This window comes from Nothobranchius furzeri, chromosome 8 (assembly GCF_043380555.1).
Source record: "Nothobranchius furzeri strain GRZ-AD chromosome 8, NfurGRZ-RIMD1, whole genome shotgun sequence".
In the NCBI taxonomy this organism is placed as follows: Eukaryota; Metazoa; Chordata; class Actinopteri; order Cyprinodontiformes; family Nothobranchiidae; genus Nothobranchius; species Nothobranchius furzeri.
The window spans coordinates 65,820,225-65,883,831 of record NC_091748.1 but is presented as its reverse complement, the minus strand read 5'-3'; the positions used below and the strand labels follow the sequence as shown (position 1 = coordinate 65,883,831).

Genomic DNA, 63,607 nt, shown 5'->3' with positions numbered 1-63,607 from the left:
ACAGTTGGATGTCATCTGTGTAAAGATGGTAGGAGATTTCATTAAAGGAGCTCAGGATGTGCTGAAGAGGAAGCAGAAAGAGAATGAACAGTAGAGGCCCCAGCACAGAACCTTGTGGGATGCCATCGATGAGGGAGGTGTTGGACCAAAACTTGCAGATGACCACAGAGAAAGAACGCTCAGACAGATGAGAGTAGAACCACTACACTCAGTTCCTGACAGGCCTATGCAGTCTCTCAGCCTCTCCAGTAGCAAGCAGGTGATGGTCAACAGTGTCAAAGGCTGCAGTCAGGTCCAGCAGGACCAGAGCAGAACAGTCCCCAGCATCACTGTGAATCAGAAGGTCATTGGAGACCCTAAGAAGAGCTTTTTCAGTGGAATGAGTTCTACGAAAACCTGACTGGAAACTATCATAGATGTTATGTTCAAGATCAGCTGTTAGTTGTTTAGCCACAACCTTTTCCAAGATCTTGGAGATGAACAGAAGTTTAGAGATGGGTCTGAAGCTGCTATGGAGAGAAAAATAATACATTTTATTCGTTAGCGCCTTTCAGGACTCTCAAGGTCACTTTAACAGCTATTGCATAATACTTGTTAAAACACTCCTCGTTAAGTTAAAAATGCAAATAACCAATTAAACAAACAAGTAAAAATGAAAAACAGCAAAGTACTAAAAGGGTCAAGACTTGTTTTTTAAGAAGCGGGTGGATTACAGCATTCTTAAAATAAGCAGGGACCTGACCAGCAATAAAACTCAATCATGATCATTCACCATTCTCAACGCTTGCACGGGGAACATTTAAAAATGTGTTTTTTGTAATGGTTTCTTAGGAATGTTTATGCTCACAACTCTACCTGCAAAATAGTCTTATTAAATTCTCTCAATAACAAATACTGATTATTAAAATGACAAACTCAAAATAAGATATACATCACACATAATTCTTTAGTTTCATTTATTACAAAGCCTTTTTACAGAGTGAGATTACAGACTGTAACTGCTTTGTTAATGACAGAGGCTGACACTCCCTCAACACAGGAACGCACGCCGCTATACAAAAGTATTTGTGAGGTAGCCACACATCTGAATGGACAGCATCGATAATACATCTTTGAATTGACCCAGTGGGATTCAGTAAGGCCTTTTCATGACACACATTAACAACTGCAAGGCACAGGAGAAAGTTTGGGATCAGGGGTCACCTCATAGGTAAACTGGAGACAGAAATTCTGCAGAGCTTCTCCCCAACACTTTCAGAACTCACAAAGCCACACAATGTACTGCCTTTTGTTTTGTTTTACAAACTCATAACTAAAACATGCCCTGGGGTTTGGGAACTCTAAAGATTTTAAAACCTAACAGCCTGAAAAGATGTTAAAATACAAAAATCATGATTCAGTTGAGATTAGTTGAACTTTAAAATCCCACCTTGTGCTAAAAAATACAAACAATCTCACATAAACCTTTTTCTGTTAAACTCAATGGCACCATCCTGCTTAATATTAGAAATGTTACTAACAATTATGACAATTTAGGCCTAGATGTATAAAAAAGAGCAATGCTGAGCATTCACGAGGCGCTGCGGTGTCCTCACAGCTCAACAATAAAGGCCTGCTCCCTAAAACTGAACAAATTCAATTAAAAAAAAGCAATAAGAAGCTGATTAATACACATAAATATCAGCACCACAGAAACAGTGATGGGGTTTTATGGTAATTTGAGAAGAAAAAAAAGCAAATCTCAATCATATCACACCATTACAAATAGGAAGAGACAAAAGTGTTCAAACTGGCTTGTTTGTGTGTGTCGAAAATGCTACATTTAAGGTAAAGTGACTGGAAAATAAAATATAAAATGCAACAAATGCTGTCCACATTTCAGATTAGGTCAAACCATCTTACAAAAACCCAAAAGTGCAACAGAAATAAAATTTAAGGCCCAGTTCTGACTAAGCTTAAGAGTCCAACTTCATCGGTTCAATTTCTCACATAAAATAAGTAGCTACGACAAACTCGATTCAGTGAAGAGGACACGGGAAAGCTTTGACAAACAACCAAAAAACAAAACGTTTAAGATGAGACGTCTTTGTGACACAAAGCTACAATTTACATTTTCACATATGGATAAAAAAGTTCTTGAACGTCAGTGTGTATTGAGTCCAGTAGAGAAAACACTCAACTTCTCAGAGTACAGTAGAAAGAGTGAAATATGTCAGGGAGTGTTCATTTGTGCAACATTGTTGTTGACAAGACATTCCTTCAAAAGGAAAATGTCTTTGAAACATCTCAGGAGAACAAATGTTGAAAAAGTCACGAGTTTTCTCTCGTTGTGCAGCTTTTACCAACATCGTGACATTATCTACAGGTTTAATGAACGAGATCTGTTAAATTACATTGCACAGCTCAAGGCCAGATCTCAGTGGGGTGGGTTTGACTTTACTGTCAGAACTGGGCCAACAAACTGGGGAAGTATGAGCTGGAACCAACCCGTTCCCTGATTTAAAAAAACAAACAAACAAAAAAAAAACCTTTGTAAAAGAAGGTAAATTTACAACTTCTTATAAAGAAAAGGAACTCGAGAAACAAATCAACATCAAAAATGAAACGGGACAGGTAGAGAGATGGGGGAAAAAAACTGAAAGAAAACTAAATTAGCAAACAGTTTACTGCCAAATGTTTCAATTAAAAACATATTGCATCATGAACAATAAAGATTTGTAGATCTTTAGGTGTGGACACCTGCTGGCAGAAACATCTGATGGAGCAAAGTCTGAATGAAAAACCAAAGAAAAGCCTTCAGATTCCCAAATGTGACTTCTACAGCCATCACGTTAACCCTAACCCTATAAGGTGCATTAATAGAAGTCACACTTGGGCTCATAATTAGACCATAATTAATGTCACATTAGAGACTTTTGTGACTGCACATGAACGCGTGTTCCCTTGGTAACCATTTCCTTTAAAACTACTTTATGGGAGAAAAACCTAGAAATGGTTGAGTCTGAAGGTTTCCTCCCGAATTATCGTCTCACCATTGGGAGATGTTAAAACGTAATGAAATCAGGAAAAAAAAATCGACATAAAGAAAAAAGATTATGCTGGAAATGTCTGAGGGTTCATTATGTCCAAATAAACATAACAAGAACAAAAAAAAGACATTTGGCTACTTGTGGTCAAGTGCAATTTGTCTTGTGTGGTGGGCAGGAGAGGCTGGTCCGAGGTCACTTAGTGGATGTGCTGCTGGCAGTGGATTTTCTCTTCGGCCTGGTCCAGAAGCTCCAGCATCTCCCGGATGATGGCCTGCAATGAGCGGCCCAGGTCTTCACCGCTGTAAGGCTTTCCTAGAGGAGGCACGTGAATGAAGGCAGAGCGACCGTGGCTCAGGTACAGAGATGTGTAGTAGGTGAAATCACACAGATACCTGAGAGGGAGAACAAGGCATTCATCAGGACATTTAAGGCTTCTTACTAAACTCCCTTAACCCATGTCTTGTGAAAACTCAGTGAAACTCTAGGACAGGGTTATTCAATTTTGGGCCTCGAGGGCCGGTATCCAGCATGTTTTTGTGATTCCTCTAGTCCAACACACTAGATTCAGTGGTTGAATCAATTGTGCTGCAGCACACCAGGCTCTGCAGAAGCCTGTTAATCACCTACTGATCGAAATCAGGTGTGTTGAAGCAGGGTTAAAACCAAAACATGCTGGATACCAGCCTTTGAGACCTGGAATTGAATAGCCCTGCTCTAGGATTTGAAAAGTCCGACCGTGTGACATCACACTGTCACTAAACATTCATGGACTCACCCATCCACACTCGTGAAGGGGAAGGCTGTTGTTAGTTTAGCGTCCATAAAAATGGCAGAGCACATCTTGTCTAGTAGAAGCTAACTGTTAGCATTAACAACTCCACCACATGGCAAAACTCCTCCAGGTTTGTTTTATTGTAGAGATAAAACAACAGTGTTGCATAGCAGAGTCAGTAGTAGAGTCGTGTTGCTGTTAGCCAATGAGAGGTGAGATGTCCAACTATGTAGGGATGGGTACAGAATTCGGTACTTTTTAAGGTACCGACCGAATTCCACAGTACCGACCGAGCACAGATTCACTTCATTTGAAACGGTGCCTCGTTTCGGTACCCGTCCTTCACTACGAGAACTTGCCTAGGCAGCTGCGCAAGAGCGTTAAGTCATCGGTTGCTGTGAGCGAGTTGTAAACAGAGCAGCATGGTAGAAAGAACGAAGGCTAAAGCTTGGGTCCACTTCACTAAATGTGATGCGTAACTGGGTGATGATGAAACCAGCGACAACGATCTACGTGAGACATCCTCATCTTAATCTGCTCCGGTAGGTAAATAAAATGTAAGATAACGTTAGCTTGATTTGTTAGCTTCCGTTTTACACTTTGGTGCGTTTGCTTTCTCCTTGGAACTCCGAAATTCCGACTAGAAGAACATGAACGCGCTCTAAAGTTTGGCTTCACTTTACTAAATGCGACGGGTGAAGATGAAACCAGTGACAACGATCTAAGTGTGAGGCATCAACATTTAAATCTGCTCCAGCAGTTAAATAAACTGTTTAAGATAATGTAGCTTGATATGTTAGCTTCCTATGCCACCATTGTTATCATCTAATGGTGCGTTCGCTTTCTCCTCGGAAATTCTAACTTCCCAGTAGGAAAAATCAATTGAAAAAGGACGGTAAAAGGAATGAAGATACACAGTAAATTTAGTTCACAGTAAAGATGTTTGCTTCAGTTTAATTATCAGCTTATAAAACTACAAGGACGATGTTAAAATACAAACAGTTGTATGTTATTTATCGTGATATTTATCAAATATGGTTATGAATTGAGAAAAATGTATATCTAATTATAAAAGAGAATTAAAATATTAAACACTCAAAAGTATCGAAAATTGGTACCGTTAAGTACCGGTATCGATTCGTAGGTACCAGGAATTAGTACCAGATCGATTCAAATGTCAAAGGTACCCATCCCTATCAGGAAGTAAGACTTCAAATCCTGCAGTCTGAAACTCTCCTCTGATCTGGGAATCTTAAGATCCTGAAAAAGGTGCACCAGGGCTTTTTGTACCTAGAGTAAAACTTACAAGGATTTTATCCCCACTAGAGACCACTACAAATGTATTGATTAAATGAGAGAACTACACCTTTAATAGCTCGCTGTGAACCACCACCATGTTAGAATGCTACTTTCTGCCTGTTAAATAACAGAGTGCCTAAAAATACAATTTATACTAGGTTTATTGTAGACCTAAAACCTTTAATTTCTAAATGAAAAAAGAGTTAAGAAGCTTAAACAAAACAAGTTCCTCTGAAAATGGCCAAGAACTGGACTGAAAATGGGAGAAAAATCATCCTAAGAAAAAAAAACCTTGAATAATTAAATACTGATGAAGACGACTTTAAAAATAAGTCTGGCTCACTGGGGGTGAAAAATGAAGGGGCGATTCAAGACTTTGACAAAGAGTATTGACTAAAGCAGTAGAAAAGAAGAACAAAAAACAAACTAAAGACACCCGACTTTGTGTATTAAAGCATTATAATAACAAATGTAAAGCACAATTTGCCTCAGCAGATAAAGCTGTGTGTGCCTTTGAGTTATTAGTGTAAAAAGAATATTTCAGTTGTGTTATTCAACAAAAAGCATGCACGCAGATGGAGTTTGGCCAGCCTTGTTTTACAAAGACAGGCTGTCTGGACATTTTTCTGGGGCACCTGATTATTTTTTCCTCCGAAAACTGATGGGCCTGTTTCAGGAAGTAGAAGTGAGCCAGGTCAGAGAAAAGATGAACACAGCAGGGTTTGGAGTCTTATTTCCTGATAATTGGACATCTCGCCTCGGATTGGATAACAGCAACACAATTCTACCACCGACTCTATTTGCTTTGCACATTGATGTTTTAGCTACACAAATAACACAAGCCTGGAGGAGTTCTGGTGTGTGCTGGAGCTGCTAATGCTAATGGTAAGCTTCTATCAGCTGAGATGTTCTCTGCGGTTGTGGGTCAAGATGGGTGAGGCCTGTTAAATCCTAAGCTCCCGATCTCGCCGGCCAGGACCGGAACTAACACGAGAACAGCTCTCCGCCTCATGGGCAAGAATCCCTTAAGCCTGCTGAGTCGTACCCGAGTCAGGAACTTCAAAGAACTTGTTTAAGCTGGTAATGGGGAGACACACCTAGAATCTATTCACATACATCTGAACGTTACACCCTTTTTCATCCATAATGTTGTCCCAGAGTAGCCCTTAGCAATCCATTACCGTGGATCCCACTTTATGATTCTGGCTCTTGTTACTGATCTAGGTTAAATTCTGTAACATGGAAAAACAGCTACAATGATAATTCGGTGAAGACATGTCATGGGCAAAGTGGGCCCAACTTATTTTGACAGGCCATTAATATTAAGTGTCAGTGTGATGTAGATCTGTCAGGCTTTTCAAATCCTAGAGTTTTACCATCTATTTCCCATCAGAAATAGCAGAAGATAGATGTGACCATTTTCATGCTCAGCCTGCATGAAAAACTCAGAATGACCAATTATATTCAGAAATGCTCATTTAAAAATGTTTTTTAGTGAAATAGTGCACCACTTAACCTTTTGATGCATGAATTATGAAATCTTCAACCATGATTTTTTTAACAATTTTTTTCATTCATCTTTAGGTGTGAATGAAACAAATGTCATATTTACATATTTTTTGTAAAATTTAATTTACAAATAATTTAATACATGTCCACCTCAGTGGACAGTGTGCAATCTGAACATGAAATATGTTGGCTTGACTTACTGAAGTACAAATGGAGGGGTTCAAATGCAATAAAGCCTTCAACAGCTGTGCTTAATAGCAAAAATAAATAAATAACAATTTTAAGTACCTGTCCACTGTAGTGACCATTATGCATCAAAGGGTTAAAATAAATGTGCACTGATATGTTCAAAATAACCTGTGTATGCAGTCAAGCATGCAACACACTAGCCACATTTACATGCGCCAAATTTCCCCAATCCAATTCAAATCTTGGTTGATCAGAACTCCAGAATCTCTGTCTACATGGGCACCAACTGAAATGATCCGATCATGCTGTGAGTTTATATGAACCGAGTATTCAATCAGATTAAATAGGTTGAGAATGTGCAGTTCTCAAAAAAAAAAAAAAAAAGTAAACAAACATCATGAAACGAAATGAAAAATGTAAAACAGAAAAAAACAATTCTTCCTGCTTTCCTGGTTCATTTAATCAATTTAAAGGTTTTTATTTTGCTCATAGAAGTTACGTTTTCTTCAGTGAAGAAGTGCAGGTTTATGCTTTGCTAGATTTTATTGTTGACAATATTAAAATAAGGGAGGGTTATCCTTGTGTCTGCCTCTTGATCAGCTGGTCCGTGGGTCTGACGTGACGGCTGGGCGCAGCGCTACGCGGAGCGGGGGGGGTTCAGACTCATGTTTTATTACTGAGCTCTGCTGTGGTTTATCATTAATAAAATGTGACAATCAGCTGAAACTGTTGAGAAAAGTTGGTTCATACTAAATAACAGGAGATGTTCAGAAAGTCTGGAAGCCTGTGTTCATCGTGTGGTGATAAACGAACAGCATCTTGTCTGTGTTAACATGTTTTTACACCGATAGTTGCCCAGAATATTTAACTGAGGACGTTTTTCTACTGAACACCAACCTCCTTAAACTCAAACCAGGTCTGTGTAACCGATGTTACCCTGTCTTCTTTACGAGCACGTCTCCATCCATCTGCTGCAGAAACAGCTGCTGCATTCACAGAAACGGGGATTCGTGCTACAAACCCTACAATGAATCTGCGTGTTTCCAGTACAGACTTGGACACGTTAGTCGAATGATTTGTTCAATAATCAGATTTTTATTTTACTTCCACAAAACGCAAGTTCTGGATTAGATATAACTGAAACGGGGACGGCGTGCCATCATATTTAAAGGCCGGCACTCGTTAATTAGGCCATCATTTATTTTGTCAGGTAGTCTAAATGACAGCGGGGAGGCTCACTAGCTGTTGCACACATGCGCAGTGGGCATTATTTTACTCCAACAAGCTGAATGCTGTGTACATGCACGTCAATGGGAATGCTGATCGGACAAAACCACCTCTCTCAATCGGATAGAAAATTCATTCTGATCGGGCCAAATCGGATTAGAACATTCCAATTGGCATGTTTACATGCAGAATTTTTTATCCGATTGGGCTTTCAATCTGATTAATTATGCGCATGTAAACGTGGCTAGAAACACAAGTTAATTTATCTAACAAGAGACAAGTCTTATCATCCAGAAAATGAATTAAAGTCTCTCCAAGTGTTTTTCTCTCCAGAAGAAGCAACACTAGTGTTCTGCTGAGCTGTGGTAGCCTCATGGAGCAGACCATTGACTAGCACACTGCTGCTAACCACTCGTCATTTTACCTCTCCTGATAACATTTTACAATATTTAACATAGAATGTGCTACTACTAGTTCATCTGTTGAATTAATTAAAAAAAGTATCTATTACTAAATAGAATATCTACTAAGAACATCACAATGTAGCCATAGCAACACTACTTGGTGTGTGTGTGTGTGTTTTGTCTTCTCAAACCTCAGAGAGTCATGGCAGTTAAAAGGAAGTTCTCCTCTCCATTCTTTCTCACCCTGAGCCTGAGATCAGTGGACTCAGTGGTCTCCTTTAAAAAGCAGCTGAAAACTCACCTGTTATGGGCTCGACACACGGGAGGCGACATCGCCTCTCCTCCATTCATTTTCAATGAGACACGCGCGACAAAGCGATAATCGTGGGTCTCCCTCCTACCAAGCAAAATGCGAAAAACGTGCGTGTGAAATTTTGCGCTCGTGCACGTGTCGTGCACAGGCGACCCAGCAACGCGATCCCAGAAAGTTGAAACATTTTCAACTTTTCATCGCTGTCGCTCGGACGAGGACCAATCAACGGAGGTTTCATTCACTGACCAATGAGCGGACAGGATGCTCCGTACATCTCCGAGCAAACATGAAGGAGAAGTTGATTATTATGTTTTATATAGTAAAATCAGAAGTAAGATTTCACATAACTCTAGCAGCACCTTGTGAAACATCATATCTACCGCTTTTTTAACTCTGAACCGCTCAAATAACCTTAATTCCCTCCAGCCTGACACAGCCAAACAAAACGGAAGTTTCGATTTCGCCATGGAACTGAACGCATAGACGGCTTTGCCGCTGGCCGCGGATCGCCTCCCGTGTGTCAGGGTTGGCTTTTGCGTGACCTTCATCACCACCGTTTCCTTATTCTGTCTACCTATTCCACCTTTCCCAAGATCCACTGATTTTCCTCTTTCCTATTAATTTTCTTTTTCCTTGCATTTTTAATCACAAAGATTTATTTTTGAATTCAAATTTTAACCATATTTTTAAATCATTTTTTGAAGATATTTTTTTGCATTTTGAATTGTTCTTGTGAAGCGCCTGGTGATTTTTACTTTGAGAGGCGCTATATAAAAAATAATTTTCCTTTTTCTTCTTTTCACTGTCGCTACATGCTTGCTTAGTACGAGTATTGCTGTAAAGTCTGACGCAACAAGTCAATGACTGGATGCAATCTGCTGGGTTCCTTATATAGGAAACTTAACTAAATGGAGACAATAAACTGAACTCAACTGGAATGTTTATTTTGTCAAGTGCTTTGAGATGAGTCTTGTCGTGATTTGGCGCTATATAAATGAACTGACTTGAACTGAACAGGATGAACAAACAAAGAGAAAAAGGAGATCACCTTCCGGCATCTTTGGAGACGGACACAGCTACTCCCAGCCCCGAGGTAGTCACTCTCTTACAGACTGATTCCATGTCAATAACTGAATTGATACAGTCTGGGCCTCCCACAATGCAACACTGTGTATCAGGACAGAAGCTGCTGTTGTCAAGGCCCTTGTAGCCATGATTCCTGCCACACTTCTCCAGTGTTACGGTGGTGGCCATGCCTGAGACTCCAACGTGAATGACCAACTAAACAAACACAGAAACAAAATGTTAGAATGACTTGATCATCTGCCATTTTTCTGCTCCTATTATCCTTTAAAGAACAGATGTCCAAACGTCTCAAGATGACGGCCAAAACTGTCAAGTTTATGGTCACACAATTAGCCACAAAAATGTGATTTACTTTAAATTAATTTTCATTTCATTTATACTCATCAAAATAGGTCAAACAAAATGGGCATAACAGTAAAAATCTGAACAAAAAATGTTAGAAAGTGTCGATCTGCATCAACAGCCTGGTAGACAAACAAAAGTCATCTTTCTAGAAATGCAGTTAAGGCCCACAGAAGATCACTCCGAGGGCCACAAATGGCCCCTGGGCCGCTCTTTGGAGACACCTGGTTTACCATACCTTTATTTTTATAGCACATTTAAAAACAACATGACAGCTGACCAAAGTGCTGAACAGGTAAAACATGATGTAATAAAAGAAGTATACAACAAACAGAAAAATAAAACACAGCAAAACTCTATTTAAAGGAATCAGTGCTAGATGAAAATAATACAGAAGTATTTATCTGTCCACTTTAACACAACCTCAAATGACTGAATGTATTAATCCTAAAACGTGAATGTGATCTCAAAGGGAAACCTTGGCCAAATGGAGACTCAACACCTCAATGTAGTTGTTTTAAAGCTGTTAATGTCCTAATTATTGTTTAACGTAAGCAGTCTCTGCACACACTTTTATCCAGCTGTGCTCAGGGCGAGTCGGCTTTGAAACAGACCTTAAATCAGAGCTAATAAAATCAAAGACAACCTCACACCACAGCAGGCTTGAGGGTGACTGGATGAGAGGAGTAAATGTAGTTTCCTCTTACCCTTGGGCGATACTGCTTCCACAATGATGGAACCAAACTCTGGACTTTCTGGTATTCCACAGGAACCTCGTATACATGCAAGTCCACATTACTGCCCAGTCCAAGTTTCTTCAGCTCCTGTCAGAATGAACAGAAGCACTGATGCTAAAACTGCTTTACACTTTTAAAGAACACAAATGGTTTCTTGAGTGGAGCTTGGATAATACTGGAGGAAATAATGCTGAACCACAGCTAAATGGATTACTCTTTGATGCAACAAAACAGCAGCTTGTTTTATAATAAAATCCCTTGTAGCAGCTGTGTACTAACTGCTCAGTGGTACCAACATTTACAATTAAATGCATCCTGTTCAGTCGTCTACTTTGGAGAGGATCTTTATGCCTTTAGCTTCAGCTTGATTTTTTTAAAAGCTTCTCAAACATTACCATTTATCTCTCCACTTGGAAGCTACCTATTGTTCATAAACAATAGCAGCCAGAAAGAAATAATAATAAATCATGAAAGGATGCAATCATATTAATCATAAGGGAGATACATCTGTGTCAAAGTCACACCCAGTGAACCATCACCTCCCCCCGCCTCCCCGCAGGACAAGTAGCCAGTGACACCCCCACAGTATTATTGAAAGAGGCTAGCCCGACCATGTCTGTGACCTGCCTCAATGCGGCCTTTTGTTTGCCTCTAATATCCTTATCAAGTCCGTCTAGACACTGACAACCACCATCACCCCCCACACAAAGCCTCGGACAAACGCCGCTGTGCTGCGTGAAGCTGGCCAGCAGCTATTAGTGTCACACACCTATCTGCTACACAAACCGCTTCAGAGACGATAAAATGTTGATCACTATTACCTGAACTGCTACCCAGCTGGCATTGACAGTGTGCTCTCCAAACGGCCCAAAACCTGCAACAGACATGATGATGATGATTTTGGTCGTTTAACAACAACATGTCTAACTTACTGTGTGATTATGCAAACAATTAGTTTCATACAATTTCAAAAACCAAAACCTGGATGTATTTTTGCCATTTGAGTGTTTTACAGCACACACAAAACAGATTTCATACATTATTTATTTTTTGTTTTCTTTTACTGTGTAAAACAAATTTGTTCAAACGAATAACGTTCATAGCTACAAAAAATCCCCTGAATGAATGAATCGCTTTGTAAAATCTGAAGAAAATGTCTCAGAAAAGTAATGGGTATTCCGGCAGGCTTGTTTATACAGGGATCTATGACTGAACCCCCTCCACCACCCGTCCGGAGGTCAGCAGGTCCCTGGGGGTTGGGTGGAGAAAGGATCAGTCTGTCTGACAGGCTGCTGAAAAGGAGCAGAGCGAGGGGCCAGCAGCTGCCAGTCGGCCTGCTATTGTGAAGATGCCGTTCCCAGGCAATCTACACATTTACAATCAGATGTGGCTGCAAGTTTCTGCACTCTTTTGTGTCTGAGAATGCAAAATCTCAAGCAATTGGCCATAAAAATATTAAATGTGGATGTTCATTATATATATATATATATATATATATATATATATATATATATATATATATATATATATATATATATATAAGAAAAGCATGTAGCAAGATTTGAAAATGCACTTTGTGTAAAAAAAAGAAATACATAATGTTTGATTTGACTTTCTCTGGAAATGTCATTGAGGAAGTGATCATTTTATGAGCTATGAAGTCATGCTTTTAATGTAGAAGATGTGAAATCCATTTTAAAAAGAAACATTATAGTAGATATTTCACATACTAAGCACTCAAGTATTTTTAACTGGGACACTCATGGGTCACTGAACATTTCGGGTCAATTATTTAATATTTTAATGTTTTTAATCAGACACAACTGTCTCGTACCGACATGCAGAAAATAAAAATTCCAAAACAAAGAAGGACATTTTCTATAAGCGGCAGAGGAATCCGTCTTAAATAAACTGTTGTCTGTGTAAACAACATTCAGCTAGATAAAAGATTGTGTTATTCTTTTACTATTGTTCTGATTGTCTCTTTATCTGGACATTAAAGAAGCTTTAACCAAAATCAAGGTATGACATATCAATAAATATTATAAATAGCTTTTCTGATAGGAAATGTCATGATTTCGTTCAGTTGAGAACTTTTGGAAGCTTTTAATTATAGATCCTAAGATACTTCTACAAAAAGTTTCATAATAAAATAAATTTAAAAACTAGACTGACAACACGTAAGATTAATACATATTAAATTCTGATCAAAAAGTTGAAATTACTTTACATCTGCTATTATTTTAGTTCACGAACAATTTTATACGTCAAACAAAAAGATGCGAAATACAAATGTCTTACAAGAAGCATGTCATTTTATAATAGAGCACAACAGTCAAACAAAGCGTTTCTTTCTGTAACTGCGGCACAAAACAACCTGACGCCATTAAGGGCAGAGCAGCTGTCATCTTCACAACTTTTCTTCCACTTAACTCGATTTTTAGGCGGTCAGCAAAACACGACAACAACATTAAACAGGACACAAACCTGTCACGATCACAGTCTGGTTGCTGTTATCCATCTCACGCTTAGTCAGAGGAATCCGAGGCTGTTTGTCGGTTTAAGCTGAACCAGAATCGGACAGAGAGTCAAAGCCGCCACAGCTGACTTCTCCTTGTGCCACAATCTGAATAAGGTCTAGCTGCAGACGCAGCCCGGACAAACCGCGCCCCCTACAAAACACGCCCCCATGTGCCTGTTGAGCTCCCCTGGTGGTCAGAAAAGGGAAATATCTCAATAAGGGCAGTCCTCCCAGCGGGCGGGGAGAGCTTAAACCTGGGTCGGATCCAGGGCGCAGCATCCCGCTGTCAGCTCCAGCAGGTGATCGGGCTGTGTTTTTAATTGCCAGCGGGACAGGGGAGCTCATTCCTGGGTCGGATCCGGTGTCGGTACAAGATCTGCTCGGGTGCAAGATCGGCCAAAAGGATCTGGCTGCGGCCGCTGATGACGTCTAAGTAGTTGATTGGCTGAACATGAACCTTACGGAATTACGTAATCACGTTACGTTGTTATCACGTTACGTTGGTCCAGGCAAGTCTTTATGTTGGAAAGATGGGACAACTTTTACAAAGAAATCCATCATTACCTCTTTGAAAATACACTTTTAGCATAGAGCTGCGTGTATATTATGGCTGAACGATTAACTGCATGTGCAATTAAATTGCGATGTGACAAAAGGAGATTTCCTAATCGCAAAGGCTGCAATTTGGCAGCGAGTGGTTAGCGCAATGCTAATATACGTGGAAAAACCCATAGGAATGCTAATGCTAATATCACCGATTACATTATTACAAATTATGAATTAGAAACGTGCCAAATGATTACATTTGGAGTCTAGTAGAAAGTTAAACTACCATCAATCAAATAAGTACATACAGGTATTTTAGTAAAGCCAGAAAACTTTTAACTCCAGAGTTTTGGCTAGCAGCTATGAGCGTAACTGAACTACGCATGGACAAGACGTCAAAAACTAAACACAAAATACTTCAATAAACGGGACACACTTCTTTCCTGCAAATACAATTTCACAGGTGTTGCTAATACCTATGATCCTTCAAGGGATGTGGTCAAAGAGGAGATCAACATTATGAATAAAATATAGTGTTATTTTACAAATACCATTATAAACACAAACTTACGTCTTAAGAAACATTATTTTAATAACGAAACAGCTAAATTCTGAAAAAAAATCTAGTAAAACCTATAGAAGAAGGAGGTCTGAATGTCATTGACTTTGAAGTAATGAATGGAGTTATTAAATTGCAATGGCTAAAAAAAATTTAATTAAGAAAAATTCAATCTGGTTCTGTATTCCTTCATTTCTGTTTGAGAAGATTGGAGGTATAGATTTTCTGTTTAAATGTGATTTTGATCCTCTTAAATTACCCATCAAACTTTGTAACTATATTAAACAAGTGTTGATGTACTGGAAAATGATCTACTCGCATAACTTTAGCCCACATTCCTCCTCTATATGGAATAACAGATTTGTTCTGTATAAACGGAAATCGATGTATTATAAAAGTTGGATGGATAAAGAAGTCTGGGCCATAATGCAGGTGATGGTAAGGGTAAGTTTCTGGAGCATACTGTGTTTAAAATTAAGTATAACATCGACTGTTCTGTAATGGAATACTCTAGAGTTATAAAGACTATTTCTCCAGCTGTTGGCCAGATGGTCAGTCAAAGTATTCAACATGGAACAAGTACACCTAAGCTTCCTAAATTATCTATAGGTGATTTGAGTTTTACAGACCGTAAATGTAGTAACTTACCTAAGATCAGTCTTGTCAGACAAGTTTTTCCCTATTCCTGTCAGAAGGAAAATTCTTTCTCCGATTCTCTCAATTAAAGATACCAGAGTCATAAGAACAGAGTTTCTTTCTTATCCTCTTCTCCCCAAAATGAAGGAAGTTCACTTTAAAACGATTAATAATATATATCCATGTAAAGAATTTTTAAATATCAGATTTAATATACAAGATAATTTATGTGTCTTATGTAATAGTGAAATTGAAACTCAGAAACACCTTTTCTGTGATTGCAAATCGGTAAATACATTTTGGTCAGATTTATACAATTGGCTTTTATTCAAAAACAGTTACAATATCCCCTTATTCACATATAATACTATTCAATTTGGGTGTAAAATAATCAGAGTCAATTCATTGTTAACAATTTGATAATTTTTGGGAATATTTTTATTCACAAATGCCGTTTTATGAAAGTGAAGCCAAACTTTCCTTTTTCCCAAAACGATTTTATTCTATTCTGCAAATCTCTTAAAAAGGTAAAGACTATACAGGCTGTTACACTTGTCAGATTTAGTGAAAATCCTGTGAACTGAGGTCCTCTGTCTTTAAATATGTATTATTATTATTATTGGGTTATTATTAGTAGTATTAATATTAATATTGTATTTATTTATTTTATTCTTTTATCGTGTCTTGTTAATCTTATAAATCCGGTTGTTTCTGCTGATTAGAATATTTCTAATGGTCTAGTTATAAGGTTTTGGTTTATCTACTGAGTTGTTCTTTTTTTTTTAGTTTTGGTTGTTGTTACAATGTAATGTGATTGATGTTCACTAATAAAAAAAAAATGCTAATTTCTTTCCAACAGTATAGATGTGTAGTGTATTTTGTCCGAGTGGGATTGCCGTACTTTGACGTCGTCGGCAGTCGAAGGACCCCGAGCCGATCTTGCACCCAAGCAGATCTTGTACCAACACCGGCAGTCAGACCTCCAACTAATTCTGGGATTTCAATCACATAAGAAATGTAATAATGTAAAAATAGTTCTGTTATATGAAAAGTAATTGATCCTGTCTCAACCCTGATATGTAAACACAGATGGACTTTGATGAATACAAAACTCTGGAACAGGATCTTTCTGCTACGTCACCAATATGTCATTGTGAATAAGATAAAAGAAGTTTATTCAAAATTGTTCATAGATAATACCCGTCAAAAGCAAACATCTGTATTTTTTTCCAAATGTTTCTGACATCTGTACTTTTTGTGGTTGTAAGGGAGAAACTCTTGAACATGTTTTTGTTGATCGCTTTCATGTAACTGTTTTGGTTCCATTTACAAAGATACATTTCCCAAAAGTTACAAAAAATATTTCTTTGAGCAAATATGAAATACTTCTTATTGTTACTAACCCTCATTTATCATCCAATGAAAAATACATAATTAACTTAGTCATTTTAGCAAAGTATTATTTACATAAAATGATTTTTCAGAAAAGTATCCCCTCCTATAATTTCAGAATTACAGACCTTATGAAATATTGGAACAGCATTGAAAAATTAAAAAGAAGAACAACAAACTAACAAAGACATCATCTTATTTCATCATTTCAACTTAGACACAGCAGACCCCTAAGTGTTATGTTTCTAAGTTATATGTTTTCATCAGTTTTTTGTTTATTTCTTTTTTTTTTTTTTTTTTTTTTTTGTTTAATAGCTTCCTAATGTTGCATGTATGTTATTGCAATTGTAAACAACTGTAAAATGTGATCCATGGATATATTGAATGTATTTTCGGAATTTATCGACAACAATTTAAGAAAACCTGTTACAAATATATATATATATATATATATATATATATATATATATATATATATATATATATATATATATATATATATATATATATCTTGTACCGACACCGGTCCGCAGGAGCCCGCCACAGGCTCCAGCAGGTGATGGTGGTGTTTCAAACCCTCCCAGCGGGGCAGGGGAGCTGAAACCTGGGTCAGATCCAGGGTGAAGCACCCCACCTCCAGCAGAGGAGATTGGGGTTTGATTCATATCAAACACCTTTCAATGCGAACAATACAATTGAAAGAATACGTTTATACAGAAATAGTAACAATGTAATTAAACAGACAGGATCCCAGATTTAAATATGAATGTATGGATATTTTTTTTTCTTGCATACACACTTTATGGCTATCCCCAGTGGGATTATAAAACACCGACACCACCAACAAATAATCAGTTGCCGGACAATAGGCACAACATACCTATGCTTATTTAAGTTAGCAGGTGAGTAATGTATGTGCAAATGTTTATTTTAAATGCAATACAATTAAATATCAGAAAAAGTAATTAGTGGTAATCATTTTAATTAACCCCTTAAGCCCACTAGCCCCCATTTTTGGGAGCACGCCTCCTACAGCAGCATTTAACTTTCAACCATTTGTTATTACAGGCACTAACAGTGGGTCTAAGTCAATACGAGTGAGTAGTTAATATGTATGTTACTACCGTAAATCCTTTAATACAGGCCGGTATTCAATTAAAGGCCGGGTCTCCAATTTTGGCCAGTGTCGGAGTCGGCGGAGGTGAATAATGGCCGGTCTCTTATTGTGGCCGGGTGGAATGTGGTAACAAGCAAGTACGGGGGGCGGTTGTGTCATCGTCTCACTTTTGATTTGCCAGTGATAGACCGCGAGGGTAACTTTAACCGTGCGGAGACGAAGAGGAGGCGAAAATTTGATATCAAGTTCAAAGAGAACGTGCTGATTATGCTGCAGAACACTCTGGGGAGCAGCAGCAGGTGTTGTATGAACTAGTCGACTTCACTATAATGACTTTTTATGCATGTCGTCGACTAGTCGCTGTCACGAGATAATGACCGGCAAGATGCAGCCCTCGGAAAAGACAGCAGCCTGCTGTCAGCAGGTGACAAGCTCCTGCGCTCGGGGGGGCAACGCGCTGTGCCAGAGCGTCGGTACTGACCTGGTACTGACACGCGATCGTTCATGTCGGTTCATTTCCTTTGATGTTTTCTGTCTTTTATTTGCGCCTGATGTGTTTCGCTGCTGTGGAGCGGGGCACATCAACTTGTCATCCGGTGACGCACCTAACTGATGAGGCCGGCAAGCAGCGAGCACTCCCCTGTTTTTGCGGTCGGTAGATCTTTTAGAACTGCAGTTCAAAGGTAACTCATAAGGTGAATATATTTGAACCCAGGTAGCAGTTTCTCTTTAGGATTGAGAGGAGATGCAGGAAGATAATAAACAGGCAGGACAGAAAAATAGTCAAATAAAAACAAGTTAGTTTTTGTACCTGCTGGTTGCAACAAACAGACACCATTGAAGGTAATCAGAAGTGAGGAACAGAAAATGAAATAATTATTTTAATGTTTAGAGCAGCAGGAACACTGAGAGGCTGCAGGCGCATCAGTGAGTTTGCGGCCGCTGCGCAGGGGGAGGGGGGAGAGGGCTGAAGCAGAAACTACCGTTGTTAAAAGAAATGTGTTTAACTTTGAAAATGTGGGCGCAATATTAATTGTCAAAAACTCCAGCGAACCATTAGTTCATTTTGCTCAGATAGAAATAGAGGCCTGCCTCTAATTCTGGCCCTCCTTCCAATAAAGGCCTGGAGCTTGATGAGCTTGCGTCAAATACAGGCCCGGGCCTGTATTAGAGGATTTACGGTATTTATGATTTTTTATTGCTTCTTTACAGCGAAAAGCTGCTGATGTGTACTTTTGAGGCATATTTACATGTGTATATATGTATTTCATATTCTGTTAACAGGAATAATTGCTGAACCTTTGACACAAAATGTATTGATTTTGAAATTACTAAAATATTTTGAATTAAGTATTCACAAGACTAGTAAACTGATATTGACCATACACTAATCTTTAAAAAATATACTGTAAACACAAAAGTGTCATGTTCCTGGACAGAGGTGAGTCACACCATCTCACTCTAACCATTGATTTCCCACAGGTGAGGAGTGGAGGGGGTGGCAGCTGCAGGAGATCCCAATCAGGAGCGCAGGATTAAAAGGAGGATGGAGACACCTCACTGTGCTGGATGATTGCACCAGTTTAGGTAGCCCCAGCCACTTGTTCTTGCTCTTGTTTGATCGGCTTATATATATATATATATATATATATATATATATATATATATATATATATATATATATATATATATATATATACACATACATACATGCACGCACGCACGCACGCACGCACGCACACACACACACACACACACACACACACACACACGGTGTTTGTTTCCCTTCCCCTCAGGATCCTCACACAACCTGCTCCACCCTCGCTGTCCACGAACTCTGGATTTCATTCACCACATCCCATCCTCCTCCGTTATTCCTGTTTGGTTCCCCTCTGCTACCTCACCCATCCCGGTTCGCTCACCCTCTGCCCAATGCGCACCTCGGCTCCCCCTCCTCCCTCGTTCATCCCGAACGCTACACGGACTTGAGCTGCACCGCTCGCTCCCACAGGACTTCCCTGTGCTATTTTTGTCCCCGTTTTATAATAAAGAACTTTACTTTTACTCTATCTGCCTGACGAGTAATGATTCTGCGTGTCTTGGGTTAGGCACTTACCTCGAGTCATGACAAAAAGCAGAAAAGTTTTGCTTTAGAAAAAAAGTTCAGACAAATGAAATAACCAGCAACAACTTTTATTGGCCTTACAAATACCTTCCAAAAAAAATGTAAACATAATGCTACAGCCTCTTCAAAAATTCTGATGAGTCCAGAGCTTTTCTGAATTTCTCTGTGTATATGAGCAGTTTCTGTTTTGCCTCCTTGCTCATGTTTTTTTCCATGGCATAGGACATCAGCTGCCTCTCACTAATGAGACAAAGATAAATGGTAATTAGTAAAAATGACATTGACACCTAGAGGCTGTCATAAACAATGTGAAAACAATACATATAGGCATTAGCACTGTTCTTGTGTTTGTAGAATACCTCCAGTCATACTGCAGCCCACTGCCGTACATTTCTGTGGCTTTGTCCGGTCAACATTCATGGACAGCTGAAAGCGCATGGATGGTTGCCTGAGTAATGAGGTGAACAAAAGGACATCTTTCATGTAGACATTAGTCTGTCATGTTGCAGGTAACAAGATATTAACCATGAGTTATAGACTGACAACAGCAATGCTACGAAATATTTTCATGTGATACATAAACATTTTCAGAACGTACCTCTGGCAGAAGCACATCCATAATGAATGCCACTTGATTGTGACATCTGATTGTCTATGCTTCAACCAGGCTTGTCAAGAAGCCCATCACTTTGTCCAGCTGCTCATCCTCCTCAAAGAAAATGTTCACCCTGCCCTTTGATGTAGCCCAGGTGGATGACACTTTTCCTGCGATGATCGCCTGTAAATATAGAGATATGTTTGGAGGATGCTCAAAGTAAATGTCCAAACACTAGGTTAGCAGAAAATGTTTCACTTGAATAATTCATGAGTCATGTTTTGACTGAAATTAGTTACAGTGTGCAAATTTAATTATAAATTTAAAACTCACTTCCAGATGTAGCAGTAGGCCTTTATCCTGAGTGATAAATGATATAAGAAGATCACTGCTGACTCTTCTTTGGTCTTCAGCTTGCTGAGCCCTTTCCTAAGATTAGATAAAAAACCATTTAGATGCTTAACAGAATTATTCTGGTTAAGCAGATTAAATAAGATAAGTTGTTTCTTGGTCCTTTGCATGTCCTTACCACAAGCCTGTCGTGAGACATGTCTTTACTCAGGATCCCAACATCTCTGGTTGTGGTGACCACGTTGTGTTGGTCCATGCCGTCATTGTCCTTAATCAAGACACACAAAAACATGACTTCATGCACAGCAGTTAAAATTAATTTTATTTTGTTGTCATGCAATAATCTTCACTCATATTCACCTGCTCTCTGGGTGGAAAGCCGTAAGGTGTCTGAAAATACACATGGTCGGTGTCCTGTGTACTCAGAGGAAAGCAAATAATCGTATCAGTTTGTTTTACTGTTATCCAAAGAGGATTGACATTTGCAGTTATTATACCACCACCATTGAAAGTTGACAACATATCAAACTTTCTGCTTTTTAAAATCAACAAATCAACCAAAACACATTGGAAAAGCTAAATACATCAACTGATAATTGTGGGACTACTGCTGTCTCAGAATCATTCCATCCCTGAAAGTGGTGACCTATTTTCAAACAGGCAGGAGTAAGGTCTTCACTGACCATGGTGCTGCTTTCATGTTTTCTTTTTCTTTTTATCCTGAATATGAAACGTTACCGTCAGACAGAGGTGGAAAGACTACTAAAATTTCCTACTTAAGTACGAGTACCAATACTTTGATAATTTTTTACTCAATTACAAGTAAAAGTACTTGCCTAAATTTTTACTCAAGTAAAAGTAAAAAGTATTGTAAACAAAATGTACTCAAAGTAAAAGTTACTTAGTTACATTTTTGTCAGCATAAGGATGGCTACATCTAAGTAGTGCTAAATCACAACGCCAGTTCACAATTCGCTCATGTGTGCGTGCACGCACACTCAAACATGCACAGCTTGAAGGAGGGATTTCTATCCAATCAGTGAGAACAGGACGTGCACATTGATTGGACAAGGTTTTTCTAGGATGGTAAGTTTCAATTGTGATTAAAATTATTCTTTATTTTGAGAAAAAATAATTTTTTTAGATGCCATCAGCATGTGAGGTATCTCAATGTTTTCATGACAACACTGTAACATGAGACTGTGCTCTAACCTATCACATAACAAGCCAAATAAAGTCAAACATTTCAGATGGACCATATGACAGCTGCTAACGTTGGCCCTGCCCTGCTTTACCTCTACATTACAGTTCCTTTATTCGTGTCCATCCTAGAGCTCCTCTCTGACCTTCATGCTCATTTAGAGCAGCTGATTTTTAAAGTAAGCAGAGGTCATCCTTGGTAGTGGGTTCACTCACTCATTTAACCGTTCACCACTAAAATCAGTTTGTTCATTCCAATCCTCCTAAATAATCCTCCAATCTTCCAACTGGAATCCTTAAGGGTCCCGTAACGTCCATCCTGTCAGAACAGGCCTTGGGAGCCCAGGTGATACTAGAACTAATGGTGTCTCCTCACCAGCGTGAGCCTCCAATCTGTGAAGGTTGGACTCCCAATATGAACTTTAAATTCATGCATTTATCTCCTCTTGTAACACTTTAACATGTTTTAAAAGGCTTGCATCATGATAAGTTACACCTCCCGGACCAAAGATAAGATAAAACATTATCGTAGACACTAAGACGTCATTATTTATGAAATATAAGTTATTTTCCTTTTCCTGAGCCATTACTTCAGCCAAGATGTAAACCCTTCCCGTTCTTTTATTTATTTATTTATTTAGAATATTGGTTCATTAACAATACAGTCAAGATACAAAAAGAAGTACATGGAAACAGTATAAACATAACAAAAACATACCAACAGATTCAACGCCAGGGGTTACTGCATACAAATTATGAAACATATGAGAATGATGATCGAAACAGGAAACAATACGAGACATGCAACAGAGTATGAATTATTGAAAGATTTGAAATTTTGAGCAGAGACTTAATGTCTTAATGGCTTTGTTATTGTTCAAGGTGGAGATTGTTTTCAAATAAAGCTTAAGCTCTTTTTTTCAAGACACAAAAGGAAGGTCTTATCTTTAACACTTTACATTTATGGATGTAAAACTTGGTCAGCAATATGATAAGATTAGATATGAACAGTTCATTTTCCAAATCCCTCTGATAGTCTAGAAATCCAAACAGAACATTGTGAAAATGTAATACAAAGGTCTCATGCATATGGTCCAATATAAATCTACAGACGCCTTGCCATAGATTCCGAGTGTGTTCACAAGTCCAGAACAAGTGGTTGATAGTTTCTGGGTGCTCCTTACAGAAAGTACAGGATATATCAAAGTCCTTAATGAATCTCCTCAGGAATGTTTTAACAGGATAATAGAGATGTAGGAGTTTGAATGTGACTTCTTTGATTTTGTTTGTAAGCAAGTAGAAGAAGAAGAAGAAAATATCATTTCTGTAGCGCCTCTCAAGATAAAAATCACGAGGAGCTTCACAAAAACAAAAACAAATAATTAAAAAATAAAAATGTTAAAATATAAAAAAGCATTTAGAAAATTTTTTAAAATATATGTAAAATAAGCTATTGCGATTTAAAAGAAAAAATGTTAAGAAAGAGAAAGAGTGAATAGGAAAGAGGGAAATCAGTGGATCATGAGGAAGGTTGAATAGGTGGGGAGAGCAGAATAAAGAGAGAGTGGTGAAGAAGGTCATACAAAAGCCACCTTGAACAGGTGAGTCTTCAGCTGCTTTTTAAAGGAGACCACTGAGTCCACTGATCTCAGGCTCAGGGGGAGAGAGTTCCAGAGTCTGGGGGCCACAGCAGCAAATGATCTGTCACCTTTGGTCTTTAGCCTGGTGTGCTGCTCAACCAGTAGACTTTGATCACTGGACCTCAGGGACCTGCTGGGGGTGTAGGGACTAAGAAGATCACAAATGTAAGATGGTGCTTGTCCATGTAAGGCCCTATAGACCAGAACCAGGATCTTGAAATGAACCCTGAAGTTGACTGACAGCCAGTGAAGCTGGAGGAGAAGCGGGATGATGTGGGTGTGTTTTGAGGACTTGGTCAGAAGCCGAGCACAGGCATTCTGAACCACCTGTAGACGGTTCAGGGAGGTTCTGCTCAGACACGTGAAAAGAGAGTTACAGTAGTCTATGCATGAGGAGATGAAGGTGTGGAGAACTGTGTCAAGTTCAGAGCGGGACAGAATGGGACTCAGCTTAGCAATGTTCCTGAGATGTAAGAAGGAAGAGCGAACAAGAGAACTGACATGAGAATGAAGTATCTGTTAGGAAGAGTCCATACTTTTTCCCACGACACGTATTGAACAAGTGAATTCCATTTAGGAAGAGCATGTGGTACAGAAACACAATCAGCTAGAAAAAGGGAGCGAATCTGCTTATTTGACCGTAATCTCGATAGAAAACAAAGTTTCCCTATAAATGTGTCACTTGGATCAGGCAAAGAGGTCATGTTAGATGGTGGGGTGGTATAACTTTTGAAAAGCATAATAACACCAGATGGAATAGCGTCGAAAACAATAGCAAATTCTTTAGGGGTTACAGGAGTTTTATAATAAGAAAGAAATTCTTGATAAGTAAATAAGTTTCCTTCCTTATTAAAGAGCTGATTGATCTTTATAATGCCATTCCTAAACCAAATGTCAAAGAATAAGGATTTCCTTTTGTAACAGACATCTTTATTGTTCCATATAAGGTAATTATTAGGAGAAAAGTTATGCTTATAAATTAGAGACCAAGCCAATAACATTTGTTTATGAAAATTTGAGAGAGAAACTGGTATACGTTCAACATTGTAGTTGCACATTAAGAGAAATTTTAGTCCAACCAGCTTAGAAAAGATTTGATGGGAAATGATATTCCACATAGACATAGGGTCTTTTAAAAAATGTTTAATCCAATTAATTTTGAATGTGTTGTTTAAAATATTAAAATAAAAAAAATGTGTCCACCATTTTTGTAATTATTCATTAGCACTGTTTTTTTAATATAATGAGTTTTGTTCTTCCAAATAAATTTATAAAGCATCTGATCAATTCCTTTTGTAACTGTTTTATGAACGTCCAAAGAAATGGCAGCATATGCAAGTCTGGAGATTCCTTCCGCCTTAGCGAGTAGTATTCTACCTTTTAATGAAAGGTCCCTTTGGAGCCACTGGTTAAATTTTTTTTGGTTCTTTCTAATATTGGGTTAAAGTTCAGGTCACCTCTGTCTTTTTGGTTTTTTGTTACAACTATTCCTAGGTATGTCACTTCTTCTTTAACTGGAATATTGCAGATGGAGGGTAGCTCACAGTTCTTGACTGCCATTAGTTTACATTTATTTATATTTAGAGAAAGGCCCGAAGCTTTGGAAAAAACCTGAATAACATCAAGAGCGAGGAAGATTTGAGATGAGTCATGTAAGAAAAGGGTAGTGTCATCAGCCAGTTGACTAATAATGACTTCTCTATCTGCAATTAATATGCCTTTTAGGTTGCTCATTTTGATACGAGAGGCCAATAATTGAGTGGCCAGGATAAATAAATAAGGACTGATGGGACATCCCTGACGTATCCCACGATTTAATTGAAACCTAGGAGATGTGCCATTCTTTAGTTTAATTGAACTGTTTCCCTTAGTGTATAAAGTTTTAATTGCTCTGCTAAAAAATTCCCCAAATCCAAATTTCTCTAGTGTTTTGAAGATAAAATTGTGTTCGATGGAGTCAAATGCCTTGTAAAAGTCCAAAAAGAGGATAAAACTTTCATTGGAATTTAGTTCAGGGTAATCTATTATGTCAAGTACGAGTCAAATGTTGTTAGAAATGTGCCTGTTCCTCAAAAACCCAGACTGCGTCTCATCTATAATATTATCTAACACCTTTTTTAGGCGCTTAGCAAATATAATAGCTAAAATTTTATAGTCGTTATTGAGGAGACTAATTGGCCGCCAGTTGGCAATAAGTGAGATATCCTTCTTAGGTTTAGTGATCAGGGTTATGAGGCTCTGTGTTAGAGTTGGAGGGAGAAAACCTTTGGAAATACTCAATTAAAGATCTCTAATAAAAATGGAGCTAGCTCTTCAGAGAAGGATACGTAAAATTCAGATGTGAGTCCATCCACCCCAGGAGATTTGTTGTTCTTTAAACTTTTAATTGACTCTAGTATTTCTTTTAAGGTGATTGGACTATTGCAGAACATTTGATCCGCCGTACTAATTGGAGCAATATTCGTTAAAGAGTCCAAAAAAAGGACAGCACTGTCATCACAATAACGAGAGCTATATAGCTCCTTATAAAAATTGGAACAGAAGTTTGCAATTCGATTAGCATTGTCACACATTACATTGTCTAGTTTTAGTTGATGAATGGTATTATTTTTGGATTGGGATTTTTCTAGCCTAAAAAAGTATGCTGAATTCTGCTCTCCTTCTTCTAGCCATTGTTTCCTGGACCTTACAAAAGCCCCTTCAGCTCTAGATTGATAGAGTTTATCCAGTTTATTTTGAAATTCCAATAGAGTTTCTTGTTCTTCAGGGGATAACGTATCTGGACAAATAGATGACAACTGTGTTATTTTAGAAATCACCTTTTCTTCTTCATAACGTTTGCATTTTGCTAGCTCACTACAGCATTTTCTAAAAAAAATTCCAGCTTCAAACTTTAGAAGTTCCCATTTACTCCCATATACTTTTTCAGCCTGGGCCTCGTTCCAAAAAGCTTGTATTCGTTCCTTAACCTTGGTTTTTACTATGTCATGACACAAGATGGAGCTGTTGAGTTTCCAGTATGCATTATGTTGGCGTGTGGTGGAAGAAGGAAGTAAAGAGATGTTAATTTGGATGGCCTCGTGGTCAGTCAAAGGGGTCGAGAGGATGTCAACCTTGTGTAGCGTTAGGAAGCTTATAATGGTCTGTCTTAACAGCTGCCCCTTCACACCGTAACATCGCCAAGGTCGGACGCTTGGTTCAGTATGTTTACATTCCAGAAGAAGAGACAGAAGAACAGAAGAAGAACGCTTTTCATTGATTAATCAAAGTACTTTATTTGTTATAAGCTAATCAAAGCATTTGTTGATCATTAATAATCAGGTGAATGATCTGTGAAATAAAGATGTCATGAGTTATGTGTTTAAATGAATAAACAGGGCGGCACCAGACACACTGATATGCATTACCATGGAAACGCATGACACATTGTTTTCAACCAATCAGAACTTTCGCCTGTGGTAGGGCAGAATCTGGTTTGTTTATGAAAGTAGTCCAATCCGTTTTACTAAGATTCTTAAACAACTAGGAGATATAAAAAGAAAGCAACGCCATTTTAGTTCAGTTCCACGTCAGTTCCACGTTAAGCAGTTACATGTTAAACTCAGCTCCAGGACATCCGAGTTCCTAAGGATTTCCATCGTCATCATTAAGAAGTTGCAGACTGGCCAGCTGTACTTCCTACTTTGAGCTGAAATCTGTCAAGCTGGAGATTTCCATCGTTTGTACCAACGAGACAACGTTCTTTCAAAATAAGAGTGAACTTGCTGACGCCTGCCAACCACTAACGGAGTTATCCTCAGACGGGCGTTGTGTGCTGTGACCGCTGTTTCACCAGCTCCAGTACAACCGAGGTCTTGGAACCTGGCAATTCCTGATCTACACGGGAGACTCCATCTAAGGTACGGCAATATGGCGGCTCATGTCATCAGCTTCTGAAGCCTCGTGGTAGCCTAGTCATAACAACCAGATCTTCTACTCAGCCTAGAGATTCTGAACAAAACACACACACACACCAACACGAAACATCCAAATCCATATGCATTCATCATTGAGATAGTCCTGGTAGATTGTAAGAATTTATAATTATAGAAATTAAAGATTCTTAAACGATCCCCACTCTCTCTCTTTCTTGTCTCTCAGTCAATACAAAGTGTTTAAGTAAACTCCCTGATGATAAAAACAACCACTTCTGATTGATTACTTAGATTGTATAAATGTACAAAATCGGGTAATTAAATTATTTAATTACAGTATATAAATATACAACTTCAAATCACAACACTTGACATCACGGTTGACATCACTTCCAAAGATTCATTCGTTTCTGACTGAACCCGTGGAAATTTGGGCAACAAAAACCGATCCATTTTACCACTAGCTCTACCTTTCACTCATTTGCAGGTGGAAAATGGGGTCAAAGGTTAACATCAATTTCCTGTTTTGGTTTAAATTTTTACTATCTATATGATAATTTACTGATTATTTTTGTTTTGTATGTTAAATATTATCACATCCACACGTTAAATTTAAATTAAATTGTAAAAAATAAAAAAATCTAATATTTACTTGGGGATGCAATGACTAATCCAGGGGCAGCTATAGCGCCCCCTAGCGTCCCCTGGCGCTGCCACTGCTGTTCATTGTTGCGTCTCAGCCTGAGCAATAGAAATGCCTTCGCTACATGTCTTCTAACTCCTCCAGAACCAAGGAAATTATTAAAAAGCTCAACAAAACTTCCAGCTCCATCATTTGAAGTTCCTTCTCTCTTCTGCTCAGCGGTTCCACGGTTGCTAGGCGACGGAGGGAGAGGCTTCTAGCCAGCGTCTGCGTGTTGTTTAATTCCAACGCAGACGCGCACTTTGTTTGATACGCAATTGTCGTGACGTCATAAAGCCACAGCTTCTAGCCAGCGTCTGCATGTTGTTTAATTCCAACGCAGACGCGCAGTTTCTTTGATACGCAATTGTCGTGACGTCATCAAAGGCTATATAAGCGGGTCTCAGCCATGGTCTCAGCTCACAAATCACAGACACTCGACGAGTCAACACGACAGATAAGTTTACACAAGTGTTGGATTTTTATCAGAGCACTAAACTACAATGTCTACCCAGCAAAATAACAAGAATAACATGACTTTTATTATCAAAACTGAAAAGATTTACCCAATTATTTACACCCATTTTGAGAAAATATCTGCAGCCCAATGGAGATCCCTTTCTACTGGTGCAGTGGACCCCGAACTACAAGGCATCCTAGCGGACATGATTAATGAAATTCATCAGTGCGTCACCATGGATATTTTAAACGTCGTTCTGCCGCTGATTCAGAAACATATCACGGATCCCTTTCAGGTTACAAAGGGTGAAAATACTTTGACTATTTCCCTAGAAGACTCCATCTCTGAGAGCATTGCTCACAGTCTGAAAGTCTCACCCAAAAAATGTGAGAGTTCAAAGAAGCTGACAAAACTTTTTGAGTTTAAGATTTCCCAAAAAGTGTATTCAGTTATTGCTAGATGGATTAAAACACAGGTCAGGCCAGCACTTCCTGATGTTTTTTTCAACAGCTCGCTGACTGACAGAAACACCCTTCGACACATGATATTTCTTACAGTGATGTGTGTAAGAAGTTATTTGGGACGACTAAAAATATCATGCCTTGGACTGAGTGGGCGCCCCAAAAAACACGAGTTGCCTCTCTCGGACACACTTTTGCTATCATCAGCAGAGAGTCTGAGTGACAACTCAGACTCTGATGAGCCTAGGTATGAAAGTCACTGTATTTGCCTGGGAACATCAGTCAAAGACTCCACTCAGGTAATCTATACAGGTGAGTCAGACTGTGAAGAATTATTTGATGATTGGCCGCTGTCTCCCATCTTTCTGAGGATTCCCAATACAGCCCCCCAACCTACAAAGGCTGTAATTAAGCCATTTGATTCATGGGAGTCTGATAGTTCAGACGATCCTTGGGATTTCAGTGAACCATCAAAAATACATTTTAAAATTTGGCCAACGGTTGATGAAGTCCGACAAGTTGTCACATCAAAGTCCGTCACCTCAGAGTCAACTGATGAGAGTACACCAAAAAAGCCCTCGCTTACTGAGTTTATCCAGAAGCAGTTTGAAGAAATGGTTTCAAAAATTAAGGAAACTTTTCAAATTAGTAAACAGGATTATGAGGTGGATCTTGACTCAGCCACTTTTCAAAAAGAGAGTTTATACCCTGGACTCCTTCTGGAAGATAGTGATCAAATCAAGGACTTTGCAGAAGACCTGACGGATAAATTGTATGATCACATAATGAGTAGCTTCTCGTATAAAATCCCAGCTGTTCCTTTGAGAAGATGTTTATCTGATTCGATCTTGTCCAGAAAACCAACCAGGGACAGAGAGACTGGAATAACCTTTGATCCTCAAGTCCTGTATGCTGTGACAGAAAATGCAGTGGAAAAGTTCCTGCAGAAGATCCTACTGTGGAAAGATAATGAAAAGTCTGAACTTTCCAGTCTCAGTGATGACATGTGTAGATCACTGACTGATGATTTCTCTCCACAAACAAGTGAGCCAATTTGTGAACGCTTCCCAATAGCTTATGGTTTGAGAAAGGTCAAATGCTGGAGCCATGATGAGGACTCCTCACCTCTAAGTTCGCTGTCATCCTGTGAAAAGTTCCAGATATCGTTTAAACTTAAAGACTTTGATCAATCTCAGTCTCTGACCTCGACTTTTTCCGAAGAGTCATGCAGCAATTCATCCAGAAAAGATTCAAGTGAGGAAACGTTATTTGACTTTCTTAGAAGCCTATCCATATCAACTCAGTTAATGACTGGGAACCTTGTTAGCGCTCTCTTTGTGAGGCTTGTTTTGAACTCTCAAAAGAAACACATCAAACTTCTGAAGCTAGAGGAAGTAAAGCAGGCCATGTCTCGTCTGACAGAGAAGGTTCTGGAGAACAGAGACTTAAAGGACGTTACATTCAGAGTGAACAACGACAATATGGAAGAGTTTATTTGGAACATGGTTCAGGTGTTAGAAGAGGAGTTTTCTTCACCTGAAATGATATTATCTGCTGCAGTGGAGTCCAGTAGCACACGCTTTGATGATGCAGTGCTGAAATATTTGAAAAGCATCGCCTTCACCAGTACAACACCATAGAGGGCTATATTTGCCATCTTCTTCTCAGCCGTCGGAAAAAAATTTGTGAAGCCCTCCAAACGATGACCGAACGAGATAGAGTGACCCCCCTTCTCCACACCTCTCTCTTTTCTTTCTCTTTTTCTTAAGGAAAATTGTCTGACAGGTTCACAGCACTCTTCTTTTTCATTCGTAGCTGTCTTTTAGTAAGTCAGGTGAGTTGGAAGAAGTGGTGCAAACCCTGTATTTTATTTTTCCTTTCCGGTTTTTTTCCTTCCTTCCCTTTTCTTTCTGAGCATTAAAAATACAAAAAAAATTTAATTAAATAAAAATCGCAAAAAAAAAAAACACTCCCCTTCCGTGAATCGCCACCTTATCGTGGTGGAAGGGTTTGCGTGCCCCAATGATCCCAGATGCTATGATGTCATGAGCACTGTGCTATGTGTCTGATGGCAGCATGGTTCTAGATGAGGGGCCAGACTAAGAGCGATTCAGTCACTGATTTGATTGTGGATTTGGTTGGTTTTAAAACAATCTATCAGATCAGTGGTCGGTTTCAAGTGGATGAAGGTTACATGGATATCTGGTTTGTTTTTTCAAGGTTTAATTTACCAGATACAATTTTTGAGGAACATGTGTTTTGTCTACATGTGTTTTGTGGATTTGGAGAAGACGTTCGACCGCGCCCCCTGGGGGTTACTCTGGGGGTATGGGGTACCAGGCTCTCTGATGATTAGAGTAGATGTTAAGTCCCTGTTTGACGCGTGTCAGAGCTTGGTCCGCATTGCTCGCAGTAAGTCGAGCTCACTTCCAGTGAGAGTTGGACTTCACCAAGGCGATTCTTGGTCACCGATTCTGTTCATAACTTTTATGGACAGGATTTCTAAGTGCAGCCAAGGTGTTGAGGGGATCTGTTTTGGTGGCCTGAGGATCAGGTCTCTGCATTTTGTAGATGATTTGGCTTCATCAGAACGTGATCTCCAGCTTTCGCTGCAGCGGTTCGCAGCCGAGTGTGAAGCGGCTGGTTTGAGAATCAGCTCTTCTAAATCCGAGACCATAGTCTTGAATCTGAAAAGGGTAGTATGCCTTCTCTGGGTCAGAGATGAGGTCCTGCCCGCAAGTGGGGGAGTTCAAGAATCTAGCTGTCTTGTTCACAAGTGAGGGAAAGCTGGAGCGTGAGATTGATAGGCGGACTGGTGCTGCATCTGCAACGATGAGGGCGTTGTGCCGCTCTGTCATGGTGAAAAGAGAGCTCAGCCAGGAGGCAAAGTTTTCGATTTAACGGTTGATCAACGTTCCTACTCTCACCTATGGTTATGAGCTTTGGGTAGTGAGTGCAATGAAAGGTTTTGGAGCTTTGCTGATCCACCGCCGAAAAAAATCCATGAGGTTGCTGCTGCATGATGGATGTATGCAGAACTTTGTTAACGTGCCTCTCCCTTAAACCATTACCCTGCAATCAGAGATCTGCGACTCTGCCGCATAACCAAATCTGAAACATCATCCTTGGCGCTCTGTCTGTATGAGGGGACATGGCGTTTCCTTCTGACGGATGAGTTCACATGGAGATCTGACAGATGGATGAGGTGACATGGCAATGTCACTGGTTGATGAGGTAATATGGTGCTATGGCTAATGGATAAGATGACATGGCATTCCGAATGATGGATGAGGTGACATGGCGATTTCACTGGTTGATGAGGTGACCTGGTGCGCTGTCTGATGGAGAAAGTGACGTGACGTACCAGCTGATGATTGAGGTGATGTAGCGTTTTGACTGATACATGAGGTGATGTGTTATTCCTTCCAATAGATGCAGTAAAGTGACATTCCCGCTGATGGATGAGGTGACGTGGCGCTCTGTCTGATGGATGAGGTGAAGTGACGTTCCTGCTGATGGATGAGGTGACGTGACGCTCCAGCTGATGGATGAGGTGATGTAGCATTTTGACTGATGAGGTGTTTTGTTATTTCTTCAAATAGATGCAGTTAAGTGGTGTTCTGACTGATGACTGAGGTGACGTGGCGCTCTGTCTTATGGCTGAGGTGACATGGCATTTCCTTCTGATGGAGGAGTTCACATGGAGGTCACGTGGTGTTTCATCCTGCGGAGGCCGAGTCCCGTCAACCTGCGGAGGCCGAGTCCCATCAGCCTGCGGAGGCCGAGTCTTCGTCCTGTCAGCCTGCGGAGGCGTCACCTCATCCATAAGACAGAGCGCCACGTCACCTTAGCCATCAGTCAGAACGCCACTTAACTGCATCTATTGGGAGGAATAACAGCCACACCTCATGTATCAGTCAAATCGCAACATCACCTCATCCATCAGCTGGAACGTCACGCCACCTCATCCATCAGACAGAGCGCCACGTCACCTAGTCCATCAGCTGGATGACATGGCGGGAGGCAGTTTCTTGACCCACGACATGCAGAATCACACACGGAGAGCAGGATGGTAAGTAAAAGGTTTTATTTTTGGAAATAACGAGCAACGGAGGTTTGGGACTCGACGGGATGCAGGACTGGCAGCAGGACGCCAGGAGGAGGTTTCTAAGGAGGGAGACAGAGTGAATAACTAATGGAAACAGATGGAATTTAACTGGAGACTGGTCTTACTGTTTCTTGGCAGCACTAAATGCACCGGGAGGGTTGTCGGGTCCGGGTGAGCTTAAGGATATCCAAGAAAGGTGGTTGGTTTGTCCAGAGGTGTAGGAGCCGAAATGGATGTGGTAGGTGAGCGGCTGAGAGCGGGCGGTCAGAGGATGGAGCAGTGTGGCAGGTAGGCTGTGATCCGGGTTTGTTCTGGAGAGGCTGAGGACTTTAAGAGGAACCTGGGAAAGAGCAGGAGAGGGCATAAAGGGGTTTTCAGACGACAGGTTATCACGAGCAAAAAATACAAAATGTCAAGGTCTGGTTAGTGGCTAGAGATAACCAAACTGAGTAAATCTTCCGGCGTGGTGAAGAGTCACACTGCTCCTTAAATCTCCTGGCCTTGATGATGAGATCAGCTTCAGCTGGGATCTCTCAGACACGCCCACCTGTGGAAACAAGCTCAGAAGAAAAACCAGGTTACAGGCAGGCAGCTCACCACGGACCATGACAGTACCCCCCCCTCAATGGACGCCACCTGGCGGCCGAGCAGAGGAGGAGGAGGAAGCCCGAGAAGCCTCGAAGTCCCTGATGAGGTCCGGGTCCGTGATAAATGAGCGGGGAACCCAGGAGTGATCCTCGGGACCGTAACCCTCCCAGTCCACCAGGTACTGGAAACCCCGGCCCCGGGGGCGGACATCGAGGAGGCGACAGACCGGGTAGACCAGACCCCCTCCGACGAGCCGAGCAGGCGGAGGAGGAGCAGGAGCAGGACAAAGGGGACTAGAGAGGACAGGCTTGAGCAGGGAGACGTGGAATACTGGATGGACCCTCATGGAAGGATGGTCCCTCCATACCCGGGACAGGAACTGGGGCCCACGGTCGGACAGTATTTCTGAAGGGATGCCATGGAGACGGAAAACACGTTTGATTAGTAGTTGGGCTGTTTCAGCAGAGGATGGGAGTGCTTTGATGGGAACCAGGTGACAGGATTTAGAAAAACGATCAACGATAGTGAGGATGACCGAAAAACCATTAGAGAGAGGCAAACCAGTGACAAAGTCCAACGCGATGTGGGACCAGGGCCGAGAGGGTACAGGAAGTGGGTTGGGGAGTCCGTATGGAGGTTGGTTACTGGTCTTGTTACGGGCACAGATGGAGCAGGTGTTGATGTATTCGCGGACGTCTTTGTACATGGATGGCCACCAGAAAGTCCTACGGATGAAAGCTAGAGTACGACCGACCCCCGGGTGAATGGAAAATTTTTCAGTGTGAGCCCAATGGATAAGGTCTCCACGGACTCTGGTTGGTACGTACATCCTTTGGGGTGGTCCAGTACCTGGGTCTGGTTCGGACAGTTGGGCCTCCTGAACTTTCTTGGAGATGTCCCAGGCTACTGCACCCATGATACAGGATGGTGGCAGGATAGGTGCTGGTTCAGGGTCCTTGTCAGGAGAGTACAACCGAGATAGGGCATCTGGCTTTGTATTCTTGGAACTGGGTCTGTAAGAGATGAGGAAATGGAAACGAGAAAAGAATAGGGACCAGCGGGACTGTCGGGGGTTTAACCTTTTGGCTTCCTTCAAGTATGCAAGGTTTTTGTGATCGGTCCAGATGATAATGGGGTGTTCTGCTCCTTCCAGCCAGTGCCGCCACTCCTCCAGAGCCAACTTAATGCCCAGCAGTTCACGATCCCCAACATCATAATTCTGTTCGGCAGGAGAGAGTCTTCGAGAGAAGAAGGCACATGGATGGAGACGGTGATCTGAGGGAGAGACTTGAGAGAGAACAGCACCAACACCAGAGTCTGAGGCATCGACTTCTAGGGTAAACTGGGCAGAGGTGTCGGGACGGGTGAGAATTGGTGCTTGGGTGAATTTGTCCTTAAGATCCTGAAATGCCTTCTCTGCAGCGGGAGACCAGATAAAAGGTTTATTTATTGAAGTGGGTTGAGTGAGTGGAGCGGCAGTATTACTGTAATCCTTGATGAAGCGACGGTAAAAATTTGCAAAACCCAGAAAACGTTGGAGTTGCTTACGAGTAGTGGGAGTAGGCCAGGAGAGAACAGATTGAATTTTGTCCGGATCTGTCTTCAACCGCCCGCTCTCGAGGATGAAGCCGAGGAACTTAACTGATGAAACGTGGAACTCACACTTTTCTGCTTTCACATACAAACGATTCTCCAGGAGGCGTTGAAGTACAGCTCTAACGTGTTGCCGATGTTCTGCTGAGGATTTGGAAAAGATTAGGATGTCATCGAGGTATACAGTGACGAATTTATTGAGGAAATCGCCCAAGACTGTGTTGACCAAGGACTGGAATACGGCAGGGGCATTTGTGAGGCCGAAAGGCATAACTAGGTACTCAAAGTGACCTAAGGGAGTTTTGAACGCGGTCTTCCATTCGTCGCCTTCTCTGATGCGAACGAGATGATAGGCATTGCGCAGGTCGAGTTTTGTGAATATTGTTGCATCTTGTACAGGTTCGAAGGTGGAGGAAAGTAATGGGAGTGGATATTTGTTTTTTACCGTTATCTGATTGAGGCCTCTGTAATCGACACAGGGTCTCAGGGAACCATCTTTCTTAGAAACGAAGAAAAAACCTGCGCCCAGGGGAGAAGTGGAGGGTCTAATTTAACCAGATGCTAGAGATTCTTTTATGTAAGTGGACATACAGAGTTGTTCTGGTTTAGATAGATTATACAACCTGCTGGCAGGGAGTGTGGCGCCAGGCATATGGTCTGTTATGGTCTGTGAGGAGGCAGTGAGGAGGCTCGGTCTTTGCTGAAGACGAGGGAGATATCATGATATTCTTCAGGAACTCCAGACAGATCGGGGGGAACCGGTGGATCGGGGTTAGAAGTAGAACTGGAAGGAGAAGCAGAGCGAAGGCAATTAGACAAACAATGAGCACTCCAGATGGTAACTTGGGACGTCCTCCAATTAATTTGGGGGTTATGGGTAACAAGCCAGTCATGTCCTAGGACAACAGGAGAGTGTGGAGATGGAAATACAAAAAAGGAAATGCTCTCCTGATGATTACCTGATACCTGTAACGTTACGGGCACAGTCTGGTGGGTGATGGTGGTAAGTTTATTGCCGTCCAGGGATGATGCTCTCAGAGGAGTAGGAAGAGGAATAGTGTGGATATTCAGCTTTTGAACGACTGATAAATCCAGCATATTACGCTCACAGCCTGAATCCAGTAGCGCCTTCAACATACAGCTCTCTTGATGAAACATGATGACACAGGACAGAGTACAGCGGGTTTCAGAGGCCACGTTACCACCCACCAGTATTCCCGGAACTACTGGTGGGCTTGCCCTTTTAAACGTAGAACACAGTTGGAGACACGGTGACCAGGTTGGCCGCAGTAGAGGCAGAGGTTAGAGGTTAAACGGCGTTGCCTTTCTGGGGTGGTTAGTTTAGTTCTGCCTATCTGCATGGGCTCGTCTCCTGATGGGGCAGAGGCTGGTGGCAGAACGTTTCTGGTTTGGGTTAGCGAAAGATTAGATACTGGGGACATCTTAGAACATTCCTTCAGACGTTTCTCTATTTTTATTGCCAAGGATATGAGTGATTCAAGGTCGGGAGGTTCTTGGCATAGCGCCAACTGGTCCTGGAGGCGTTCATTCAACGCCTGGGTGAATGCTCCTAGGAGTGAACCATGATCTAGCGAGGATACTGCTGCCAGTGTGCGAAACTCGATTGCGAAGTCAGCTACGGACTGTTTTCCCTGACGGAGGTTCCATAAGCGCTTAACGGTTTCAGCTGGGGACTCAGAGTGATCAAAAGTCTGCTTAAATTCCGTCAGAAACCGTGAGAGAGGACCATGCAAAAAACTGGTGTCATGGCTCCTAGCCTCGGCCCAGTCTAACGCCTTGCCACGGAGTAACCCAATTATGTATGAAATCTTAACTGAATCTAATGCAAATGCTTCGGGAGATCTTTCAAAAGCCAACTGACAACTAAATAAAAACCCACGGCATTTGCCGAACTCACCGGAATATGTTTCAGATGGGAGAGAAGTGGGTATCCGGAAGTTTATTGCTGGAGACGGAACCGGATGTGCGGACGGAGGAGAAACAGGAGGCGGCTGAGCAGTAAGGGTGCGTAACATACTGTCCATATGGAGTAACCGTTGGTGGGAGTCAGAGGATTGTTCTAGCAAGCTATGGATGGCGTGTTCGTGACGGGAGAGTGTTTCAGAAACGGCGGACGGAAAGTTAACGGATGGATCGGATTCTGCAATGGAGTCAATGTTATGGCCGGATGATTCTGCTATGGCGGGAGGCAGTTTCTTCACCCACGACATGCAGAATCACACACGGAGAGCAGGATGGTAAGTAAAAGGTTTTATTTTTTGAAATAACGAGCAACGGAGGTTCGGGACTCGACGGGATGCAGGACTGGCAGCAGGACGCCAGGAGGAGGTTTCTAAGGAGGGTGACAGAGTGAATAACTAATGGAAACAGATGGAATTTAACTGGAGACTGGTCTTACTGTTTCTTGGCAGCACTAAATGCACCGGGAGGGTTGTCGGGTCCGGGCGAGCTTAAGGATATCCAAGAAAGGTGGTTGGTTTGTCCAGAGGTGTAGGAGCCGAAATGGATGTGGTAGGTGAGCGGCTGAGAGCGGGCGGTCAGAGGATGGAGCAGTGTGGCAGGTAGGTTGTGATCCGGGTTTGTTCTGGAGAGGCTGAGGACTTTAAGAGGAACCTGGGAAAGAGCAGGAGAGGGCATAAAGGGATTTTCAGACGACAGGTTATCACGAGCAAAAAATACAAAATGTCAAGGTCTGGTTAGTGGCTAGAGATACCCAAACTGAGTAAATCTTCCGGCATGGTGAAGAGTCACACTGCTCCTTAAATCTCCTGGCCTTGATGATGAGATCAGCTTCAGCTGGGAGCTCTCAGACACGCCCACCTGTGGAAACAAGCTCAGAAGAAAAACCAGGTTACAGGCAGGCAGTTCACCACGGACCATGACAGTACCCCCCCCCCCCCCCCCCTCAATGGACGCCACCTGGCGGCCGAGCAGAGGAGGAGGAGGAAGCCTGAGAAGCCTTGAAGTCCCTGATGAGGTCCGGGTCCGTGATAAATGAGCGGGGAACCCAGGAGCGATCCTCGGGACCGTAACCCTCCCAGTCCACCAGGTACTGGAAACCCCGGCCCCGGGAGCGGACATCGAGGAGGCGACGGACCGGGTAGACCAGACCCCCTCCGACGAGCCGAGCAGGCGGAGGAGGAGCAGGAGCAGGACAAAGGGGACTAGAGAGGACAGGCTTGAGCAGGGAGACGTGGAATACTGGATGGACCCTCATGGAAGGATGGTCCCTCCATACCCGGGACAGGAACTGGGGCCCACGGTCGGACAGTATTTCTGAAGGGATGCCATGGAGACGGAAAACACGTTTGATTAGTAGTTGGGCTGTTTCAGCAGAGGATGGGAGTGCTTTGAGGGGAACCAGGTGACAGGATTTAGAAAAACGATCAACGATAGTGAGGATGACCGAAAAACCATTAGAGAGAGGCAAACCAGTGACGAAGTCCAACGCGATGTGGGACCAGGGCCGAGAGGGTACAGGAAGTGGGTTGGGGAGTCCGTATGGAGGTTGGTTACTGGTCTTGTTACGGGCACAGATGGAGCAGGTGTTGATGTATTCGCGGACGTCTTTGTACATGGATGGCCACCAGAAAGTCCTACGGATGAAAGCTAGAGTACGACCGACCCCCGGGTGAATGGAAAATTTTGCAGTGTGAGCCCAATGGATAAGGTCTCCACGGACTCTGGTTGGTACGTACATCCTTTGGGGTGGTCCAGTACCTGGGTCTGGTTCGGACAGTTGGGCCTCCTGAACTTTCTTGGAGATGTCCCAGGCTACTGCACCCACGATACAGGATGGTGGCAGGATAGGTGCTGGTTCAGGGTCCTTGTCAGGAGAGTACAATCGAGATAGGGCATCTGGCTTTGTATTCTTGGAACTGGGTCTGTAAGAGATGAGGAAATGGAAACGAGAAAAGAATAGGGACCAGCGGGACTGTCGGGGGTTTAACCTTTTGGCTTCCTTCAAGTATGCAAGGTTTTTGTGATCGGTCCAGATGATAACGGGGTGTTCTGCTCCTTCCAGCCAGTGCCGCCACTCCTCCAGAGCCAACTTAATGCCCAGCAGTTCACGATCCCCAACATCATAATTCTGTTCGGCAGGAGAGAGTCTTCGAGAGAAGAAGGCACATGGATGGAGACGGTGATCTGAGGGAGAGACTTGAGAGAGAACAGCACCAACACCAGAGCCTGAGGCATCGACTTCTAGGGTAAACTGGGCAGAGGTGTCGGGACGGGTGAGAATTGGTGCTTGGGTGAATTTGTCCTTAAGATCCTGAAATGCCTTCTCTGCAGCGGGAGACCAGATAAAAGGTTTATTTATTGAAGTGGGTTGAGTGAGTGGAGCGGCAGTATTACTGTAATCCTTGATGAAGCGACGGTAAAAATTTGCAAAACCCAGAAAACGTTGGAGTTGCTTACGAGTAGTGGGAGTAGGCCAGGAGAGAACAGATTGAATTTTGTCCGGATCTGTCTTCAACCGCCCGCTCTCGAGGATGAAGCCGAGGAACTTAACTGATGAAACGTGGAACTCACACTTTTCTGCTTTCACATACAAACGATTCTCCAGGAGGCGTTGAAGTACAGCTCTAACGTGTTGCCGATGTTCTGCTGAGGATTTGGAAAAGATTAGGATGTCATCGAGGTATACAGTGACGAATTTATTGAGGAAATCGCCCAAGACTGTGTTGACCAAGGACTGGAATACGGCAGGGGCATTTGTGAGGCCGAAAGGCATAACTAGGTACTCGAAGTGACCTAAGGGAGTTTTGAACGCGGTCTTCCATTCGTCGCCTTCTCTGATGCGAACGAGATGATAGGCATTGCGCAGGTCGAGTTTTGTGAATATTGTTGCATCTTGTACAGGTTCGAAGGTGGAGGAAAGTAATGGGAGTGGATATTTGTTTTTTACCGTTATCTGATTGAGGCCTCTGTAATCGATACAGGGTCTCAGGGAACCATCTTTCTTAGAAACGAAGAAAAAACCCGTGCCCAGGGGAGAAGTGGAGGGTCTAATTTAACCAAATGCTAGAGATTCTTTTATGTAAGTGGACATACAGAGTTGTTCTGGTTTAGATAGATTATACAACCTGCTGGCTGGGAGTGTGGCGCCAGGCATATGGTCTGTTATGGTCTGTGAGGAGGCAGTGAGGAGGCTCGGTCTTTGCTGAAGACGAGGGAGATATCATGATATTCTTCAGGAACTCCAGACAGATCGGGGGGAACCGGTGGATCGGGGTTAGAAGTAGAACTGGAAGGAGAAGCAGAGCGAAGGCAATTAGACAAACAATGAGCACTCCAGATGGTAACTTGGGACGTCCTCCAATTAATTTGGGGGTTATGGGTAACAAGCCAGTCATGTCCTAGGACAACAGGAGAGTGTGGAGATGGAAATACAAAAAAGGAAATGCTCTCCTGATGATTACCTGATACCTGTAACGTTACGGGCACAGTCTGGTGGGTGATGGTGGTAAGTTTATTGCCGTCCAGGGATGATGCTCTCAGAGGAGTAGGAAGAGGAATAGTGTGGATATTCAGCTTTTGAACGACTGATAAATCCAGCATATTACGCTCACAGCCTGAATCCAGTAGCGCCTTCAACATACAGCTCTCTTGATGAAACATGATGACACAGGACAGAGTACAGCGGGTTTCAGAGGCCACGTTACCACCCACCAGTATTCCCGGAACTACTGGTGGGCTTGCCCTTTTAAACGTAGAACACAGTTGGAGACACGGTGACCAGGTTGGCCGCAGTAGAGGCAGAGGTTAGAGGTTAAACGGCGTTGCCTTTCTGGGGTGGTTAGTTTAGTTCTGCCTATCTGCATGGGCTCGTCTCCTGATGGGGCAGAGGCTGGTGGCAGAACGTTTCTGGTTTGGGTTAGCGAAAGATTAGATACTGGGGACATCTTAGAACATTCCTTCAGACGTTTCTCTATTTTTATTGCCAAGGATATGAGTGATTCAAGGTCGGGAGGTTCTTGGCATAGCGCCAACTGGTCCTGGAGGCGTTCATTCAACGCCTGGGTGAATGCTCCTAGGAGTGAACCATGATCTAGCGAGGATACTGCTGCCAGTGTGCGAAACTCGATTGCGAAGTCAGCTACGGACTGTTTTCCCTGACGGAGGTTCCATAAGCGCTTAACGGTTTCAGCTGGGGACTCAGAGTGATCAAAAGTCTGCTTAAATTCCGTCAGAAACCGTGAGAGAGGACCATGCAAAAAACTGGTGTCATGGCTCCTAGCCTCGGCCCAGTCTAACGCCTTGCCACGGAGTAACCCAATTATGTATGAAATCTTAACTGAATCTAATGCAAATGCTTCGGGAGATCTTTCAAAAGCCAACTGACAACTAAATAAAAACCCACGGCATTTGCCGAACTCACCGGAATATGTTTCAGATGGGAGAGAAGTGGGTATCCGGAAGTTTATTGCTGGAGACGGAACCGGATGTGCGGACGGAGGAGAAACAGGAGGCGGCTGAGCAGTAAGGGTGCGTAACATACTGTCCATATGGAGTAACCGTTGGTGGGAGTCAGAGGATTGTTCTAGCAAGCTATGGATGGCGTGTTCGTGACGGGAGAGTGTTTCAGAAACGGCGGACGGAAAGTTAACGGATGGATCGGATTCTGCAATGGAGTCAATGTTATGGCCGGATGATTCTGCTATGGCGGGAGGCAGTTTCTTGACCCACGACATGCAGAATCACACACGGAGAGCAGGATGGTAAGTAAAAGGTTTTATTTTTTGAAATAACGAGCAACGGAGGTTCGGGACTCGACGGGATGCAGGACTGGCAGCAGGACGCCAGGAGGAGGTTTCTAAGGAGGGTGACAGAGTGAATAACTAATGGAAACAGATGGAATTTAACTGGAGACTGGTCTTACTGTTTCTTGGCAGCACTAAATGCACCGGGAGGGTTGTCGGGTCCGGGCGAGCTTAAGGATATCCAAGAAAGGTGGTTGGTTTGTCCAGAGGTGTAGGAGCCGAAATGGATGTGGTAGGTGAGCGGCTGAGAGCGGGCGGTCAGAGGATGGAGCAGTGTGGCAGGTAGGTTGTGATCCGGGTTTGTTCTGGAGAGGCTGAGGACTTTAAGAGGAACCTGGGAAAGAGCAGGAGAGGGCATAAAGGGATTTTCAGACGACAGGTTATCACGAGCAAAAAATACAAAATGTCAAGGTCTGGTTAGTGGCTAGAGATACCCAAACTGAGTAAATCTTCCGGCATGGTGAAGAGTCACACTGCTCCTTAAATCTCCTGGCCTTGATGATGAGATCAGCTTCAGCTGGGAGCTCTCAGACACGCCCACCTGTGGAAACAAGCTCAGAAGAAAAACCAGGTTACAGGCAGGCAGTTCACCACGGACCATGACAGTACCCCCCCCCCCCCCTCAATGGACGCCACCTGGCGGCCGAGCAGAGGAGGAGGAGGAAGCCTGAGAAGCCTTGAAGTCCCTGATGAGGTCCGGGTCCGTGATAAATGAGCGGGGAACCCAGGAGCGATCCTCGGGACCGTAACCCTCCCAGTCCACCAGGTACTGGAAACCCCGGCCCCGGGAGCGGACATCGAGGAGGCGACGGACCGGGTAGACCAGACCCCCTCCGACGAGCCGAGCAGGCGGAGGAGGAGCAGGAGCAGGACAAAGGGGACTAGAGAGGACAGGCTTGAGCAGGGAGACGTGGAATACTGGATGGACCCTCATGGAAGGATGGTCCCTCCATACCCGGGACAGGAACTGGGGCCCACGGTCGGACAGTATTTCTGAAGGGATGCCATGGAGACGGAAAACACGTTTGATTAGTAGTTGGGCTGTTTCAGCAGAGGATGGGAGTGCTTTGAGGGGAACCAGGTGACAGGATTTAGAAAAACGATCAACGATAGTGAGGATGACCGAAAAACCATTAGAGAGAGGCAAACCAGTGACGAAGTCCAACGCGATGTGGGACCAGGGCCGAGAGGGTACAGGAAGTGGGTTGGGGAGTCCGTATGGAGGTTGGTTACTGGTCTTGTTACGGGCACAGATGGAGCAGGTGTTGATGTATTCGCGGACGTCTTTGTACATGGATGGCCACCAGAAAGTCCTACGGATGAAAGCTAGAGTACGACCGACCCCCGGGTGAATGGAAAATTTTGCAGTGTGAGCCCAATGGATAAGGTCTCCACGGACTCTGGTTGGTACGTACATCCTTTGGGGTGGTCCAGTACCTGGGTCTGGTTCGGACAGTTGGGCCTCCTGAACTTTCTTGGAGATGTCCCAGGCTACTGCACCCACGATACAGGATGGTGGCAGGATAGGTGCTGGTTCAGGGTCCTTGTCAGGAGAGTACAATCGAGATAGGGCATCTGGCTTTGTATTCTTGGAACTGGGTCTGTAAGAGATGAGGAAATGGAAACGAGAAAAGAATAGGGACCAGCGGGACTGTCGGGGGTTTAACCTTTTGGCTTCCTTCAAGTATGCAAGGTTTTTGTGATCGGTCCAGATGATAACGGGGTGTTCTGCTCCTTCCAGCCAGTGCCGCCACTCCTCCAGAGCCAACTTAATGCCCAGCAGTTCACGATCCCCAACATCATAATTCTGTTCGGCAGGAGAGAGTCTTCGAGAGAAGAAGGCACATGGATGGAGACGGTGATCTGAGGGAGAGACTTGAGAGAGAACAGCACCAACACCAGAGCCTGAGGCATCGACTTCTAGGGTAAACTGGGCAGAGGTGTCGGGACGGGTGAGAATTGGTGCTTGGGTGAATTTGTCCTTAAGATCCTGAAATGCCTTCTCTGCAGCGGGAGACCAGATAAAAGGTTTATTTATTGAAGTGGGTTGAGTGAGTGGAGCGGCAGTATTACTGTAATCCTTGATGAAGCGACGGTAAAAATTTGCAAAACCCAGAAAACGTTGGAGTTGCTTACGAGTAGTGGGAGTAGGCCAGGAGAGAACAGATTGAATTTTGTCCGGATCTGTCTTCAACCGCCCGCTCTCGAGGATGAAGCCGAGGAACTTAACTGATGAAACGTGGAACTCACACTTTTCTGCTTTCACATACAAACGATTCTCCAGGAGGCGTTGAAGTACAGCTCTAACGTGTTGCCGATGTTCTGCTGAGGATTTGGAAAAGATTAGGATGTCATCGAGGTATACAGTGACGAATTTATTGAGGAAATCGCCCAAGACTGTGTTGACCAAGGACTGGAATACGGCAGGGGCATTTGTGAGGCCGAAAGGCATAACTAGGTACTCGAAGTGACCTAAGGGAGTTTTGAACGCGGTCTTCCATTCGTCGCCTTCTCTGATGCGAACGAGATGATAGGCATTGCGCAGGTCGAGTTTTGTGAATATTGTTGCATCTTGTACAGGTTCGAAGGTGGAGGAAAGTAATGGGAGTGGATATTTGTTTTTTACCGTTATCTGATTGAGGCCTCTGTAATCGATACAGGGTCTCAGGGAACCATCTTTCTTAGAAACGAAGAAAAAACCCGTGCCCAGGGGAGAAGTGGAGGGTCTAATTTAACCAAATGCTAGAGATTCTTTTATGTAAGTGGACATACAGAGTTGTTCTGGTTTAGATAGATTATACAACCTGCTGGCTGGGAGTGTGGCGCCAGGCATATGGTCTGTTATGGTCTGTTATGGTCTGTGAGGAGGCAGTGAGGAGGCTCGGTCTTTGCCGAAGACGAGGGAGATATCATGATATTCTTCAGGAACTCCAGACAGATCGGGGGGAACCGGTGGATCGGGGTTAGAAGTAGAACTGGAAGGAGAAGCAGAGCGAAGGCAATTAGACAAACAATGAGCACTCCAGATGGTAACTTGGGACGTCCTCCAATTAATTTGGGGGTTATGGGTAACAAGCCAGTCATGTCCTAGGACAACAGGAGAGTGTGGAGATGGAAATACAAAAAAGGAAATGCTCTCCTGATGATTACCTGATACCTGTAACGTTACGGGCACAGTCTGGTGGGTGATGGTGGTAAGTCTATTGCCGTTCAGGGATGATGCTCTCAGAGGAGTAGGAAGAGGAATAGTGTGGATATTCAGCTTTTGAACGACTGATAAATCCAGCATATTACGCTCACAGCCTGAATCCAGTAGCGCCTTCAACATACAGCTCTCTTGATGAAACATGATGACACAGGACAGAGTACAGCGGGTTTCAGAGGCCACGTTACCACCCACCAGTATTCCCGGAACTACTGGTGGGCTTGCCCTTTTAAACGTAGAACACAGTTGGAGACACGGTGACCAGGTTGGCCGCAGTAGAGGCAGAGGTTAGAGGTTAAACGGCGTTGCCTTTCTGGGGTGGTTAGTTTAGTTCTGCCTATCTGCATGGGCTCGTCTCCTGATGGGGCAGAGGCTGGTGGCAGAACGTTTCTGGGTTGGGTTAGCGAAAGATTAGATACTGGGGACATCTTAGAACATTCCTTCAGACGTTTCTCTATTTTTATTGCCAAGGATATGAGTGATTCAAGGTCGGGAGGTTCTTGGCATAGCGCCAACTGGTCCTGGAGGCGTTCATTCAACGCCTGGGTGAATGCTCCTAGGAGTGAACCATGATCTAGCGAGGATACTGCTGCCAGTGTGCGAAACTCGATTATGAAGTCAGCTATGGACTGTTTTCCCTGACGGAGGTTCCATAAGCGCTTAGCGATTTCAGCTGGGGACTCAGAGTGATCAAAAGTCTGCTTAAATTCCGTCAGAAACCGTGAGAGAGGACCATGCAAAAAACTGGTGTCATGGCTCCTAGCCTCGGCCCAGTCTAACGCCTTGCCACGGAGTAACCCAATTATGTATGAAATCTTAACTGAATCTAATGCAAATGCTTCGGGAGATCTTTCAAAAGCCAACTGACAACTAAATAAAAACCCACGGCATTTGCCGAACTCACCGGAATATGTTTCAGATGGGAGAGAAGTGGGTATCCGGAAGTTTATTGCTGGAGACGGAACCGGATGTGCGGACGGAGGAGAAACAGGAGGCGGCTGAGCAGTAAGGGTGCGTAACATACTGTCCATATGGAGTAACCGTTGGTGGGAGTCAGAGGATTGTTCTAGCAAGCTATGGATGGCGTGTTCGTGACGGGAGAGTGTTTCAGAAACGGCGGACGGAAAGTTAACGGATGGATCGGATTCTGCAATGGAGTCAATGTTATGGCCGGATGATTCTGCTATGGCGGGAGGCAGTTTCTTGACCCACAACATGCAGAATCACACACGGAGAGCAGGATGGTAAGTAAAAGGTTTTATTTTTGGAAATAACGAGCAACGGAGGTTTGGGACTCGACGGGATGCAGGACTGGCAGCAGGACGCCAGGAGGAGGTTTCTAAGGAGGGAGACAGAGTGAATAACTAATGGAAACAGATGGAATTTAACTGGAGACTGGTCTTACTGTTTCTTGGCAGCACTAAATGCACCGGGAGGGTTGTCGGGTCCGGGTGAGCTTAAGGATATCCAAGAAAGGTGGTTGGTTTGTCCAGAGGTGTAGGAGCCAAAATGGATGTGGTAGGTGAGCGGCTGAGAGCGGGCGGTCAGAGGATAGAGCAGTGTGGCAGGTAGGTTGTGATCCGGGTTTGTTCTGGAGAGGCTGAGGACTTTAAGAGGAACCTGGGAAAGAGCAGGAGAGGGCATAAAGGGGTTTTCAGACGACAGGTTATCACGAGCAAAAAATACAAAATGTCAAGGTCTGGTTAGTGGCTAGAGATACCCAAACTGAGTAAATCATCCGGCGTGGTGAAGAGTCACACTGCTCCTTAAATCTCCTGGCCTTGATGATGAGATCAGCTTCAGCTGGGAGCTCTCAGACACGCCCACCTGTGGAAACAAGCTCAGAAGAAAAACCAGGTTACAGGCAGGCAGCTCACCACGGACCATGACAGTACCCCCCCCCCCCCCCCCCCCCTCAATGGACGCCACCTGGCGGCCGAGCAGAGGAGGAGGAGGAAGCCCGAGAAGCCTCGAAGTCCCTGATGAGGTCCGGGTCCGTGATAAATGAGCGGGGAACCCAGGAGCGATCCTCGGGACCGTAACCCTCCCAGTCCACCAGGTACTGGAAACCCCGGCCCCGGGGGCGGACATCGAGGAGGCGACGGACCGGGTAGACCAGACCCCCTCCGATGAGCCGAGCAGGCGGAGGAGGAGCAGGAGCAGGACAAAGGGGACTAGAGAGGACAGGCTTGAGCAGGGAGACGTGGAATACTGGATGGACCCTCATGGAAGGATGGTCCCGCCATACCCGGGACAGGAACTGGGGCCCACGGTCGGACAGTATTTCGGAAGGGATGCCATGGAGACGGAAAACATGTTTGATTAGCAGTTGGGCTGTTTCAGCAGAGGATGGGAGTGCTTTGAGGGGAACCAGGTGACAGGATTTAGAAAAACGATCAACGATAGTGAGGATGACCGAAAAACCATTAGAGAGAGGCAAACCAGTGACGAAGTCCAACGCGATGTGGGACCAGGGCCGAGAGGGAACAGGAAGTGGGTTGGGGAGTCCGTATGGAGTTTGGTTACTGGTCTTGTTACGGGCACAGATGGAGCAGGCGTTGATGTATTCGCTGACGTCTTTGTACATGGATGGCCACCAGAAAGTCCTACGGATGAAAGCTAGAGTACGACCGACCCCCGGGTGAATGGAAAATTTTGCATTGTGAGCCCAATGGATAAGGTCTCCACGGACTCTGGTTGGTACGTACATCCTTTGGGGTGGTCCAGTACCTGGGTCTGGTTCGGACAGTTGGGCCTCCTGAACTTTCTTGGAGATGTCCCAGGCTACTGCACCCACGATACAGGATGGTGGCAGGATAGGTGCTGGTTCAGGGTCCTTGTCAGGAGAGTACAATCGAGATAGGGCATCTGGCTTTGTATTCTTGGAACTGGGTCTGTAAGAGATGAGGAAATGGAAACGAGAAAAAAATAGGGACCAGCGGGACTGTCGGGGGTTTAACCTTTTGGCTTCCTTCAAGTATGCAAGGTTTTTGTGATCGGTCCAGATGATAATGGGGTGTTCTGCTCCTTCCAGCCAGTGCCGCCACTCCTCCAGAGCCAACTTAATGCCCAGCAGTTCACGATCCCCAACATCATAATTCTGTTCGGCAGGAGAGAGTCTTCGAGAGAAGAAGGCACATGGATGGAGACGGTGATCTGAGGGAGAGACTTGAGAGAGAACAGCACCAACACCAGAGTCTGAGGCATCGACTTCTAGGGTAAACTGGGCAGAGGTGTCGGGACGGGTGAGAATTGGTGCTTGGGTGAATTTGTCCTTAAGATCCTGAAATGCCTTCTCTGCAGCGGGAGACCAGATAAAAGGTTTATTTATTGAAGTGGGTTGAGTGAGTGGAGCGGCAGTATTACTGTAATCCTTGATGAAGCGACGGTAAAAATTTGCAAAACCCAGAAAACGTTGGAGTTGCTTACGAGTAGTGGGAGTAGGCCAGGAGAGAACAGATTGAATTTTGTCCGGATCTGTCTTCAACCGCCCGCTCTCGAGGATGAAGCCGAGGAACTTAACTGATGAAACGTGGAACTCACACTTTTCTGCTTTCACATACAAACGATTCTCCAGGAGGCGTTGAAGTACAGCTCTAACGTGTTGCCGATGTTCTGCTGAGGATTTGGAAAAGATTAGGATGTCATCGAGGTATACAGTGACGAATTTATTGAGGAAATCGCCCAAGACTGTGTTGACCAAGGACTGGAATACGGCAGGGGCATTTGTGAGGCCGAAAGGCATAACTAGGTACTCGAAGTGACCTAAGGGAGTTTTGAACGCGGTCTTCCATTCGTCGCCTTCTCTGATGCGAACGAGATGATAGGCATTGTGCAGGTCGAGTTTTGTGAATATTGTTGCATCTTGTACAGGTTCGAAGGTGGAGGAAAGTAATGGGAGTGGATATTTGCTTTTTACCGTTATCTGATTGAGGCCTCTGTAATCGATACAGGGTCTCAGGGAACCATCTTTCTTAGAAACGAAGAAAAAACCCACGCCCAGGGGAGAAGTGGAGGGTCTAATTTAACCAGATGCTAGAGATTATTTTATGTAAGTGGACATACAGAGTTGTTCTGGTTTAGATAGATTATACAACATGCTGGCTGGGAGTGTGGCGCCAGGCATATGGTCTGTTATGGTCTGTTATGGTCTGTGAGGACGCAGTGAGGAGGCTCGGTCTTTGCTGAAGACGAGGGAGATATCATGATATTCTTCAGGAACTCCAGACAGATCGGGGGGAACCGGTGGATCGGGGTTAGAAGTAGAACTGGAAGGAGAAGCAGAGCGAAGGCAATTAGACAAACAATGAGCACTCCAGATGGTAACTTGGGACGTCCTCCAATTAATTTGGGGGTTATGGGTAACAAGCCAGTCATGTCCTAGGACAACAGGAGAGTGTGGAGATGGAAATACAAAAAAGGAAATGCTCTCCTGATGATTACCTGATACCTGTAACGTTACGGGCACAGTCTGGTGGGTGATGGTGGTAAGTCTATTGCCGTCCAGGGATGATGCTCTCAGAGGAGTAGGAAGAGGAATAGTGGGGATATTCAGCTTTTGAACGACTGGTAAATCCAGCATATTGCGCTCACAGCCTGAATCCAGTAGCGCCTTCAACATACAGCTCTCTTGATGAAACATGATGACACAGGACAGAGTACAGCGGGTTTCAGAGGCCACGTTACCACCCACCAGTATTCCCGGAACTACTGGTGGGCTTGCCCTTTTAAACGTAGAACACAGTTGGAGACACGGTGACCAGGTTGGCCGCAGTAGAGGCAGAGGTTAGAGGTTAAACGGCGTTGCCTTTCTGGGGTGGTTAGTTTAGTTCTGCCTATCTGCATGGGCTCGTCTCCTGATGGGGCAGAGGCTGGTGGCAGAACGTTTCTGGTTTGGGTTAGCGAAAGATTAGATACTGGGGACATCTTAGAACATTCCTTCAGACGTTTCTCTATTTTTATTGCCAAGGATATGAGTGATTCAAGGTCGGGAGGTTCTTGGCATAGCGCCAACTGGTCCTGGAGGCGTTCATTCAACGCCTGGGTGAATGCTCCTAGGAGTGAACCATGATCTAGCGAGGATACTGCTGGCAGTGTGCGAAACTCGATTGCGAAGTCAGTTACGGACTGTTTTCCCTGACGGAGGTTCCATAAGCGCTTAGCGATTTCAGCTGGGGACTCAGAGTGATCAAAAGTCTGCTTAAATTCCGTCAGAAACCGTGAGAGAGGAGCATGCAAAAAACTGGTGTCATGGCTCCTAGCCTCGGCCCAGTCTAACGCCTTGCCACGGAGTAACCAAATTATGTATGAAATCTTAACTGAATCTAATGCAAATGCTTCGGGAGATCTTTCAAAAGCCAACTGACAACTAAATAAAAACCCACGGCATTTGCCGAACTCACCGGAATATGTTTCAGATGGGAGAGAAGTGGGTATCCGGAAGTTTATTGCTGGAGACGGAACCGGATGTGCGGACGAAGGAGAAACAGGAGGCGGCTGAGCAGTAAGGGTGCGTAACATACTGTCCATATGGAGTAACCGTTGGTGGGAGTCAGAGGATTGTTCTAGCAAGCTATGGATGGCGTGTTCGTGACGGGAGAGTGTTTCAGAAACGGCGGACGGAAAGTTAACGGATGGATCGGATTCTGCAATGGAGTCAATGTTATGGCCGGATGATTCTGCTATGGCGGGAGGCAGTTTCTTGACCCACGACATGCAGAATCACACACGGAGAGCAGGATGGTAAGTAAAAGGTTTTATTTTTGGAAATAACGAGCAACGGAGGTTCGGGACTCGACGGGATGCAGGACTGGCAGCAGGACGCCAGGAGGAGTTTTCTAAGGAGGGAGACAGAGTGAATAACTAATGGACACAGATGGAATTTAACTGGAGACTGGTCTTACTGTTTCTTGGCAGCACTAAATGCACCAGTTGGGTTGTCAGGTCCGGGTGAGCTTAAGGATATCCAAGAAAGGTGGTTGGTTTGTCCAGAGGTGTAGGAGCCGAAATGGATGTGGTAGGTGAGCGGCTGAGAGCGGGCGGTCAGAGGATGGAGCAGTGTGGCAGGTAGGTTGTGATCCGGGTTTGTTCTGGAGAGGCTGAGGACTTTAAGAGGAACCTGGGAAAGAGCAGGAGAGGGCATAAAGGGGTTTTCAGACGACAGGTTATCACGAGCAAAAAATACAAAATGTCAAGGTCTGGTTAGTGGCTAGAGATACCCAAACTGAGTAAATCATCCGGCATGGTGAAGAGTCACACTGCTCCTTAAATCTCCTGGCCTTCATGATGAGATCAGCTTCAGCTGGGAGCTCTCAGACACGCCCACCTGTGGAAACAAGCTCAGAAGAAAAACCAGGTTACAGGCAGGCAGCTCACCACGGACCATGACACTGGAACGTCACGTCACCTCATCCATCAGACAGAGCGCCACCTCACCTCTTCCATCAGCTGGAACATCATAGAGGGCTATATTTACCAGCTTCTTCTCAGCCGTCGGAAAAAAAATTGAGAAGCCCTCCAAACGATGACCGAACGAGACAGAGTGACCCCCCTTCTCCACACCTCTGTCTTTTCTTTCTCTTTTTCTTAAAGAAAATTGTCTGACAGGTTCACAGCACTCTTCTTTTTCATTCGTAGCTGTCTTTTAGTAAGTCAGGTGAGTTGGAAGAAGTGGTGAAAACCCTGTATTTTATTTTTCCTTTCAGTTTATTTTCCTTCCTTCCCTTTTCTTTCTGATCATTAAAAAATACAACAAAATTTAATTAAATAAAAATCGCAAAAAAAAAAAAAACACTCCCCTTCCGTGAATCGCCACCTTATCGTGGTGGAAGGGTTTGCGTGCCCCAATGATCCCAGATTCTATGATGTCATGAGCTCTGTGCTATGTGTCTGATGGCAGCATGGTTCTAGATGAGGGGCCAGACTAAGAGCGATTCAGTCACTGATTTGATTGTGGATTTGGTTGGTTTTAAAACAATCTATCAGATCAGTGGTCGGTTTCAAGTGGATGAAGGTTACATGGATTTCTGGTTTGTTTTTTCAAGGTTTAATTTACCAGATACAATTTTTGAGGAACATGTGTTTTGTCTACATGTGTTTTGTGGATTTGGAGAAGACGTTCGACCGCGCCCCCTGGGGGTTACTCTGGGGGTATGGGGTACCAGGCTCTCTGATGATTAGAGTAGATGGTAAGTCCCTGTTTGACACGTGTCAGAGCTTGGTCCGCATTGCTCGCAGTAAGTCGAGCTCACTTCCAGTGAGAGTTGGACTTCACCAAGGCGACCCTTGGTCACCGATTCTGTTCATAACTTTTATGGACAGGATTTCTAAGTGCAGCCAAGATGTTGAGGGGATCTGTTTTGGTGGCCTGAGGATCAGGTCTCTGCATTTTGTAGATGATTTGGCTTCATCAGAACGTGATCTCCAGCTTTCGCTGCAGCGGTTCGCAGCCGAGTGTGAAGCGGCTGGTTTGAGAATCAGCTCTTCTAAATCCGAGACCATAGTCTTGAAACTGAAAAGGGTAGTATGCCTTCTCTGGGTCAGAGATGAGGTCCTGCCCGCAAGTGGGGGAGTTCAAGTATCTAGCTGTCTTGTTCACAAGTGAGGGAAAGCTGGAGCGTGAGATTGATAGGCGGACTGGTGCTGCATCTGCAGCGATGAGGGCGTTGTGCCGATCAGTCGTGGTGAAAAGAGAGCTCAGCCAGGAGGCAAAGTTTTCGATTTAACGGTTGATCAACGTTCCTACTCTCACCTATGGTTATGAGCTTTGGGTAGTGAGTGCAATGAGAGGTTTTGGAGCTTTGCTGATCCACCGCCGAAAAAAATCCATGAGGTTGCTGCTGCATGATGGATGTATGCAGAACTTTGTTAACGTGCCTCTCCCTTAAACCACTACCCTGCAATCAGAGATCTGCGACTCTGCCGCATAACCAAATCTGCAACATCATCCTTGGCGCTCTGTCTGTATGAGGGGATATGGCGTTTCCTTCTGACGGATGAGTTCACATGGAGATCTGACAGATGGATGAGGTGACATGGCAATGTCACTGGTTGATGAGGTAATATGGTGCTATGGCTAATGGATAAGATGACATGGCATTCCGAATGATGGATGAGGTGACATGGCGATTTCACTGGTTGATGAGGTGACCTAGTGCGCTGTCTGATGGAGAAGGTGACGTGACATGCCAGCTGATGGTTGAGGTGATGTAGCGTTTTGACTGATACATGAGGTGATGTGGTATTCCTTCCAATAGATGCATCTAAGTGGTGTTCTGACTGGTCTGACTTGGCAGGCTGATGGGACGAAGACTTGGCCTCCGCAGGCTGACGTGATGAAGACTGCGGAGGCCGAGTCGTTGTCCCGTCAGCCTGCAGAGTTGACGTGACGTTCCAGCTGATGGATGAGGTGATGTTTTATTCCTTCCAATAGATAGTATTAGTGCGCAAAATGGATGTCATCTCGGAGAGAGTTACCGGACGGTATGGACAAGTTTAAAAACCAAATTGGCTTCACTGGAGGACTTGAATGATCAGTTTAAAGACTGAAGGCAGAGAGAAAATTATCTCAGCCTGACCCGAACAAAGTCTTGTTATCAGAATCTGACACCATAGCAGCCTTCAAGATGCTAACAACAAACCCGCACGAAGGAATGCAGACAGATGCTGTGAAAACCCCTCCTGGTGGGAGAGTAGCTATGAAGTGCCTTTTTTGCCCTCCTCCCAAATCAATTCCTCATGTTACCCTCTTATCTCTATTAAGGTAGCGCGACTCGGGGGTTGCGAATGACCACAGTCACCAATTCTTGTCATGTGTCTTGCCCATGTATGTCTGATCTCTGAATTGTGTGTACTGAAACTCTAATTTCCCTCTGGGATTAACAAAAGGGGAAAGGATCAGGCAGTTCATGGGGACAAAAGGGAACAAGGATCAGGCAGCCCATGGGGACAAAAGGGGACAAGGATCAGGCAGTCCACAGTCCATGGGGACAAGGGGACAGGGATCAGTTAGTCCACAGTCCATGGGCTTAACAGGGCACCGGTGAGGGGATAAAAGGGCATATCTCCGCCGGCCATACAGTTCAGTTCATGGGCACGCGGTTCATGTACGAGAGTCCATAGTTCGCAAGCGCTCATTGGCTTATGTGGTCCCAAGATTCCCCCCTTTTTGGTCAAAAGGGTGGATTAGGACAGTCTTTGAGCTAAAACAAGGACTCACTTTGTGAAACTGCAAGTTATAGTTAGCATATATTTGTTTCCTCTTGCCGATTTGGGAACCGGTCCAACCCAGTCGATCTGCAGGTGGGACCAAGGGAAGGTTATTCCCCTGCGATGCAGTGGTGCTCTAGCGAGCGGCTGGGAGGGTTGAAACTGGGCACAGATGGGGCAGCCTTGGACTTACCTGTGTACATCCTTGGGCATCGACGGCCAATATGCTACTTCTGTCAGTGACGCGAGAGTAGCTTTTGCTCCGCGGTGACCTCCAACCGGAGTGTTGTGGGCGTATGCAAGCATTACTCCTCTGTGGTCGAGTGGAACAACCCAGCGCGGCGGGCTGTGGTCGTCACGCATGTAAACTAACAAATCGTTTTGTAGTTTCAGGTGCGCGAGCTGACGATGCATTTTCACCAAATCTCTGCTTTCGCCAGTAGGTGGTGACGGTTGTTCAGGCATCGGGCCCTTGAGGAGAAGCTCGCGGATGAGCTTCAGGTCAGGAAATTGTTCCTGCATGGTGACTAGGTCCACGTCCTGTGGTTTTCTGCCTAGAAACAAGGGTACCCCAACATTCTCAGGTTCGCCTGCCTATTTAGCATGGCGACGAGTAATCGCGCAGACCTAGTGAACGGCCTTGGGTGGAAGCCACTCATCTTTGAATTCCCAGCAGGTTCCCTGGTCAGCACCGAGCTTAGCAAGGCGGTCAGCTTCGTCATTACCATCTTTCTCTGGACCTAGGGTCCTGGAGTGACCTTTGACCTTTTTCCAGTAGACCATTATGCCTTTCTCGGTGGTGAGCAGATCACACGCTAGGAATAACTCCGAGTGTTTCGCGTCTTTGTTCCTGGCGTTTTTCATGTGGTTCTCCTTCCAAATGGGGAAGTGAGAAATGAAGCTGTGTATAGCGTAGTTTGAATCCGAGCAAAGGACGATTTGAGTAATGTCCAAGGCTGCCGCCTGCTGGAGGGTTATCAACACTGCAGCGATTTCAGCGTACTGACTAGACTTTTGGCCCAACCGGTAGTGATTTGGTTGCTTGGTGTCACAGTCTACCCAAACGACTCCAACCCCAGCACGGAGCTGGCCTTCGTGAAGGTAGGCACATCCGTCAGTGTAGACTTTCGGAAGCTCTTGGCAAACATTCTCATCAAAGTAGCGATGATTGGATGCGGTTGGGTAGACAGCGGCAGGTGTGTCCAGGGGGCCCATGATGGAGTCAGAGTCAGAGTGCTGGCAGCCTGCTACACACTTAAAACTGCTGGGTTAAAAATAACCCAATTTGGGTTGTTTTGTAACCCAGGTGCTGGGTCAAAAAGGGACCGACCCAGTGCTGGGTTATTTTAACCAAGCAGGGTTGGGTTATGAGTTTGACCCAGCTTATTGGGTTATGCTTTCTACCCAATGGGTTAAAATGACCCAACTGTATAGTTAGGACTACCCAAAACTGGGTTAAAAATAAAACCCAACTTCTGGGTTATTAAATTACTAAATCTTGGGTTAAAATGACCCAATTTTATAGTAAATACAATACAATAAATAAAATACAAATTGAATAATTCAATAAAACAAAATGAACATGTCTCAGTCAAATCTTTATCACAAAAATTATGTTAATTTTCAACATACATAGATAACAAATAAAGTTGCATTTTCTACTTTCTCTAAACATGCATTCATATTCATACTTGTTTTGTAAATGACTACTAATTGCATTTTTTAATGACAAATATTAAACATTCCGTAACTTGTAATGTCTTAAACATGTTAAACAACTTTAATGGAAGAACTGTAGTGAAGTAAATGTCCATCAACACCCATCACTCACCTTAATGCTTTAGTCAGCAGAACATCAACCTTACTACATGAGCCTCACAGCATTTGATTCATGATGCAAAGATAAATGTCTGAATAAACCCCCAAATCTGTGCACGTGGTTTTGGATAGTTGACATCAACACAAAAAAATGTTTAAGAACAGATGGGTATTCAGTTCCATTGATGATCAAAAATTCTTGGGAACATTGTTGGTCTTCTGCAGCCATAAGGACATGTGGTGCTCCACTGTGGTCCCATTCAGGTTCTTCACCAGACTGGTTCCAGTCTAAGTTGAGGGGGATAGAGGAAAAAAAGAACAGATTTAGGCATAAAGGTTATGATTTCACAAACAGCTGTTGAAACATATTTGGAGTGGGCTGTGAATGATAACTGAAGTAAAAAAATAACAGAACTTACTGGTTGGAAGTCAGTGAAGGCCTGCTGAACCTCTGCTTGGTCGGAACGCTCTCCTTCAACTTGTATGGCACAGTTTGGAGAAGCACTGGCAGCAACAACAAAGTCACATCCACCCATTTGTCTGTAAAATTGAAATGTGTTACATTATTCACATGACTGTAGCATAAAGGCCCTCTGCTGTTAGCAGGGATGCTACCACTGGTATAAAATAGCCAGAAGGCCTAACATCCCCCAGTAGAGCCTCACTATGTCAGGGAGTGTGGACAGAAGATCACAACATTTTCCAGAGCACTTGTGCTGCATATTCTGTGTTACATTCTATCTAAAACATATCGATGCTAGGAAGCTAAGTAGCCAGCTACCTAATCTAAACTATGAGTCGGTTGTCTTGAACAGACAGGCTAAAAATCAGTTACTTTATCAACTACATGTCCAGTTTTAATGAAATTAATCTTTAAACTCTTTATTAGTAACGTCTAGCCTTGTCCTAGCACTAGCTTGGTGTTCTGACCATACTTGACCTTGTAGGAGACAAAAGCTGTGTACGTGAGGTTCAACTTGCTGTTTTTCATCTTTGTGGGCCAAAAGGTTCACCATCCTGTTTTTCAGTCCAACTTGTGTAACTTCCAGCTAACCTTGAGCTCTCTGACCATATTGGAGATAACAGGGCTCGTCAACCTCTGGGCTGGAGGGCGCGTTGACCATATTGGGAAGTGTAAACATCACCCCATCCTCTCTCAAAGGACTGTGGGAGTAACAATATAAAATAAGCCTGCATCTTCGTGGCAGGAGGGCTTTTGCAGAAGGATTCCAGCCGAGGCATTTAGTACCAGGCTACAGGCTGTCCCATGAGCTTTTGGTGATGTATTGATGAATTGTGCAAATAAATGCCCCACACTGTGTTTGGACAAAACGTGTCTCTCTCTTGTGTTTTGATAAGGCAAAAGAACCACAACCTCAATGTCGTATCCTTGGAGCACCATCAACTACGTCGCAATGTGGCTGTTCGACACTCTTCCTTCACACATTTGCTGGCTGTTTAGGAAGGTGACGGGCTGATGACACGTTTCAGTGATCACTTTCTGTCCTCCGATGTAACTACGAAAGGGTTCGACTGCCCAGACTGTAGAGAGGAGAGCTCTCTCGCAGTCTGAGAACTGGAGTTCCACCTTGCTCAGAGGCTTGCTGGCGTATGCCACGACTCTCATGTCCTGATTGTGTCTCTGCTTCAAAGCCGCGCTCAGGCAGTGAGAGGAGAAAGAAGCCTCAATGTAGAACTCTTTATCCTTGTCTGGGTAAGCCAGACAGGGTGCGGACGCCAATTTCTGTTTTAGGAACTGGAAGGAGAGTTCTTGGGGTCTGTCCCACACGAACGGTGTGTCGTTCCGAAGCAGCTCAGTGAGGGGCCTTGCTATTTCAGCGTACTCCTCAATGAACTGCCTGGAGTAGTTGCAGACTCCGAGGAAGCTCCTGAGTTCAGTCAGATTAGCTGGGGCTTTGATGTCCTGAATGGCCCTAATGCGTCCCGCTTGGGGCTCGACTCCATTAGGGCCCACCAGCAGTCCAACATACTCCAGTTTGGTTCTACACCACTTTCCTTTGAGAATTGCCAATTTAGCTCCGGCGGCAGCGAGTTGCTGCAGCACATGGCGGAGCTCGGCCAGGTGCTCCTCGAAGGTTCGACTCCTCATCAAGATGTCGTCGACATATATGAGGTTCCCTCTGGAAGCAGCATCCGACATGGCTTTGTGGAGGAAAATGTTGAACTCAGCAGTTGAGTTAGAGTAGCCAAAGGGGCAGCGGTTCCAAGTATATTGGCGATTTCCAAAGGAGAAAGCCAGTTTATACTGGTCCACCGGCTCAACCTTCATGGTCCAGAAACCGTTGGCTACATCAACCGTAGAGAAGAAACGAGCATCTCTAAATCTGGCTAGCTCTTGGTCTAAATGGATCATGGGCCACTGTGAGAGAGGTACTTGTTTGTTCAGTACACGATAGTCTATGGTGAGACGCCATTTCCCAGTCTGTTTCAGAACCAGTCAGATGGGAGAGTTATAAGTGGAGTTACACTCTCTGATGATGCTTTTCTCCTTCAGCTGATCGAGGATCTCCTGGATCAACTCATAAGCAGCGAGGGGAATCTTGTACTGGCGTACAAAAGTAGGAGGGGCATTCGGGTTCGTTGGAATGCGAACCATGTGTAGGTCTGTGAGTCCACAGTCCAGGGAGTCCCTGGATAAGACGGACTGAAACTCATAGAACAGGCTTCTAAGCTCTGCTCTCTGCTCCTCTGATTCCAGCGCATCCGCTTTGTCAAGCTGCTGGCTGATTTCGGCCTCAAAGCCGGCATAAGGTTCAGAGGAGGAGGGTCTCTGGTGGTCCGGGCTTTCAACCGGTGACCCAGATGGCTAAATATTTATTGCAAAAACCGTTAGACACTGACTGCTGTTAGACACTGACTGCTGTCAATATCTAAGGTTGCGCTGCAAATGGGTTCCTCAGGAATGGCTTCATGCCGCTTAATGGTAATCATTTGTGAGGGGAAAGTACTAAATGTATCTGCCCCAATCTGTCTGTCGTTCACGAACAAGGGAAGTTGTCCGATCACGGGGACTGAAAGTTCGAAGTCATGGAAGGAGCTATCTATCAGCATGCCCAAGGGCTTCCCCCACTGGCAGGTGGACGGGACTCCGGGTCGGATTTTCGACCAACAAGTAGACAGAACGATTGTTCAGCTCCAAGAGGGGCGTGCCACAGACGGCCAAGTTGAGCTCCAAGAAATGCGGTGATGGCTGGAAGAAGGCTTGTGTGCCTGACAGCTTCTAATGCTTCATCAGAGTCAGACGAACAGGCATTTCTTTGACCTGTGGAGGTAGAACTGTGCTGGCCTCAACCACTGCTCGGCAGACCTGTGGAATGGTCTGCCCGGACAGCAAGTGCTCATGGCCTTCTGGGCGAGGCTCAGGTGATGGAGTGGCACGGGCCCAAAGAACTTGATTGCAAGTGTCCAGCTGGGCACCTAGTCGAACCAGCAGGTCTGCTCCAATGAGTGTAGGTGGGTCAAGCTGTGGTATGATGCTGAATGTATGTGTGAGCTGTCTTGCTCCAAGCTGGATAGTCAGAGAGCAGACCTCTGGCGCTTTCAGGAGCCTCTGTGGCCAAGTAGCTGACAAGAGCCGGTGGCTACGTGTCACACTGACCAGCAGGGGGTCCTTCTGGCCCAGGTGTTCAAGCGTCTGTTGGCTGATGGCTGACTTTTCTGACCAAAGAGCAAGGCGAGCATCTGAGATGTGGGTGCAGTTGATGGTGAGACCACCAACTATGTGTGGTGCATATGGCTGCAGGCTGACGTTCTTCAGCGAGCAGAGAAAAGACGCATGTGTGCGGAGAGGGGTTCCAGGAGCGGTTCGTGCCTTTGCAGGCGGACATCGTCTGTAGGAGCCGTAGGGAGGGGCATGACCTTGGAACAAGGGTTTTGCGGCTCATTTAGGCTGATTTCAAAAATGGAGGATGGTCGGCTGCTATCCGGGTTCCAGGGCTTAGGTGTGTCCACTTGAGCCCAAAGTTGATCCTTCTGGCAGTCGATGAGGGGAGCTAGACGTTCAAGCAGGTCCTGACCAATGAGAAGTGGTTCAGTGTCTAGCTGGCAGACATAAAACGGGTGAACCAGAGTCATGTCTTGGAAGGTGATGTCCAGCCACACCCGGTTAGTGATACACTCCCGGGTCTGGGTGTAGCTGGTGATTTTCAGGTCGCAGGGTTCAACGGACTGGTTTCCCGAGCGACCCCAGGGTGTCGGACACGCGATTGAACAGTGTGGAGCACATCAGGGTGATTTCTAAGCCGGTATCCAGCAGAGCATCAACCTGTATGCATCCACCTACATTGGTGCTACAGTACAAACGGCGAGCATGATCGTGGTTTGTTAAGTCACCAAGGAACTTCAGAAATTTAGTATCAGGTTTCTCTGGGGGGTAGATTTCAGGAGACTCCTGTGATCTACCAGTAGTGTTCCCCCAGCTGATCGGGTAGGTCCTGGCCACTCTGGGGGATTGAGCCACGCCTAGTCATGCGGACGGTGGCTCTGGGTCTGGCTTCTTAGAAGAAGACTTTGGTGCTGGGGTCTCATCTGCAGATTTCAGCTGTTCCTTCTGTTCAGCTAGGAACCGCTGAAACATTTCCTGGATGTCGGCTTTGGTCAGGGACTCACCCACTGACTCGTGTTCGGGACCTACCTGTGGGTGGCACTCCTTAAACCTTCCATTGTTCCGACCTGCTTGCCATTGGTTTTGGTTGGGCCACTTCCTGTCTGATTGTCCAGACCTAGGTGGCTGCCAATCAGCACCCCCCTTTCCCTGTGGAGGAGGTTGGGACTGCTTTTGCGGTTTAGCGGGTCTAGGTTTAGCAGATTTTGGTTTCGTGGGTGGAGCTTCTGTGCCCTCCAGCTCCAAACGCGGCTCGGCGTCGGGAGCTAGGTGCATGACGCGTTGATGTGCGTCAGGCTTGTGGGGCTTCCCGCCTGCTTCCCAGGCCTGTTGAACGTATCTCCTAATCTCCTGCAATGTTAGTTTTTTCATTGTACAATACATTGAGACTTCGGAGCGAACACACTCGTGCAAGTTGTGAATGAAGAGGGATCTGAAGGCAGGGTCTCCCTCGAGCCCAGGGGCGTTTCGACCTTGGAAATAAGCACTTTTGAGTCAGCGATAATACTCTCTGGGGGGTTCATTCCTTTTGTGTTTGATGGAGAAGGCCCCCATTGTAGCTGACGCAGAGTCGGCATACGTAGAGTATTCATCCCTCAATGCTCGGCAGAGAGAGGAGTACTGATCTCGGGTGTCAGGTGGTAGAGTTTCCATGAAACCATGCACCGTCCTAGATGTGGTTTTCTAAATTAGCTTGAGCTTTTCCCTTGAAGAGGGTGCTGGAAGATCAAGCAGACAATGTTCTATCTCCCTGAGATAGTCGTCGATGTTGGACTCACTGGTGTTAGGATCAAAGCGTTCTATGTCCTTAGCTAGCGATTCAATTTGACGTACACAGAGTCGTGACTCACGGTACGGTGTGTCATCCTCTGACCCTGACCCACGGTCTGTCTCAGAGTGCGCTGGATATCGTTGGTGTGTTCTGGGCCCCCAATGCTGATTCCTGGGGCCCAAATCGGGGTCCGGCACATTGTGGTGGGCTGCTGGCATGTTACGTGGGTGTCTTGGGAGGTCCTCCTCCCGGGGCCCGTCTGCGTGGTGCAGCCTGTGTCTTTTAACTGGGGCTTCTGCGTAATATGCTTTGTCCGGGTATGGACTGGCGTAGGATGCTTTGTCAGGCAGCTGGTTACCGGCATGCTGAATACCGGAGTAGCTAGGATGGGTGGGTGGCTGAAGTGCAGGGGTATACTGTGCATAACCCCAATAGGCACCTTGCACCCGTTGTGGACTGGGGGAGTGGTCTAAATAGAGGTGCCACTCGGCTGGTCGACTTCTCACTGAATGAAAAGGCCGTGAAGATGAGGGTGGTGGTCCAACCGGGGGTCCGAGGGTGGACTGCCCTTGGGCCCTAGGTGGTCCTGAGTGCCCTATAGAGTGTGTAGGGAACGGGGCCGAAGGTTGGGACAGATTAGCTTCATCTCTCCCCTACGGCATGCATCCGTCCAGAGAGTCCAAAACTACATACTGTTGATTATTGTACGAGGATGTATCCGGAGGCATGCTGTGTGTCTTCCTGACCTCAGGTACCTTGGAAAGAGGTGGCCTACCTTTACTGCGGGACGACTGTCCCTCGCTTCCTCTGGTGGAGAAAACCAATTGCTCTTTGCCGATCATCCTGGGCGGACCCAAGTCGGCTCTGCCGGTTTGCTTTCGTACCGGCGTGGGGGAGGACTCTGACTCAACCTCAGAGTCGTGGTGTACCCCCCCCCCCCCCCCTTCCCACTGTCCGTTCTCACCAGTAGGTGGGGGCGGGGTCTCCTCCCCATCTTCCCCAGAATTGGTTCTGGCGTCGTCGTCCTCGTTGTCCTCCACCAGCCTTCCATTTCACTGTTTTTCAGCTAGCATACTCTGGAGTTCTATTATCTTCTGATCACGTCGAATTTCTCTCTGATGGAGGAGAAAGACTCTCTGATGGAGGAGAAGGGCTAACTTAGCCAATGGAACCTGGACTAGCGAACTACCATCTGGGTTCTCTATTTAATACATCACAGCGTCGAGCTCCTCGCTACACTGTTCTTCAGTGAGGCCCCTAACGGGGTAGTCGGATTCCCGGGTGATTCCAACTAGTTTGGACAGCACTTGTCCAGAGAATAGGCTAGGTCCATAGTCGTTAAAAGTGCTATTTATTCCTTCAGAATATTAGCAAACTGTGTTATCAGTCTTTGATTGAAGGTTTTAGTTAGTTTTCATTAGCCACTGTGAGTTAAAGTTGCCAAAATAACAGTTGGTCTAATCTAAAAGGTTAGCCAGAATAACTGTCTTACACACTCACTTTAAACAAGCACTGAGTTATTGGTGAGAGCTTTGATGCAGCTTCTAGGTTTCTCCAAAGACCAAATGGTCACTTTCTGTCCTGACCGGGCTGGTCAGGAGAGGGAACCAAACACTGCTCAGTGAAATCAGCACCGATCTGTTGCCAACAGCTGGTTCAAGGCTGAACTCTGGTTATTTTAATCCAAGCTCTATCAGAAACCCAAAAGATTTGTTTGTGTTGTATAAAATAATCTGCTGTGTATCGCAGCCTCACACGGGTTGCACCATTTATGTTGTGATTATTAGTCAACAAATAATTT

At 44.4% G+C, this 63,607-nt stretch overlaps 2 protein-coding genes across 3 annotated transcripts in view; one reads left to right on the top strand and one right to left on the bottom strand.

The window, feature by feature from the left end:
• Positions 1–3,000: 3,000 nt before the first annotated feature.
• On the bottom strand, positions 3,001–13,556 carry pgpep1 (pyroglutamyl-peptidase I). The gene is made up of 5 exons (XM_070553962.1): positions 13,395–13,556; positions 11,729–11,781; positions 10,878–10,994; positions 9,791–10,023; positions 3,001–3,421 (listed from the first exon to the last, which is right to left on the bottom strand). Exons 1-5 carry the CDS (start codon positions 13,426–13,428, stop codon positions 3,226–3,228), a joined length of 633 nt encoding a protein of 210 aa, XP_070410063.1. The 5' UTR covers positions 13,429–13,556; the 3' UTR covers positions 3,001–3,225.
• A 44,036-nt stretch (positions 13,557–57,592) lies between these two features.
• Positions 57,593–63,607, top strand: part of LOC129161161 (HMG domain-containing protein 3) — a 12,416-nt gene continuing 6,401 nt past the window's right edge. The window contains exon 1 of one of the 2 annotated variants that reach the window (XM_054738232.2): positions 57,593–57,876. The gene's annotated coding sequence lies outside the window, so the exon portion shown is untranslated. The remainder of the gene's footprint in view (positions 57,877–63,607) is intronic. The other variant, XM_054738231.2, reaches the window with a different exon arrangement.

Coding starts and splice junctions, on each gene's coding strand:
- pgpep1 (XM_070553962.1), bottom strand. CDS start 13,428: ATGGATAACAGCAACCAGACTGTGATCGTGACAG. Junction 11,782..13,394: donor CCAGACTGTGATCGTGACAG/GTTTGTGTCCTG, acceptor TGTCTGTTGCAG/GTTTTGGGCCGTTTGGAGAG. Junction 10,024..10,877: donor GGAAGCAGTATCGCCCAAGG/GTAAGAGGAAAC, acceptor GTGTTTGTTTAG/TTGGTCATTCACGTTGGAGT.